Here is a 57066-nt window from a genome sequence, read left to right as displayed (position 1 = left end):
CAGTGATATATTCTGTGGTGATTAAATTATCCTGATCATTTCTCAGTTTATCACTCTTCTACCCTGTTTATGCAAATCATCTCTTCCTGTCAGCATTTGACTTTCACGATTAGAACAAGCTGTTGCCGTTCATGTCTGTGAGGACATATTCTCATCTGTCTAGTCTCTCTACAGACAGCTTCAGCCAGAGAAAGCTATTTACAGCCAGTGAGTCCATAGAAATTACATTTCTTTGATTTCTTGTCCTTACCAATAAACTGTTTAAACAAGTACAATAATTTCCTTGGTTATTAATGTTAAAATTGCTAGGTTAGGCTGATTAGGCTACAACCGACCATTAATTAAATAAACTATATTTTGTAATATTTCCTTGTTGTAAAGTCTGTATGTTTGAACAGTAGAATTTGTCTCGATTTACAGAAAGGCTTAAAACAAAGATAGACAGACAGAAGGACTGTGGTGATTAATCAATAACTTGCAAAAAACACAAAGCCAACCTTAGTAAGTTACACAATAAAACACAATTATAGAGACATTTCTCAGCAAAAACTAAAACACAACGAATTGTCACATCATTCATATGGAACAACATTAGTTGATAGAAGAGACAAGAATTAAACAGCTAAAGATAGATAGAGTAATATAAGTTATCTCATCACTGCAAAACACACAGCTTGTGCTAATGGGTGAATTAGATTTTAATTGTATTTTTATTGCAGCACCAGACTCATCCCTGACCATGGATGACATAACCGCTCCGCTGCTTCCTTCTTCACTGCCTCTGTGGAAGCTTTCTGTTGTTCCTCAATCATAAGAGTAACCTTCTTTCCCCAAGCTCTTAATTTTCTTTTCTTTTTATTGATTGAGCTGCCAAACAGGACCCAAGTGCAGAGGGACAAAACTGGCTCAGTGTAAATCTGTAATAAAACAAGGTCGTCACTTTCGTCTTCAGAATTTATTTTTCAACGAAATAACATCCGTCATGACTAATAGTTTAGACATAATAACAATTTTATTGCCTTCATTTGAAAATGTTTGAATACAGCTTTAAACAATTCTGCTGCTACATTGTTAACTGATTGGTGCCTGCGGTTATTTATTTGATTAATGCTGATTAAAGCATCGCTGGAAACCATGCTGTGTACACAACATTGAAATGTCAAAAACTAAACAGCAGAAAACATTGCTTTCAAAAAATGTTCTCTGATGTTTAAAATGAGAATCAATTGTAAATTAATCTTAAAAAGGACTACAGGAACATTTCAGTAACATTATGCACTTAATGACTTGAATAGAGGAAGGAAAAAGGAAAAGGCTGTAAACCCGCTGAAAGGTCCTTCCTGCCAGATGGTCAGCTGTACACTTCTTTCTGCCCTACCCCAGTTAGGAAGCTTGTTGCTTTTTAGACACAATGAGGCTCCCCATTTGCTGTACCAACAGAGAGCTAAAGTGGATCAATTAGCAAAGAGGGAGACAGACCTCTATAAAGCTGTTTGGTTTCTCTCATTTTCCCTAATCACATGTAGCTTGTCAATTAGGTGCATAAATGGATCCTCTGTTGCTGTCTGCAGTTTCAGTGGTTCATATCCAGAGGGTGCGGTCGTCATGGAAACCAAACATCAGAAAGATGTTTGACACCAATCCAGGAAAAATGTCCTGCTGGGTAAATGTGCACTTGTTAAGTCAGACCCAGATGAAGAGTATTTGTCATTTCTCTTTGCTTTAACAACGCTCGACACACTCAATGGTCTCTGTGTGATCAGACAGGTGGGGCTTTAATTGAGTACACTTCACATGCAATCTGACAACATAAATTAACATTCACTCTGCTGTCATGCAAAGTTATCTTTTTGTGAGCCTTGCATGTGATCTGTTTAGCATGACATGAGTGAAGCGCCCACAGAGCTTACCTAATTTCAAATCAGGTTGTATCCCACATTTACAGCACCACTGTCCCTGCTGTCGCTGCCCACCAAACTCAGAATGTCCTCTGAGAGCAGCTCTGATCTAACTAACTGTAGGCCTACAGTATATCTAGGGCAAACTCCCCTCTCTGTCTAACCTTTTGGAAGGATACCTGATGCCACATGATGCCACCTGTTTTCTGGGAATAGCTTACACCCACTCTGTGTGGAAAGAAGGCTATAGGAGAAGCCCCAGCCAGAAACCTACAATGTACACGCACTAATCCTGCACACAATGACTGTTGAATACACTGATGCGAGAGTGTCTGCATGTCTCAGTACCATCTGGTCTATGAGGCAACAGATAATCAATGTGTTTTCTTTAAGTTACACTCGCCTGTCAGAAACAGACAGGAATCTCTGAGGGGGTCTGATGTTTTATTGTTTAATGTTTGTCAAATTTAGATGTTTAGGCTTTTTGAATTTCAGCTGTGTGTAGCTGAGAAAAAAATTGACCACCACATATGTTTAAAGACCAATGCCAACAGGTTTTAAATTTGACCATTTTGACCAAAGCTCAGAATTTAGAGCTGTTCATTTCAATCGTGTTGGCAGAATCTAAGTAAAAACAAATATGCAGCAACTTTTGGCCAATTATTTTTACGAAAGTCATACCAATGGAGGATTTATTTGTGGCAAAGTGACTTACAAGATCCTCTGACATATATTCTATATGTAAAACTGCCACCCACAGTGCATTATTCATCCTCTTTTCTTCAACTTCATTAGTTATGTTCACCTTCACTCAGTGCTGCACCACCATGTGATATCTGAAGTAAAGTCACATCCCCTGAACAGGAAACAAAGGGAATCTTTTCCATACAGGAAAATTTGGCAAAAGAGCTGCTGACTCTGCTGCTCTTGGATGAAGTGATGATTTTCACTTCCCACAAAGCTTGTTTATTTGATATTGAACATCTATGAACTCTTTCGTACATTTTTTTTTTTTTACGGTCAGATTTGCACAGAAAATGTGAAACTGTAGATCACTTAATTGATTCAAGTTCATTTTACAATGTCTCAAACCAGGATGCATCCCGTCTCTGATGTGTACCTTGAATGTATACTTCACTGGATACACAACTAGTTGAGCTTAGAGCTGATCAAGACTTTTCTTTTATATCTTAAACCCTGTAGACTTATTCAGGTGTGTGCCCTGCAAGGTCCTGCTAATTTTTAAAAAATGTTTGATGTAATGGCAGCTTTTAAAATTGGTTTCATGGGTTTAAAGGAATAGTTTGACATGTTTGGAAAAACACTTTCTACGTTTTCTCGTCAGAAGTTAAATGAGAAGATCGATATCACTCTCCAGACAGAGTTACTCATCTATCTCTCTGCAAGAAAGTATACCTGTATATCCAAAATAAAGACCTATTGCTTTGAATGTTTCAGAAAAGGTCTAAAGATTACAGTGTATACTTACCATCTGCTATTAAATATATAAGATATTGTATATATCCTTAGGCCACAAAAGCACAGTGTGACAAGCGGCTAATGTGTGGTGCTTTCCACAAATGTTTTTCTTCTCAGCTTGTATGTCACTATTGAGTTACACATCATGTTTACATGAGGATATTCTCTGCCATGCTTTTTAGCCAAGGTAAATTCTGTTGAAAACATTTTGTCAGTGATCTATTCTTTTCTGACAATAACAAACATTTTTCAGCTTAAAATGTATATTAGATAAGGCCTTACTTTCTGTTCCCAAAAACATATCACACCGACTGCTGCATTGCAAATGTAATGAATGTGATGAGTGAATTTAAATAGCAAAATGAATGAAATATTTAAACATTGTTGAAATGTTTTTGTAAAGGATAGAGGATATGTAATGATGATGATGGAAATGGTTTACAGTTAAAAAAAAACCATAACTCCGCAGTGTGCCTCATTATATCATACACCCAACTACTATGTTAGAAATTGGGCCTCTTAGTTGCCTGGTATCTCATTAGCAGCCTGTCAGCTCGACTCACAGCCCGTCCGCACCTCCTCCCAGCGCTCTCTTCTTCCTACACTCCAACAGCAGGCACTGACATTTGTATAATGAATGTGGTTTATTTCATCAGACGGCTTCCCAATTAGGTGTTAGACACCATGGACTGTGGAGAAACTTTAATTGTATTTGTGTAAGTGCAATGTTCTCTCGCAAAAGACCTGTCTGGATTACATTTAGTCCCTGCAGGTGTAAAGTATGTTGAAATAATTTATTTGTGAACCAGACTGAATAAACCGTGTATGCGTGCGTGCGTGCGTGCGTGCGGTGCATGCGTGTGTAGACACCTTACGAATATAGGACATAGTCATAAAGTATGTTGGGTCATTTTTTGTATTTTTTATTGGGAAGGCTGTGACCTGATAATATGATCTACAAAGTGCCAAAAATGTCAACATAGCATTTATATATAAATTGTACATGTTAAAATCTTTTATTATGTATTTTTAGTAATAGGTGCAGACCTGCAGGTCTAGCTGATTAAACACACATTATTCTGCTAACAACAAGGATGTGTTTATCTCACAGGCCATTCATTTGACAACATTTTAGAATCATGTAAAACCATATGTAAAATAGCATAAAGATGCCTTTCTCTACACCACAGTCAGCATCCACCGTACTTGTGTCTGACCTATTCAAGAAAAAAATGGGGCAGTTACCAAGGAGAGAAACCAATCGTTCATTCTAAAAATATAATATCAGAGCCCAGCTAGTGAGAGGTGCACACTGCACAGTCCTCTCTTTCTCTCTGTGGTGGGTCACAAGAAGCTGTATATAATAAACAAGGCTTGTGTGATCATCTGAGCAGTGAGTGGCCATTCATGGCCAACCTCACCAGAGGTGTCAAGCTGTGGTGTGCCAAACATCTGGAGATTTGTCTGCTAATTGGTTTGTTTGGCACTGGGAAGAAATTTAAAGAAGAGGGATAACTGGTAAAAGAAATATGAAAATGAACAGGTGGGAAAGATGCAAATACAAAAGAACTATCACTATGCCATGGCATATTTAATATTTTCTTAGCGCATGAGAAATAGGTGACCTGATGGGCTGATGGGTTGAAGTCTCCTTAATCAGATGTTGACGGCCCTTTTTGACCACTAAATTAAATTAGATCAAAGCTGTATTTTATATTAGAGCAGCCATGTGATTTGGGCCACAGGTCCCAAGATGGAAAGGATGCCTAAAAAAGCTCTACATGGTGTTTCTGGAAAAGAATGACCCTCCTAAAAATGATTAAAGTTAATTAATTTAATTAATTTAATTAAAACTATTAAAGACAGATGCTGCTCTCACAGTCTGACCCATTCTTGTTTTGTGTAGCTGGTCAACTTTTTAAATAGTGGTTATTTTTATCACGGTGCTGCCTAAAAGATGACACACTCTACACTCAGCAACATAGAATTGAAGTTTTTTGGAGCGGCAGCCAGGGGTATAATTCATTAGACAGACCTACTGTAATGAGCCAGCATGGACAAAGCACCCAATTTCCAGTGTGCCCTCGTTCCCCTGGGAGTTGTGATCATAATGACAGTGCTGTTTGTTGCCAGATTTCATGCTGAATCATTACACAGCCACAGGCCCCTCTTCTCTTCCTTTTCTCACTTCTCTCCCTTTTTGTCTCTTGAAAAGACAACATCGATTCAGCTTGCTGTCATTTGTCATTTGCATGAGACAAGAGTGATTTGTTTTATTTAATTAATTCACCAGTCTATAATTAAAATAACATGAGGTGACTGAGCTGCTTCCTCAGCTTACTGTTCATGCCTCATGAGATCTTCTGATGGGAAGTCATATAGCTTTTGCAGCAGTGATCTATAATGGTCAACAGCAGAGCAGCTGTTTTACTTTGTGACCACATTCCCCAAATGGATCTTTAAGAAATGATACGCTAAAGCCATGTCATAACTGTAAAGCATCATGTAAACATTAAAACAAACCCCAATGCAATCCTCTGTGTATTGCTCACACATAAACAGATAATGTTTTCTGTCCATTTGCCTTTGGTTTTCTTCGCTGAAATTGTGCTCCGCATGTATTTCAGCCCTTTGGCTCCAGCTGATGGAGCACTCAGCAGTCACTTTACTGTTGAGTGAACCTCTCAAGCATATTGGGTTATAATTTTTTCATGTACACTTTTTTATGATAATAGGAAATTATTGCAACATAATGGATTTTTGTGTTTGAGCGTTACTGGAGCCAGTGAAATTGAAGTGAAAGTCTTTCTCCTCTATTAGGGTTTAGGTGCGTTGATGCTTTTGGTTTGTTACTGTACAGCATGTCATTATACAAAGTGATTATTATAATTTTCATATTATATCATATTACTGTATATATCAAATGTATCATTATAAAATGTATTATTATCATTGCTAGTTTTTGTAAAAAACAAAAAACAAACTACAACAACATTACAGGCAATAGAATATATTATTACATTCAATACACCATTGCACCAGAGGTCTCTTCTATTTATAATAAAATTAAATACAAATACTTACTTAGGCTTTGCAAACAGAATGTAGGCCTATAGGGTTTACAGATAAGAAAAGTTGTATATATACATATATGTATTAAAGTTATGTCATTTTACTTTCATTAGATCTCATAGATTATATTTGAGATTATTATTATTTTTATTATTATTATTTATACGTCAGAGTCATTCTCTTACTCTATTGGCCAGTGTTTTAGCTACAGAATTCTGATTGGCTATCGTTGTGAGTTCAAGGGTTAGCTTGTTATGTAGCTAGAGAGGAGTGTGCTATCTGCTGAATTAACAGTTGTTCTTACTTCAGCTTAATGTAACGCTCGATAGCGTGAACAACGGCCTCGTCGCTTATTTATTTGACCCATAATGTACATTTATGCGTTTGCTTTGAGCTCTGACGACGTGGACATGCTAGCATTAGCTGAGTAGCTTAATGTTACCTAGCTAGCTAACGTTAGCTAAGTTAGTGACAAGTGCTCTTCCAAATGACTTATTGTTTCAAAAGCTGACCTTGTTAGCACAGCCAGGTGAAAGACGAAAATGTCTTCTGTCAGAGCAATGATATCAACCAGGTTTGTGTCTTTGTTCAACGCGAAAGCAGCAGACTCGACCAAAACATTGGCCAGGGCAGGCTGGAGTGTGTGCTTCAGGAGACATTTCAGCACTTCACCTTCAAGACTGCAGAGCTGTATGTCAGCCTGGGTCATTGATCAGTATGGTACTAATGGGGTTTTGAAGTTCGCGGAAGAAATCACCGTCCCCACTGTCAATTCTCCCAGTGAGGTGATGATTAAAGTCCATGCGGCTAGTCTCAACCCTCTTGATATCTCTATGAGGGGTAAGTATTGGACAAAGGTTTGTGAACAACATGTTTAATGATATGTAAGTTTTTTTTCTAACCTGCTCGCTGTCTCCATTTCCAGGTGGTTATGGAGCTAAATTGCTTAAATTAAGAAGGGATCCAATGTCTGTGATGGACAACAACAATGATAGTGAGTTTCCTCTGATTCTGGGTCGTGATGTGTCTGGTGTAGTGGTTGACTGTGGATCGGAGGTTACCCATTTTGTTCCAGGAGATAAGGTAGGAGCTACACTGCACACCCATCTTTTAGAAGATGTAACACTGTATAACTGTACTTGTAATTTGCAATGTTTCATCTAGAAAATCAGTTGGGAAACTATTTATTGATAAGATAACTAGACAGAAATTTATTTTTTGTGGTTAATCAAGCAAATTGAATACCCATGAAATCAAGGTCCTGCATCATATAGATAGAAGTCATATACAAATCCATTGTTGCCATAAAACAGTCCTGCTCATTGATTTGCAACACTGCTCACAATGGTCTTAGCCTAGATGTTTCTCTAATCATTGCTTTTTTTCTTATAATTGTACCTCCTCTTGACTCTAAAAACATTAAGCATAAAACAGGTGTAAAGAAATCTTCTGTCGTCCTGGTCATATCCCCATGGACATAATGGAACCTTTAATGAGAGGTCATAAGTAGACATTGCTTCATTTTAATGGGTCACAATCTGAAAAGGTTGGGAACCACTGGTTGAACACACCAAATAGTGGGGCAGCTAGGTTGAAATATCCAAAACAATTGTGAATTTTTACGATAAAAGCAACACATTTGGCAAATATGGCGCTAAATATGCCTGAATGTTGCAGAAAAATTATTTTATGACTTGATGATTGCCAAGCTGATCAGATCAGATGTCAGAACTAACAAAGCTGGACACTGTCACACCCAGTGTAAGCATGGAACATTGGGAGTGCACGTGCCTTTTCAGATCCAAGGCCCTTTGAAATATCATGTGCTGCAAGGTATCTGAAATGTTTGCATGTTCCGAATGCAAGCCAAAATTCTTTCCCTTCTTTAAGACTTTGCACCACAGAAACTACAAGCACTACAACATCTGAATCAACAGTACCAATCAATATCGTCTGATGGCCATGAAGTGACATCCTACTATCAGCCTCCTTATGGCTGCATCGCGACAGAGAGGACTAATCCTGGAGTGGTGGCTATTAGTCAACCATTTTGAAAAATGGCTGCCATGTCCCTCAGGGGCCCAATACCTATATTTTCATGACATATAAACCTACCTCTGTGTTAAATGTGTTGCTTTCATCGCAAAAAAATGTTATGCTTAACTGCCCAAGTACGTCAGTATTACCAATTATGTTATAAAAATAGCCACAATAATATAACAGTATAATGATTCAGTCCTCATCATCCATCGTCCTCACCATCATGTGCAAGTACCAAACCAAAGACAATTTTCATTTTTTTTTTGCATGCAAAAAAGTAGAGAAGGTATTTTATTTTCTATTCTATCCATAATGTTAAGGCAAAACACACTCATATTGTCTCACAGAATACATCATAATATTGCCCACCTCTATGCAAGCAACTCCATAGTCAAGTCATCCACAGTAATATTCTTGGAAGAAAGATTAAACTTTTTCTGCTTGGTCATCACATGAATACTAATCCGAGACATCTAGTGTGCTGCCTCCCACATATCCACATTACTTCCTCGCTGCAGATATAAATGTAATTATGCAGTCCAACTTAAAGTGAATGGGATTAAATAATAGAGCAACACACCAGTAACATTTTCCACATATATTATTTTAGTAATCTTGTTCCAATAGTTTAAAAACTATTTTTAGAAAACGAATGATAAGAACTGGAACTGCTAACTAAGGGCTTAATAGCCGATTAACCAGATTCAGAGACCGAGAGCAGGTGGTTAAATTGAGTCGTGTTCAGCATGTTAAATGTCATATTTGTGTTCCCAGGTGTGGGCTGCTGTTCCCCCATGGAAACAAGGCAGTCTGGCAGAATTTGTGACTCTAACCGAGTATGAGGTAAGCTACAGAGCCAGTAGTCAACTCAAGTCAAGTAGAACTTTATTCTTCCCCAGAGGGGCAATTGGTTGTACAGCAGTTACAACAGTAATAACACAAGATCAATTAACCGTGGCAGAGATGTAATTGGACTTTTGTTTTCTTGCTGTATTGTACTAGCTAGCTGCCCTCACAGCAGCTCTGATGAGTAGACTGAGCTTTTGAATTGATAATTTGAAAATATTGTTGACGTGTTGTAATATTTCTCACTCTTGACATTGGCTGTTTTTTGCAGGTTTCCCATAAACCAAAATTATTGAGTCACACAGAGGCAGCATCCATCCCCTATGTAGCCAACACTGCTCTGTCTGCGCTTGTTAATGCAGGTGGTCTTTGCAGAGACAGCTCTTCAAATAAAAGGCAAGCACCGGCCTGATAACCTTGTTTTGAACCCCTCTACCCCCTCACCATTTATACACAGAACAGAAGTGTAAATTACAGTATCAGGGAAAAATTAATAAGTCCCTGAATAATATTACAAAAGGCCATCAAACCTTGAATTAATTCTACAAGGTCTTGGAGTTTCTAAATGTGCTCTTTGTCTGTTAAATCAGTCTAGTCATGCTGACCTATACTTTGACAAGACCCATATTTCATATTCATTTCAATGGGAAAAGTAGTCTTCTATTTCATTCTAATTGGCATCAAAAGGGCTTTAATCCATAGACTGTAAAAATTGAACCTGATGTGTAATGTAATGGAACTTTCATTCTCTCTTGGATGTAATAGTTTCCAATACTACAAATCCCTTTTTACTCCCCCGAGGCTTCCACTTCTTGTAGTTGCTTTGCCTAAATGAGTCACACAGTAATTGAATGACCCTCTGATTGCTGTTTTTTTTTTTTCCTCCTAGAGTTTTGATCACTGGAGGATCGGGAGGTGTTGGAACATTCTCTATTCAGGTAGGGCAAAGTATATTCCACTAGCTATACCGAATCTATGTTTGACTCTTTTAAATGCATGATTGTAAGGCCATTTGCTGCGTCTGTGTGTATATTTCTGTTTTCTTCACTTGTGTGCCGGCAGTTATTAAAGGCCTGGGGTGCCCACGTAACTGTTACCTGCTCTCAGAACGCCGAAGGCCTTATTAGAGGGCTGGGGGCCGACGAGGTGGTGGACTACACAGCAGGAGATGCGCATGAACAGCTAGGAATGATGGAAAAGTATGTGTTGTTGCTGTGAAAAGTGTTTTTAAAAGTAACCAGACTATCATATCATATAGTACATTATGTGTAAGGTGGTGGCATTGTATTGTTTTTATTTAAAAAAAAAAAAGATCAGGGCATAATGTTCATCACTAGCCCCGGGCTCGGACTCTAATGAAGTATTATTAGATTCAGTGCCTGTCCAATCAAGGTGCTAATGAAAAGGAATCCTTCAGGACTGCGAAAAATTGTGTGTGCTTCTCCCCTTTAAAGTCCCCCCCCCCTCCCCCCCAGCGTGGTAAACATCTTACTGTCCGCATGGCATAAGTGCTCACTGACTTGCTTTCTAGTTTCCATGGAAACCAGGGCTCAAGGCCAGAGTGGATGCTCTACCCGCCCCCTGAAACAAAATTGGTAAATCCTGGCTTTAGCTCGAAGACAAAACAATTATCTTTTCCGAGCATACGCTTTAAATCAGGGCTCTAGCAATATGTGAGATACTGATCTGAGATGATAAAACATAACCACTAACTTGCTATAAAATGTGTATGTTTTTAGTTATTTTGACAGTGTGGGTTTGCACCCTCAGGTTTGACGTGATTTTGGACGGCGTGGGTGGGGAAACGGAGCAGTGGGCCATAGGCCTGCTGAAGCCCTGGTCTGGGGCAAAGTACGTCACACTGGTAACACCTTTACTCTTCAACGCCGATTCCATGGGCCTGCTGGGCGGGATGTTTCAAACTGGATTCACCCTGCACAGCAAGGCCACACAGGTAAGATGAGCAAAGCAACATTTGGATTTCAAGACTGAATAAAACCGTGCTGATGTGAAAGATTATACTGCCGTTTATGGTCTGACATGCACATCCACTCGCCTAGCAAACAACTTTTATTACTGTCCTGTTGTTTATTTTTGGTTGGTGTTCCTCAAAGCCATTAGCGTGCGTGTGAACCACAGGTGCTCCCAAACTGAAATGAAATACTTAATCATCAGTGGCATGGAAAGACAACATTGTGCAATGGGTGTAGACCTGTTCCAGCTAGAAGACGATTTTGTTTTATTTCCATTCAGTTAGGGATGCACCGATTTATCGACAGGCATTGGCTGATATTCGCCTGGTTGACTGCCATCGGCCTATCCGCAAATAAGATGGCATTCACCGATGGCAGTGGCCGATGTTTGTGTTGTTTTTTTGCAGTCAGACTTGGACAACAGTCCGCTAGCATATGCTGCTACTGCAGCTGCTGACTTCGGAGAAGAAGCCACTGACTGCAACAATAAAACACCGGTATCGACCAAGTTGTTATTATAAACATCGGCATTGACCCAGAATTTCAAAATCGGTGCATCCCTGCATTTAGTTGATCAGATGAATTGATGTTCAGTTGAAATGGGGATGGAAAAATCATGTTATAATTTGACTTAGCTTAATAGCATATTCTCTCTTTGCAAATGTTTATACTTGATCTGTAGAAATATACCCTGCAGTGTTATAAATTGGACTGTGTGCAGGTGAAGAGAGAGAGATTGAGTCCCTGCATGGGTGTAACCCTCGTGTTACTGCAGGTCCCTTCAGCTGCTTTATTGGTAGAGTGTAATGTGTAATGAGGGTAGTGGATGGAGAGGAGAGGACAGGGTGGAGCTGCTCAAGGGACTCAATCAAGTTGTCCTGGCCATTGGAGACAGCACGGCTGGCAGCGTTGGAGTCGGGTGTGCGTGTGTGGATGGGACTGTGTGTGTGTGTGTGGCCGTTAGTCTAGATGCAATGTGTGTGTGCGCGCATGTGTTTGCTGCTGAACCAGCAGTATTTGGTATTTGTGCAGATTGTAGCTGGCTATCTCCCCCCAGCAAATACCAGTGTTTGTGTGTTTCTTGCCAAGCCTCCGGGCCCCTTTGTCCACGGTCGCAGCCAGCTGGTCAGTTTGGCGGGGCTCAGCCACCGCAGTCACACCCTCACTGACAGCATGTCCTTTTCATCTGGGAGATCACAGCACAACTGAGCACTCTAGCGTTCAACTTCTTGTCAGCACTGACTGATCAGGAAGAATCTGTTTTGTTCAAGCAAGCAAGGATAGTTAAGGGGTGTGGCAAAGTCATGTCACATAATATAATATTAGGATCAAATATTAAGGGTCTAATTTCAAGATTAGTACATGGGAGTTTCTTTCTTTCTCTCCTCGTGTTTTAGATGCTTAGTGCACCTTTTTATTGGGATTGTGTCAGCAATTTTGTAATGATCAGTATTTCTTACATGTAATCCATGCTGCTACTTCTCACAGTATGCCTGTGTTACACAAGTCACTGTGGTGACAGAGTGTCTCCAGCAAACATTTATGTGTGCTCTGTCTTTTGTTATGTCTCGGTTGGTTTTTGTAATCCAAAATATTCAAATTTTCCACATTCAGTAGTAAGTTCATGGTATTTTTAATCACTAGGTTTTAAAGTCTTTATCTTTATAAAAAAAAAATTGTAGATCAAAGTAGGACACATGGGGACCTTTTTGTATGTAGAGTTCCTAATATTGTCCTACCCAGATAACCACTCTGTGGTGTTTTATAACCAGTGATGTGCATACCTGCCTGACTTGTAATTGTTGCCTCTGCTCTGTTTGCCTCTTAGAACATCATATCAAGTGGAGTCTTCTATCGGTGGGGATTTTATGCGCCAGATGGGCCTGCCCTGGATGAAGTCAGCAAGCTGGTGGATGCAGGGAAGGTACTGTGACGCCTTCATTACTAATATTATACATGCTGGCTTACTTGTCATTCAGAACCACGTATACTGACTGATGGAAATCCTCTCATTTGCACACCAATCACCTGATAGTGAATCAGCCTGACGGTGAAATTCATGCAGGGATGGAGATCATACAAATTAAATATGAACATATCAGGGATCCCTGTATTCAAGGCTCCCCTGGGCTTTGTTAAGGAGTGAGCATGGCATTCCCGCTGCGCACAGTTGGCTTCTGGGCGATTGAGTCAGGCGCCAGGAGACGGTGAATGGATTTTTAAACAGTGCTGAGCAGCCATTCGCAAAAGCGTGTGGGACCTCTGTCCTTTTGTCTCGGGGCTTACAGTGAGCGGCACACTCAGACCAGTGGCGGGAAGCTACGGACATGCACAGCCCCCCCGCACAAAACACACACATGCACACACTCTCTCTCTCTCTCTGCATGTCCTATTCTCAGTCAGAAGTGTGGATGGTTTCCAGTGTGACGCCACTGCGCTCCCCATTCATTGTTAACTACAAGAGATGCTGACCAGAATAACAAGCCCGCTGGCTGCTCGTGTTGTGGGACTAGCACAGGATTGTCCAGCCTCATCACATTCTGAACCCCTCCCTCACTCACAGCTATGAAAGCAGAGGTGATGTAGCATCAGCTTGTGGATATTTGCTTGTCTAAATTGAGTAAATATAATTACTATATTTTCCCAGTGGTGTGCATTTGGGAAAACCCGTCTGTTCAGCTTAGATCTTGATCCTGTAGTATTGGAGATAGAGAAGGTATTCATTTTGTCTGGTTTAGAGCACTTAATGCGTGGAGTTTATCCAATCAGCACATCAGAAAGCATATGAAAATATATGTAATTGACTTAATCGTCAAACTGTCAACACTAATTCTGCTGTCTAATAAAGCAGTCCACCCATCCATTTCCCCAAGCCATGAAAACGAAAACAAAATACTATTTATCCCATGTCTGATATGCTAAATGTTTAAATCGCTTAATTGTTTCCTGACTTACTTCCTGATTGATTTTAAGCTCATATTCATGATATTTTTCTGCTGGTTCACTGCAGATCTTGCCAGTTGTGGAGGCCCAGTTTCCATTTACCCAGGTGCCCCAGGCTTTTCAGAAGTTGGAGCAGGGCCACGCCAGAGGGAAGACTGTAGTCAGGGTGGCTGAAGAGGACGAGAGACAGGCCGAAGAGTTGGTGCAGAACAGTCGCACAGAGACCGCGGAGTCAGAGCAAGAAGTTCAAGAAATGGCCAAACAAAACTAGACAGTAAGAAAAAATGCCAAGAGAATTTAGCTTTGGGATTCTTCTCACCTTTACAAGGCTACTCCTGAGAGGGGCAGATTGTATTATTGTACTGTAGTGCTCCTGTGGTGCAGCAGACTACAAGCGTGACCTGAGCTTGTAATGGGAGCGGGCCAAAGGCTGTTGCTCTTGCTAAAACGTACACCTTCCTGTACTGTCTTGAAGTCTTCACAAGGTGTTTAAGTTATGCTGCCTTCCTGTATCATTAAAGTTACTATAAATCATCAGCCTTGAACCAATAAAAACCATTCAGGTCAGCATCCAGCTGTTACAACCAGGCTTTTTGGTATATTTTGGTATAGATTACTGCAATGTATTCAATAAGGAGTCGCATAATAAAATAGGTCTGTTACGAACATAGTCAGCTGGAAATAAATGTTTATCCTCCAGCACCAGTTGAGGTAGAAGCAGCAAAATAAGACATTTGCATTTGTCCATGTCAAGGTTATTTGACAACTACCCATGTCATGTTGCATCTCACATTACAGTATGTGAGTGTAGCTTACAGTAAGTAAGTAAGTAAGCTGAACAAAAGTTGACCATTCAAAATTTGGGCAAAAACAAATAAAGAAATCTGTAGCATTTTGCCTTTTAGTACATTGTTGTAAACCAAGTGCAACTCTATGTGCTGTACAGTGTATTAAAGAAATGTATTGACAAAAATACTTTTATTACCATTCTGAAAACAAAAGTTTGCTGTATCATTTTGATTAAACAAAGAAAAAGACATTTCAAGAGAAACTGTATTTTTGTTTCCTCATGTAGCAATGTAGCATGCAGCTGGAAAATAAGGCTCTATATAAAGTGTGTGTATATATATATACGTATATAAAATGACGTTGCATAAAAAGTGTTAACACTGTTTAAGTTAATTAATATCAAGCGAACAGATTCATTCAATGAAAAGACAAAAAATAAGAGCCAATATATTACTGGTTAAGTGTAAAGTATAAAATATTTAAAGTTCAGACTCTGCACTGAGTAGGAATACATTCTTATGGATTGATCCACACCTCTTCATGTTGACCTCATTGGAAATGTTTGTAGTCCTGCAGAAGTTGAGCATCTCTAATGACGTACCTCGCCCTTTTGCACTTGTCCTGCAGCTGCATAACAGAGCCTCTGGTAGAGCTGTTCCTCTGATAATATTCAGGATCCAGTCCAGCAGCTCATATGTTATCATATAATCTCCACATCCCACCTTTGTTGTAGTTTACTTGGATCAAGTGTTTGTAGAATCACTTGGTTTTTGTCATAGTGAAGGCCCCCTGAAACAGAAATGTTTTCTCATTAATGAGACAAATGACACTCATATATAATCCCTTGGATAGTAAGGCATTTGTCTAAGGTCTATTTATATGTATAGATATGTATAAATATATAGAATACTATGCATCTTAGTGCAGTGGATGGTACTTTGTATACTAACATGATTTAGTCCACAAGGTGTCACTAATCGACTGATGCAAACAAAAACCCTGACATTAAAATACCAAGTTTTCAGTTTAAGTAAAACTCCAATAACAGAAAGTTAGATTCAGGGTGACTATTCTTACAGTGTAATCAAGGCAAAAAAATTACAGAACTACAGAAGATAGATCCTAAGTAACATCCGTAGTGTAATGAGGAAAATAAATGCATCTTGCACTTAAAACAAACCCGCGACAAAGACTCTTTGAAAATAATGCTAGAATTTTCTTTAACCAGAACATACGTGTATTTAAGTTTGACTAACACTGAAGTTCCCATAACTTTGAAATACTTCACCGTCATCATTAAAACAACATTTGGATCCTCGGTGGCAAACTCATCCCAGTTTGTGCTAATAGTACTAACTATCCAAGGTCTTCTATGTAAATCATTTATACTACTGTGTTTTGTAATATTAAAGAGAAATTGATTTCTTGAAAAGGTACATGTCATGAGTCATCACACATGGATGACTCACCTTTGATGTCCAGGACCAGATCAGAGGTGGGGGTGTAGGAGATAAAGCCCTCAGGGGTGATGCTCCACAGGTGGATTTGGTTGTCGGGCTCTGGAGTGAGACCCACGCGGCTTCCTGCTATCGTCACACTACCACTGGGACTCAGGCAGCACTCCTCCAGCAGCTGGAAACACAGGGAGAGGAGCTCAGTACTTTTTTTTTTATGGATGGATCGGCCAGTGTTTAACATTTAAACTAACAGTATTATTTAATCATGGGGTATAGACTTTATACCGATCAATAGACCAGTGTTAAGTATGATATGGGAGGTTTGTGCCTAAAAATAGTGTTGAGTATCCTTTTGTTTGAACCTCAGCAATATTTATTTTGTTGTTGTTTCAGTCTGTATTATTAGTCGTTTGTTTGACAAATTCTGATTAGATTTAGGAATTTGTGTGTCTAGAGACTGCAGCACTTTTTGTACCTGTTGATCACCTCTGCTTTAAACAAAGCTTGCTCATTCATAACACTGTTCACAGGCTTTGTAGTAGTATAATGATGGCAGCAGCAGTACCTTGCAGTGGAGATGTCCATTCTGGTAGAACCAGATCTGCTCAAATTCACCAGTCTCTTCTGCTTCTTGGATCCGCAGCAGTTTGACATCATCCAAATCGCCGGTCACTGACATCATGAGCCCCGTTTGTCTGTTCCTTAAACGGAAGTGCACTCGCTTCTACTCAGAAAATACACATGACCAAACGCTCAGTGCTTCAGTTCCGTGAATAACTTTCATAATTCTTAAAGAGATAACGTACAAAATATATTTGTGCCATTTTCTAAACTAAGTTTGAGCTTTACAGAATGAAAACCAAGCTTTAAAATGCATCTAAATTCAGCTCTGCACAAACTGATTCTTCTGTTCTCCACCATATAATTACATTTTGATAATGCCTCAATAATGACTACCAACTGCTGCAAAGGTCCTAACTATAACAATGTTACATTTAGCTACGATAAGTAGGCTGTTGAGGCTTGTACTGTGTAGCTTTCAGTCATATCCATCAAATGGCAGCTGCCTTTTTTAGTGAATACTGAACAGGAAATTAATTAAATTGTTTTTTTGTTCCTTTCAGTCAAGACAACCTGACAGCTGTTCGAACTGAAAGTAGATCATGGTAGGTCCGATGTACATGTACAAAACATTTTAGAAGTGTAAAAATACTTCCACCATTGTGGTGTACAGACTTTCTAATGCATACAAGTGAAAGATCTGTCCATTGTGTAGTGCCCGGATGTACCTGTAAAAGAGGGCGGAGGGATCCAATTTTCTGCCAGCTGCTGAACTTGCGCCAATCAGGCACCTCACCAGGTTTTAGCAAAATCTGAGGACCCCGATAGTTGATTCCCTCATATAATACCCACCTGGTGATAGAGAAAAGACAAAAACAGTCAAGTTTTACATCAGCTAAAACGTAGTCTATATACTTGACGTTCCACTTCTGGGATTGCTCCGATGCCGCAGTAAATTCCCGCCGGATGCATGCATTTTCCGTTTCCTTCCGCTTTCTTTGTGTTGGATGTTTAAACTCTGGTGGATTAATGAGGACTATGGTTAACTGCTCCTCAGATCTCTGCATGGTAAATTGAGACAGCTAGCTAGACCATCTGTCCAATCTGAGTTTTCTCTCGCACGACTATTTTACAGCGGCTCCGTGCGGAGCTTAGAGCCCCCCAATGACGATTGGGACTGGTTTGAATGAAACCAGGACCGCTTCCTATACACCTTTTCTCAGTTCAGTCAAAGATATATACTGTTTAAAAGTGTCCCGTTTCCTATATATAGAATTTGGGCTGTTCAAGAAATATTGTTTTTGGTTTTTAAATTCATGTATTATTTTTCATTTTAACAATCTGCATGGACAAGAACAATGCCTTTCACGTTTCTTTCTTTCATTTCTCTTCTTGTTCCTGACACATATTGCTGAATTTTGGCTAGCAAATTTCTAAAGATTTTTTGGGGGGCATTTTAGGCCTTTATTTTCATAGGACAGATGAAGACATGAAGGGGGAGAGGGGGAACAACGTGCAGCAAAAGGCCGCAGGTCGGAGTCGAACCTGTAGCTGCTGTGTCGAGGAGTAAACCTCTATATATGGGCGCCTGCTCTACCAGGTGAGCTACCCAGGCGCCCAAGCAAATTTCAACTGTAGAAAACATGTTGATCAAATAAAGGTAAAATAAATAAAAAAATTACATCTAAATATTCATTATATAAACCCAGGCTACGGTATCGCAATGCTGTTAGGAAGTTAAAACAAAGTCTTTTGACTTGCAGTTGTGTTTGAGACCTCTCTTCCATGTAGCACTGTGCCAAAGGTAATCTTCTAAAATGTGTCAACTTCCCGACCATACAGTTTCTCTGTGACACTATGAAATGTTGCTTTTAACTCTCAATGGCCCTGTTGTTTGGCTGATTGCCCGTCTCTCCTGCAGTGGGAATGTGCCACTGCAGAGACAGCTCTGGCTCACTGTGAGCCCTTTATTTCCTCAGCATCGGTTCACACCTACAGTCTGAATCTCGCACATCAGCAGCAGGTTTCCATCATTACTCCATCTGTCAGTACTGTCATACAGAAGATTTACTGACGCTGCACTCTGCATCCATTTAATTTGAATCTATAAAACACCATGCCTGAGCATACAGGCCAAAACTGCAGCCTATACAGTCTTAAACAAAAAATAAGTCCAGGAAGCCAGCTTCACTACCTGGATAACAGACCTGGGTTACATTAAAAACGGTTCTTGCAAATGTAAAGGTAAGTTCTGCCAATTCAAAAGAACATCAAGACACTTGCTTAGACAGACAACCTCAGCGTTGCTTCTTTTATTATCTCTGAATCCTTTATCTTTAAGTTTAAGTACCTTGCTTTGTCTGTTGAGATTAATCTCCTTAAACGCCTAACTGTGAGTCATTAGTGGCACACTACATGGGTGTGGTTTGCCACAAACAAAGAAATAAGCTTATGTTTGTTTTGGCACATCGACTTGGCAGTTGATAACGTTAGAATTTGAAAGAAATTAAAAAGAGATTAAAAGACAACAGGGATTTATCACGGAAAATCAATAGGGGTTCAAATTAAGGATATTATTCTTTTTCACATGTTCCTAGCAGAGAACATGGTTTTCACAGCACACTGGGTTCACTCCCCAGTAGAAACACACACACACACACACACACACACACACACACACACACACACACACACACCTGTCAAACTCACACCAAGAGGAGAACTTGGTGACAGCTGAGTAGCTGCTTTACATTCCTACAGAGCAAGTTACCACAGAGCAGATGTAATGTACTCACATGCCTCCTTCCACCAGCACAGACTGGACTCTGGTGCAGCCTCCAGCCAGCTGGAGGTTGACTGATCCATCTGTCAGAACCACCCTCTTCCCCCACAGACCACACCGCTCAAACAGAGTGATGGATGGCAGTGAAAACTCCTGCCGAGCATGAGGGAAAGAGAGAGAGAGAGAGATAGTGTATTAAGGAATGGGGTGGGTGGAGAGTTGCAGGTCATGCAGGTTAGTTATTTTGAGTTACCATGGAAACGGACTGCACTCACACTTTTGTGCTTCATGCCGTTTGTTTCCATCTGTAACAGCTGGGTTGTTTTCTAAATGGACACTCATGTTGTAGATAAGCATCAGTGACTTATTTTAAATTTAACTTTTTATGATTTACCTTGCATTGTCTAAAATTAGAGAGGCTACTTGCCTGGAAAGAGTTGTGGGTTGCAGCACTAAATAAAGTTTTATTAATATGAACATGTATCAATAAATTAGACTTTTATCGACCAAAAATTGTCTCTTTATTCAAAGAACGCCATTCCATAAAAGTACTGTCAGCTGTGTTGCAATGTGGGTAATGTCGGCGCCAGGTTTTAACAAGGAAGAAGAATGTATGGAATAAAAAATATATATGTGGTTCTACTGAATCAATTTTGATCCGTTTTAAACGGTCTATAAGTCTAAAAATGTTATAGGAGTGCAATGCTCAATATGTGGAGTGCTATTTTAATACAATGATATTGATTGTAGCAGCTTTAAATACAGTATATCGTGTTTCCCTACCTTTAAATCAGTCTGGCAGTCCAACATTGTAATACAACTTTAAAAAAGTTAATTTCCAAATTCAAGGGTCTAATGACCAAAAGTTGTGATGGACCAACCTCTAAGAGGGACTGGGCTTTAAAAGTGTTAAAATAGTTCAAACAGAAAATAAACTTACAAAGCCAACAGTCTGTAGTGACAGGATGGAGCAGCTCGCATTAACACATCCCATTGCTCTCAGGTCTGGGTAGCTCCCCACTTCTAACACATACATCCTTCCAGTGAAGTCCTGGCCCTCAAATGCCAGCCAGCTGAAAACACACACACACACACACACACACACACACACACACACACACACACACACACACACACACACACACACACACACACACACACACACACACACACACACACACACACACACACACACACACACACACACACACACACACACAGCAAAGACGCTCGTGTTCTAGATTAATGAAGAAATATGATCAACATTTAAAACTATTTGCATAATGTAGGTGCCACATTTTTAATTACATGCTGGAACAGAAAGTTTCAATGTTCTGTTTGTCAACATCGACAAAAGGCTGAACTGGAAAATCAACAGCACTGCTGTTTACAAGAAGGGGATGAGCAGACTCTATTTTCTGAGGAAGCTGAGATCCTTCAACGTGTGCAGCAGAATGTTGGAGATGTTCTACCAGTCTGCTGTGGCCAGCGCTCTGTTCTCCTCCGCCATCTGCTGGGGCAGCAGCATCGGAGCCAGCGACACAAACAGAGTGAACAAACTGATCAGGAAAGCTGGCTCCGGAATTAGCTGCATTTGAAGCTGTGGTGGAGAGGAGGTCACTGAACAAATGGTTATCTATCACAGATAACCCCGACCACCCTCTCCACCCCCCCACACTGGTCCAACAGAGGAGCACCTTCTCCAAGAGGCTCCGACAGCTTCGTTGTCGCACGGACCGCTACAAGAAATCATTCCTACCACAGGCAATACAACTTTTTAACACCTCATCACTGGGTGCTAGATACGACTCTTAGACATCACATCTGCGTGCAACTTGCACAATAGGTTTATCTTTATCATTACTAGTTAAGAAGTTGTACATTTTGTATTCCCAACTTGTATATATTTTAAATATTTGTTCTTGTATTCTATCCTATTATTATTTCATGTATATTGTATCCTAGTAATTCAGGTATATTCTGTGCTGTGTGGCTGATATTTTGCTGCTGTAACACTTTAATCTCCCATTTTTTGGGATCAATATCTATCTATCCATCCATCCATCCATCCATCTATCTATCCATCCATACTATGTTAGGTCCTATGCTTGAGGTTGAACAGCATACTGTGTTCACATATGCCCAGAACTTAGCAATATATCAAATGAATATGGATACCACATCATAAAAAATAAAAGATGCACAGTGAATAACTAACTGCTGCCTTTTGGGACATTTTCTAAGTAAGTGGAGCAGTGACAGCCTGTAGCAGATCCTGAGTTCCAGAGATTCCTTTGTAATATGAGCAACATGCAGCTTTTATCAAATCACTTTTGGGAAATCCAACCGGGCCTATTCCTAAAATCTGCTCTTGCAGAATGGTGCGGTCTTTCAAGCATCAATAATTCAACATCTATCATCACTCACATCAACCGCAGCCGCAGTGATATTTTGTCCATAGTGTGCAATATTACTCACCTTCCAGCCAGAACCTTGCACGAGGCTACAGAAACACCATCCTGCAGGGATGCCACACTGTCCTCCAGAGGGAGGACAGAGCCTTGAAAACCTGGTTCAGAGAAAAGCTGCACCTGGGGCACACACAGCAAGACAATAGGCCTGAAACATTGAACTCTGAGTCTCTCACACACGTCATCAGATATGACGGACACTATCTCAGCAAGAATAGATGTGTTCTTTCATCCTTGTCAATTGCCTACCTTAAACTTGGCTGTGTTCTCAAAATCATCCTGAAACCACACACAAAAGAAAGTAATCCGAAAATGGCATTATTACATATTACTATAAATCAATGACAAAAATGACCATTATTTCTTTGCTTTATAATTTAAGTTATGAACTGTATTATTGGTCTTTTAAGACAGGATTTTATTTTACGGCATTTAGCCACTTAACTCAAATGTAGACCTTGCATGGAATCTAGAGTCTGTTTGTCATCTGATTTGAAATCCAAGTGGCTTCATGATGACTCACCTTTGTGATTTAAGATGTTTTCACTTTAAGTCTTATGATTCTCCACACGGATACATTTACTCTTCCTTTGCCTGAGACTCATTCTCGCAAAGATTATCTAATGTATAAAGGTCTGTCTGTCCCCCCAGAGATTCCTGCTGTCCATGTTAAATTTTGATTTGGTCACAAGCATGAGCGTTGTGACTGGTCACATGCAATGGAAGCACTTGGTTAACCAAACTGGGACTATCAGGGGAAGTGAGAATACAGCAAACACTTTGATATTGCAAAATTGTGAATCATAGAATGCTAAAATGACAATTATTGTGATTATCTGAAGCTAATTGTGCAGCTCACATGCTGGCAGCTGCACTGATTGAACATAAAATATCACAGGTACAAGACAATCTGTCTGATAGCTGGAGCAAAACAGCAGGTTTTTATAACTTTCGTCTGAGTCATTGTTCTTACCAGCACGACAGGCATTGCTGAGGCAACTCTGGGCTGTAGCGCCCCCCAGTCCTCTGGGCTTCCATACAGGCCTTTCTCCAGGATGTAGCACTCACCACAAAAGCCCGGCTCCTCAAACACAACCCAGCTGAGAGAGAAAACAGGAGGACAAGCATAATTACCATTTCAGACATACATTTCAGAATTGTGTTTTCTCCGTTTCATATTTTATCTTAATATCTTAAGTAGAGAAAAACAGTCGGTGGTGCACACACTAATACATTCACACTGTGACACAATCAAAGTGACATTTGTCACAGTCATTTACCATGCATGTGTGTCAACAATTATTGGTCAGAGTCCAAGTTGATAATGGCCTCTCACGTGATAGTATCTCAGCAGTTATGTACTCTCTTGGCAAATTGGGCATGTCTTGAGTGGCTGTGCTAGTGTGTTTTGTTGTGGATGCCTTGGGTATTTCTAAGACAGACAGGCGCTGTGTGTCTGCATTTGTGGGCTTGTGTGTGCCACACTACAAACAAGTCTCTCAGCAATGCAAAAACACTCTGAGCCAGTCAGAGGCTCAGAAGGACGGCAGCACGACATGGGCGAGGCTGTGCAATCTAATGACAGGCTAGCAGCACAGCATGAATAACCCCTCCATGTTGCGAGAGTCCTGCCTCCTAAAGAAGGACGAAATGTTCTACTCCACATAATTTACCATTTTGTTAGTCTCTCCCATGGGTAGCAATGATCAGCATGCTTTGCATTTCATTAGTCTAATCTGAGTAATTATTCTTTTTGATTTGCTTCTGGTTTTATTTACTTCTGCATTTTTTTCAGCTGATCAAAGCATAAAGAAACGGAAATAGGGAACACAGCCACTACTTGGATCTTCTACTTTCATATGTAATATTACACACGATGAGACAAAACACCATCCAAATATAAATGACATTCTTTCTTAACAGTATTCAGGCTTCTAGAAACTCCTCCACACCCAGCACTAATTTCACATTCGTTCCCACTGTGAAAGGGTGTGAGACAGCATGCTCCAAAACCAACTTACTGACAGGAAATGAGGTGTGGCAGACTGAACATTATAATGAACTAGGTTATCTGTCTCGACCTGTCAGCATGGGCGCGGCACCCTTACCTTTCTGATCTGCTGAACAACGGCAATAAACCGCACAAGACCTCAGTGGGAATGTAGCCTGAAGTAATAATCAGGTTGAAGCATACTGTAGGAATGCATGCACTGTTCTGTCAGTTGTCCTCTGTAGAAACATACCTTACATCTAGCAATAGAAAGACCGCTCAGGAATTCGAGAATGATTCACTTTAGCAGGAGAAACAATGATACTGTGAACTATCCATTATCTCCATTACTGCTCACACTGCAGTGAAGGTTACATATATTTATTTACATATACCCATGTAAGTATAATGTTTGTCACTTACACGCCTCCCATGACATCAACTGACTGCGTCTTCATGCCATAGCCTGTGTCATCCATGTTAATCACGGGCACTGTGAGGTCAATGTTGACGCCCAGCTCACCGAATTGTATGTCGCTGAACATTTTGAGGTGCGAAGACATGAAATCCTGCAGAGAGATTTAAAGCATCAGATGAGCATCACACCAAGATACATCACAAATGAGCATAGTCAAACTCAACATATTTTATATTAGTGGCTCTCAACCTTCTTTTAGTCATGCCCCTTTCAGAAGCGTCATGCCCAGTATTCCACTATAAACCAATTCCATTTTGATCAACCATTACCTAAATTAGTAACAAAACAAGTCAAGTTGAACATTCTATATACTATTATCAAAACAATGAGCTGCATGTTTCCTTTCACCCACAATTCAAGGTAAATGTTGCACAAACTACCAGAGTTTTCCAACATAAAAAGTAAAATCCACCACTCTGAAAGTGAACCCTTTTTACTGTCTGAATAAATCTTAATAACCTGGATACTTTTGCAAGTTTAAAAGAACTTGTTTCTTTGTTTGGCCCACATGAATTTGATTAATTGAACTAAATTTATTATTTAAACTTAATTTTACCTTTTTCAACTTAGACGTGTGTGCCATCCTCTGTAATGGCTCAGTGCACTGTCAGGGGGTCCTGTGCCACAGTTTGAGAACCACAGGTTGGGCTAGTAAATCTATTTACCCCAAATATTAAGATGATATTGATTGGTTTATGAATGACTGGGCTATCCAAAAGTCAGCAGTGCCCACTGCTAATAATGTGAGGTTTATTCCCTTACCACAGCTTCAAAAAACAACTTTAATGCCTTTGCACATTTTTTTTTTAAACTTTTGTTCAACACCGTTTTAATGAATCAATTAGAAAACCTCAGAGTTTTCTCTGGTATTTACAGTAAATAAGGTATGCTGGCTTGCTAACCATGTACACAGTCAATAGTGTGAGTTTATGTAGAAAGTTTTGGCCTGAATGTTGCTGCTTTTACATGGATTTTCCATTCTGACAAGAATAAACTTTTATAGGAGCAACACAGAATACTTTCCATTTTTCATGACTAATTCTAACCTTCACAAACCCATGGGAGTCGAACCATAATTTAAACATTACACCACAGCTATTTCTCGTCACATACTGGTGTATTTTGAGCTTACTTTGGTCACACAAAAGGTGTCGCCCAGCATGGTACTCACAGCCAGTATTGGTCGCAGTGAAAGGAGCTGCTCTGAGCCTCCCCAGTCACTGCAGTCCAGGTACTCTCCTTCCTCCAGGATGTGCTGCTGGCCCTCAAACCCAGGCTCGCTGTAGCCCACCCAACTGGAAGGAAAGAAGTGTTGTTGGTTAGAGCTGTATTTATGAATCGGGACTGCTTGTGACTGATTACTTAACCTCAAATCTGGCAGCAAAGCTAATCCTGAATAAACTTTTCTCCAAGTCAAGATTACAACTTAACTTGATCCCGTGTAAGCACAGATAATTAACTGTAAGACTCACAGTCCTCCGATGATCTTTAAAGAACCCACAGAGTTCAGTTTTGTTGCGTCAAAGTTTGCTCCATCTGCAGCAACGGCTTCACTTTCACAAAAGCTGAAAATGTCACTGTCGATTTCCAAACAACAGCCCTCAAGGCCAGGCTTCTCATACACCACAGCCTGTAATAGAGAAAGGACAAGGCTTACATCAAACACCACTCATCATTTGGTTGAGTAGACAAACCGCTAATCAATTCAGCTCTGTTCATGTTACTATCTACCTTTTTTGAGTCTTTGTTCTCTCTGCATTTTTGTTCCAATACACTTTTTATTCATAGAATGACACTTGATCCAAGATAGCAGGTTAACTAAAGAATAAACAAGGTTTTTCAATAAAAATATAACACTTCTTTCTAAATATACACATTAAGTTTGAGTAATGTTAATGAATTTCTTACTGAGGTGAAAAACTCATCCTTGCATACTTCGTCTGTTGAACTTTTGTGAGCACAATATTAGGAATGTTTCCACTAGAGTGATTTTCACTAACTGTTGATTGAGAGTTCAAAACGTTAAGCCTAAAAAAAAAAAAGGCTTTACATCTTTTATTCTGAGGTCTGAAAATGTCTGTTGCCATAAAACGCTGTGGTTACACTGGGAATTCTTTGACGTTGCATCTATTTTTGTCTTGAAATAAGATGAAAACAACACTTGACAGAAAAATTTGCCAAGGATGCAATGCACAATGCCTTTTATAAAATAGTCAGAGTTAATAATTTGGTTACTTTATAATTTGCAGATTTAAAATAACATTATATTAACATTAAGCATGTGCAAGTTAAGTAAAATGTAGACTGGTATGTCAATCCTACCTTGACTTCATTGGGATTCTCCACTTTGAAACCACCCTGGAACAGAGACATCATTATTACTAAGCATTATCTTCTCTAATTAAATGTACATTATAAAAAAAGCGAGTCAGTCAGCAATTACGCAAATGGTTCTATTTTTATGGAAATTATGTCAATTCTGTTAAGCAGTGATAGGGAGCAAAGAAAATAAATAGAATACACTAAACATGCTGACCTGATCTTTTGTTCCAGTGGGTAACTAATTACTGCTAGTTCTTACATTGACTGCCTTTGTACAATGCAAGAGAGAGGCTAATCACATAAAGGAAACTGTCATTACAAAGTCACAATAGTGAATTACAGAATCAGGAAATCATGAAAGTTAATTGTATCATATTAATTATACTGTGTCTTAGCAGGCATAAAGTCACTGATAGAATATGGAAAAGGAAGAGTTGAATGGAAACAAGAATAAGAGTCTAAAGTCATGGCAACAGCTAACTATAACTGCTAACTTTATACCTGCTACACATAAAAACTGTTTAAGGTTTTTTTTAAGGTTATCGAGAGTTAGCAAGCCAACATGCGTTATTGAGCACAAAACACAAAGTACGGCTGAGGCTGGAATTTCATTAGTTGTGCATGTATTTGGTCATAACCAAATTACTACACACTATTTTTTTCTTCTTCTTCTTTTTTTTTTTTTAAAAGATAATTTTTTGGGCATTTTAGGCCTTCATTTTCATAGGACAGCTGAAGAGATGAAGGGGAGAGAGAGAGGGGGAATGACATGCAGCAAAAGGCCTCAGGTCGGAGTCAAACCCGCGGCCATGCGTTGAGGAGTAAACCTCTACATATGGGCTCTACCAGGTGAGCTACCCAGGCGCCCAAAATTAAAATCTTGACCTGATGATGGCACCACAGGTAATTACATGAATTTGTGACCAAATATGGCAATCCGTATACAGCTGTTGAGAAATTTCATTGAAGCCACAAATGTGAACCTCACGGTGGTAATAGAGGAAATGTCAGGATTTTAAGATGTATCCTCTGGACACTATGAACCAAATTTTCTCTCAATCTGGTAAATGTTAAGATATTTCTAATAATAATAATAATAATAATAATAATAATAATAATAATATTAATTAATATTATATTTCCCAGGATAAGTGACTCTTTTGACCTGCTGGTGGCACTATATGGAAAATCTGAGTACCAATGTAAATAGGATTCATCTTCTGGGAACTTACAAAATTTACAAAATGTACAGAACCACGCAACTAGTGTGGCTAGAAGTAGCAAATTAACATATCTCATTCTTCAACTATCCTCTGCAGTGTACATTCGATGTTGCACAGAAATACAAACCATTTTAAGTGGTCTAAGAGATCCAACAAATGGTGATGGGAAGCCCCAGGTCTCAGGAAAAGGGTACTCTCCTGTCTCCAGCACAGCTATCATGCCTTGGAACCCCGGGTCACTGAACACCAGCCACCTGAAGGAAAGAGGGACACCCACATTGCATGTTAATTAAGTATTAAGCCAAAAAGTCCCTCCATATTATGCCTCTTGGTGGTTTTCAAAGAAATGTGAGTCATGACCTTGCATGGCTTGTTGCTTTTAAAAAAGGAAAAATTGTCATAAAAAAGAACAAACTCACAGATACTTGTTTTTCCACATGGAAATCAGCAGATATGTTTGGTAATTTTGCTCAGTACATTAAGTATTAATAGGTCAGGGCAGTGTTCTAATGAGGTATTTTGTATTTATGTCAGACATGAGTCATACAACTACAGCAGACAACAAAAGCTAGTTATTTTAGAATACAATATCTTTGAATGACATGCTTCAGTTCAAAGCATTTTCTTTTACGATTCACTTTTAGCGTGGACAGCCTTTGTCCGAACTACGCTCCTAATGTACCTCTGGCATTTCGATCCATTATGTAATGCAACACCATGCCTCATATCAATCACCACATGTCAGCCTCTGGCAGAAAAAATTAACCCAGCTTATTCAGTCAGTGCTGAGGAAGTGATACCAAGAACTGATGCCCAACGTATGGTGCAGAAAGATATATAATAACTGGAGCCAAAGAGTCGGTTAAATCAGTGAACACAACTGAGCTAGGTGCATGTTACAGTGAATTTGCTAAACACAAAATTACATCTGCTGAACAGTTGCCCCACTTGTCACAGAGCAAACGCCATAGGGGGAGCTGCTGAAGCATCATTATTCGTAGCTGAGCAAAGATGAGCTGGCATTTGACAGCTCGAGTTGTCGAGAAATACTGAAAAAATCTCCAAAATGTCAGGTTTCTACCAAAGGTGCCAAGGTAAAACTACAAAAATAGCTATAACTTCTACCATCATTAACTTCCTCAGGGGCAGGGCACAAAATGTCCTGAATGCCGAAACCTCTCACTTGAAAAAAAACATTCACCCATTTGCCAAATTCTCTCCACACCTTTGTCTGTTTCTCTCCATAAATCTCCACCTCTCCACTCTGCTGTGCCCACACTTTCTCTATTTTCTAACATGCAACAGCAGGAAGACATTCCTGAAGAGGCAAACAAGTGAGAGTCAAACCAAAGACAGAAAGGAACGTAGCCATGATTATTATCTCGCAGCTATTTGTCAAAGCCAAACACCGGGAACATCCCATTAAAAAGACTTTAGGCTTTACGTTAAGCACAGCAGGCAAGATGTCCAAAGTCTACTCTTCTGCTGGGTCTTCCAGTCATTAGCAATAGAAAACTCATTGCAGAGCATGGGGGTTTCTCATTAGCTACTGAAAGCAATGACACTAGTTCTTCGTTCTTTAGCACCTAAATGTATTGCATTTCAAATAAAATCTAATCTCCAGATAACTACCTATCTACCACTCTGATCAATCACAATAAGTAGACCATGTGCCTTGCTAATGATTTGATTTTGTCGGCCTGTTCAACATTGTCACACCCACGCTTTACCAGTCAATTGCAAAAGATCTGAATGATTGTTTTGCTAAAACAGCCACACTTACACCCCAGAGTGCACTTGGATGGAAGCAGTGCTCAGTGGGATGCCAAACGAGCCCGTCTCTATTGTGTCATCATGGTAAGGCGTTACTCTGCCGCGGCCTTCCGGTTCAGTAAACAGATCAATATGGGGGAGGCTGTAATCCTATAAGGGGAAACAAACACAGGAATTATCAGCGGCCCATACTAGTCCTTAAGTCATTCTTTTGCAATGTGACCAAGTCAAATCTTAAATAAGGGCACCTATTCTGTTCTTACAGAGTCTGGACTGAATATACATGAAGCAATATCACACATTAGCTATGTTTCAGAGGGCCATGTGAGGTGACGATGATGTCGATAGTGCTATGCTAAAGGTCAAATGAGGTGGATGTATTTAACTGATGGACTCACCCAGACAGCAAGTCGAATCGAGCCAATCAGCATTGGTGGGTTGTTCTGTGGTTCTGTCTCCAGCCCAGGCTCTGCCCACACATTTGTCAATTCAATGCCTCCCTCCTCCAAGGCAATGGAGCGTCCCTGGAAGTCAGGCTTCTCGTAGAGCACCCAGCTGTAGTGAGAACAAAAAACATGTAATCATATGCCCAGAAACAGATAATTATACGTTGGAAAAAAAGAAGGAAGGGCCAGGATAAATGTATTTGGTACAAAAAGCTAGATGAGAAGACCGACACCACTCTATCTGTCCCATAAATATGAAGCTACAGCTACCACCACTAGTTTAGCAACCCCAGCACATAATCCCCCTAAACCCAAACATGTTGACTTTACACTTTACTTTACACTGTTTTTAAGTGATTCAAAAAATGAGATATATAACTAGTTTATTAGTGATCTTTGGAGGTGCTGGTAGGTGGATGTTGTTACCTTTGGACAGAGCCAGTCAGTAACTAATGACCACATAATTATAAGGACATTTCTTAGCTGCAGAGGTTATTCAAATATACTGTATAAATATGCAAGAAATTATGTAACCATCCCTTTTGCTATTTTTGGGAGAGCAACATGGAGATCAAGCTTAGATGTGGAGTTTTTGACGGAGCAAATTTGGGGTCCCTGTATCATCCACTTGTCCCTAGTTTGTTCTTGTGCACATGCACAAGAATGCACATACATGCACATGAGCATATTGTACACATTCCTGCCAATGGTTTTACACTAATCCACTCATCTAAAGGTGGCGGTAACACGTAAAAAAACGCAGCAATGCTCCAGCAAAGTCAGGGAAGAAGAAAACTGCAAGCAAGTCAACATGGATGTCAACAATGCAGGATTCAAAAACAAAAGGAGAGAGAAGGACATGCATTTCACACATTTGCCAGGCCTAAAGGATTCACAAACTTTCTGGTGAGTAAATGTGAACAGAAATCTTGTTGGTTTACCATTAACGCATATCAAAGAGAAAGTGTGAAAGTGGATATATAATTACAGTTAACATTAAGTGCGGAACTCTTAATCCCGATATTTCATTACATTCATGGAACATCCAGGAGCCTTATCAGGTCAAACTGGCATCTCAAAACCACTTGACACTAATTAGAAGTACAGTGCAGATTTTCTTTTCATCGTCTGAAAGTTCCAGTTGAATTTCACTACTTACCATCCTCTAACAACCTTTACAGAAATGAGAGGTGATAGCTGCAGAGAAGTAGCATCTGCTACATCCCTGTAAATCTCATGCGCCTGGCCACTGAACTGAGCTTTCTCAAACAGCACCATCTGTTTGGAGACATGAAGAGTAGTGTCAAAAAAAAAAGAAAATCACACTTATTTCCACAACACATTAAGGAAATTAATAATAAATGTCAAATTACTCAATTACATTAAATCATGATTCACAGAGTGCTAAGACCTATCCTGCCCCTCTCTTTTATGCTACAGTAAAAGCATATTTATATTTACTTAAACCACCAGAGCGCACTGTGAATGTAATGCATTACTTTAATATAAAAGTTACACTTCTGTTCATAATGAATAACAAAGACCATCTGCTCTGGAGACTCTGTAGTCAATAACACTGTGTAAGTTTTATTCTAAAAGCCCTCATCAAATCTGCTCTAAAATCATTTCATGTACCTTTTTTTGTTTTGTTAATACCAGAGGATCCCCAGCACAGCTAAAGCTGAAGGTATTAAAGCAATGTGTGGGCAAGAAACGGCAGGGGTATAGCTCTTATTCTAACAACTACTAATGAAGTTCTACAATAATGCAAAACCACAAGTTTTGCACTGCATTGGCAGCACTGAATTCCATTATTGTAATCACATCCAGCTGAACATTTGCAGTAGACAGTTTTTTTAAGTACTTTGTTTACCCCCAAGAACACCATATGAAAAGCAGATGTTTTCACAGAACAGAGAGTTGCCTGTCCAGATTCCTCTCTCCATTTTATTTTTACAGTATGTGGGCAAAATTGTGCCTACCTTTCCAGGGCGCTTGTGAAATCCCTTGGCAGTTCTTATCTGGAATGCAAAAATACTGAATTGTCATTGTGTCGAAGACTGCGGACCATTGCAAACATATATAAAGTGCTAGAAAAGCTAATCTGCATTTGTTTGTCCAGCAGCTCTTTGCCTGCTGAATGCCCCGACCTTTCAGTTTACTTCCAGGGACACAGTGGGTCCATGGAGACTGCACTGCCTTGAATTTGTATTCAAGCGTCACACTGGTAAGCCAAAAGGAAAAAAAGTGATGCTAAATCCAGCATGCTTGCAAAAAGGCAACAGAAAAAACTACTGACACCATAAAGCTTGTAACATCAAGTCGGTAACAAGTCCCAAACATTCCCTTTACACATGAGTATTTGCTTGTTTTCTTCATCTTCTTTGATAGTCAACCGAATAACTTTGGGTTTTGGACTGTTAGCCGGACAAAACAAGCAGTTTAGGGGAAATCATGATAAGACTTTTCACTGACTAAACAATTAATTGATTAATTGGCAGATTCATCAATAATCAAATGCTGATCAGTAATTTCAGAGTTTTTTGGAAAGATCTATGTTATTTGGTATTAATAATTGGAAATACGAGGCATTTTCAATCAGTTAACTTCTAGTTAAACTATTCTAACCAATAGCTTGCAACTGAACAGGCAAACATACAATTCAACATATATGGAGAACAAAAATGTACAATCATGAATTGCTATTGATCAAATATTTACTTGGGTTTAATTTGCGCTATTTTAAGGAAACACATTTTCCCTATAATTAGTACCAAATTACATAGTTCTTTCCAGGAATTTGGAAATGATTAGGAAATTAAGGACATGTAAAATAAAGCATTGCAGAAATAATCACAAGTTGCAGCCCTAAATCAATTTGGGACTAGCAAGACAAAAGATCCACTGTCCCTAAAAATTATCCTAAAACGCAAATAGGTTTGAAAAGAAACAGGTGGATTTTTCCATAAAAACAGTTGGTAGTGCAGCTCTAAAGGAAATGAAGCATATAAATAGTTTCTAGCTCACCTCCCAGTGCAGCAAGCAGTGTAAGCCCATACACTTCAAAGAGATGTGCAGCTTTAATTTGTAATACTAACTATTAGGTATCCTCTAATAGAATGTATGCCGCACACTTACATTTTCACTAAGTCTTCCCTGTGGCTGAGCCGAAGGCTGCTTAAGCTCAGGGAGTGTAGAGTGTGTGATTGAAGGAATGTCAGGAAAACATGGAGGTACAGCATCAGGAAGAACCGGACCTGGTTTCACAGCCAGATCTGCTTCACCTCCGGAGGCTGGAGTTGCCATTTTTTCAATAACCTGATGCATAAACCGAAAACCATCAAGTATCTATGCTACGTTATTCCTTATATCTCTAGGGAACTTATAAAAATAACAGAATGATGTTTGTTGTTATTTAGAGACATGTTAAAATCGAGCACTTGGTTCTATGAGTAATTTCCTTTCATTACACAATGAATACACTTTGAGTGTAGATGTTTTTATAGCTTTGCTTACTTCAACTTGTGCTTGCAAGATGTATGTTGACTGTGAAATCTCTGTGTTATGGAGGACAACTTCTTTAAATTCACATAATTTTTAGGTGAAAATAACATTAACTAACCGTAGTTTGGAATTGCTGCTGTCCTTGTATGCTCTGCACTGGTTTCACTGGTTCTCGGGGGAGGTACTTCTCTAAATAGTCCGGCAGCTTGATGTCGTTAAAGGAGGGAAGTGGAGGGCCTGAGTCACTGACCACAGCCTGGGCTTCCTCTCTGTTGCTCAGGGCCAGTGTTTCTTTGAGTGGAGCTGCAGCAGTTGGGCTTGGTGGGGGTGGCTGGGTTAAAGGTGGAGGGCTTAGCTGGGGGGCTTCACTAGGTGACACATCCCCAGAATTGGTGCCCTCTGCCTGCGTTTGAACTCCATTCCTCTTCCCTCTTAAGATTGAGGAGGTGAGGCTGCTGAGGACACAGCTCCCCTCCAAGCGAGACTTCACCTTGAGCTGGTCATCTTTCTCTTCCTTGACATCTTCCTCATCTTTGACAGAGGTCTTGTCCCTGAGGCGAGAGTGAGTGTCCAGGCTACTGAGCAACATGCTCCTGTCTGCCAAACTAGCCCTGGCAGGCTTCAGGCCAGATTTTGTCTCCTTGTTCTGGAGCTTGGCCAAAAGGCCTGGGGTTGTGTCTACGGTGAATTGATTTTTCTTTCTCAGGCCAAACTTAAACTCCTCGGGGTCAAACGTCTTCTCAAAGCGGTCCTCCCTGATGGCAGGCATGGCGAATGGCGGCTGAGGTTGCCGGAGTTGGTTGTGTTTACGTGGCGGGAGGGAGAACGGGGAGCACAGCTTCTTGATTTTCTCAACAAAATCTTCATCATCTAGTTCACCAGAGGTGTCCAGAAGATTGCTCTCACTTCCAGAAGAGCTCAGTTTGGGCACCGGGACTTTAAGCCTCCGTTTAGGAAAGTCCACATCCAGCCAGCTTGAGGGGGCGTCTTGTCGTGTTGCAGAATCATCTTTGCTTAGTCCCCTTGGCAAATGGAGTTTCTTCATGGTTGAACGCTGGGTTGAGTCTGGGATCGGCTTATTAGCCTGTGGGGAAGTGGGTGCTTTTGGAGTTTGACTTGGCTTGTTATTGACCAGTTCCTTTTTGACAGTGTGTAGTTGTTGATGTGGGAAGATATCACCATTAGCAACAGATGAAAGTTCATCTATTGGTGAATGGAATGTTTTCTCAGCTGTCTTTTTGACCACATTAACTGTGGAGCTAGAAGCAGCACTATCAGAGGGGCTCTGTGCTATTATTTTCAAGCCCTTGAGTGGAGTGATGTCACTTGTGCTCTTTGTTTTTCTTAATTCCTCACACTGTAGAGCTAGTTTCATTACATCTCCGGAGACGTTGACTTCCGAGGGCACTAATTTGACAGTTTCTTTCCCATCATCTTGCCCTGCTCCAGATTTAGAGACAGAAATAGGAGTAGACTCTTCAACAGATAATTCTTTCTCTGACATATTATCTGTCTGTGCAGTTATTAACGCTGGAGTGCCACCAGCGGCTTTTACAGTCACTTTCTCAGCTGCTGTAGTTGCTTTGGTAATAGAAGTTGAGCTAGAGAACTGAGCATCATTTGCTCCATGTGCACATGAGTCATCTGGTGAATTCTCTGTTTTTTCCACAGAATGAGGCTGTGGTTCTTCTGCAATCACTACTGGCCCTGTGTCGGTTCCAGGGCTTTCTACAGCCTTTGTTTGCAACTCAGGAGGCCCATTAGTTGCTTTTTCTTCCTTTGACGGCCCTTTCTCACTCTTAGACACACACACAGCCTCATTAGTCTGGGTGACGGCACAAACAGCAGCCTTTTCGGGATGTGTAGTCCTCGTATTTCCGACATGTTGTTTTTGAGCAGAAAGGTCTGATGTTACACCGGTCTTTTTGGAGGACTGAGAGACTTGTTTGACTTGGTTTGTTTCTGGTTTTGTTATGGCTTTGACCAGCTGTGTCTCATCTTTTCTTTCAGCATTTTTTCTTTCATCATCCCTAGCAGCTCTACCCTCTGTCCCCGAGATACCTTGTCTGCTGTCTGAAACCTTGGCCTTTGTGGTAATTTTTTCTGAATGCAGGAGCTGCTGTGGTTTTTCTTTGCTTTTCCTCTCTGTCTGATTAGTTTTTTCGCCCTCTACCTTTTCTAATTTATCCACATCTTTATTCTCTGCCTGATTTGTTAGTTCTATGTCTTTGTTTCGGGGTTGCGGTGTTTGCCCAGTGTCTTTTTTATTCGCTTCACTCGCTTCACTTTTACTTTTTGATTCAGATTGCATCGACAATTCTTTATCTAATTTAGGATGTTCAACAGGGGGCTCTTGCTCCATCAAAGACGTTTCAGTAGGTCGTTCAACCGCAGGGGAGGGGGAGGAGGCTGATGTTTCTCTGCTGTCCTTGGAGGCCTTGTCTCTCTTCTGTGTGAATAAGAGACTGTGTCCCCCTGCCTTTTCCTCCTTTTGGGGTAAAATACCAGGATCTTTGTCAATAGGCGTCTTTGTTTCGCTGCTATGAGCAGCAGTATCAGGTTCATCTTTGTTGACAGATGGCTCAGGCAATCCCTCCTGTCTGCTGACCGGTTTGTCGATATTCTCCTTTTTAAATGAAGAATCTAACTGTTTCTTCTGTATGTCCAACACCTCCAATTCCTTCTTAAATGCTTTCCGTTTGGTTTCAGTTTCAGTTATCTGTTTGTCTGATGCATTTCCTTGGGCTTTTTGAGATGGTAATGAGACCTGTTTGGAGGCAGAAGCACTCTCCTCTGTATCATCCACCTGTTGTTTTATAGCAGTGAGCTCTGGCTTCCTTGTAAAGCAATCTGGTTTGTTTTCACTATTTGGGCTGATGGGACTGGTTGGTTCCCGACCTTTTCTTCTTTTAGAGCGGGAGGCTGTTCTGCTCGGGCCTCTGGACTGTGGGCTAATGCTACTGGTCAGTTCTGCAGAATCACCCGGCCCTTTAGATGAAACATCAGTTTCAACGCTGTTAGGTTTTGTACCCTGATCTGCAGTTTTTGAGGCCACTGTGTCATTTGTTTTGGAGCTCGTTGGTTGTTCTTTAGATATGGAAATCTTTACCCCTACTGTGCTGGTATCTTGTCCATCTGGTTTCAATGTTATCTCTGACTTTGCTTCCTGTATTTGCTCTTTAGTATCCAGTCTACCCTGATGGTCCAGTTTTGGTGACTTTGATGCAGCAACTGCAACAGACAATGTTGAATTGTCAGACATTCCTTTCATAGCTGGTGTTTGAGGCAGCCCTGCCATGTCCTCTGTTTTAGATGCCTCTGTGAAGTTCCTCGCTCGCTCCTTGATCGTCATCGGCTTCTCCCTGGTGGGCGACGCAGAGCTGGACCTGGCCATGCCGCAACGTTCAGCTGAACTTGATCTCTGGTCTGACAACACAAAATCTGCACTCCTCTGTGTTTGGAAGGTCTGCTTGCTGACCCTCACTGCTGGGCGCTCAAAGAGGCTGATTTTATCCGCAAGGCGGCTGACGACTGGCTTAGGGTCCTCATTAATTTTCTTCAGCTTGTGTAGTCTGTGTATGAAAAGAAGTTAAGTTTTGAATCCAAACATACATTTAAAGTTGATTTTGACTTTGTATTAAACTTGTACAACTAGTTTAGTGTGAAGCTGAGTTTAATCTGACCTATTTTCCATCTGGTCTATACTGTACAGTGACAATCTTAGAGCACAGGGCTGTACTCTGACTCACACCACTGTTTGACTGTGGATACACCTGTGATATTCCACCCATAGCAGCACACAATCTTTGACAGCAATGCCACAAAGCTTGACAGGTGGGTTAAAATGTTTGTAAACTAAACATGTATTCCTAACATATAGTTTATGTTAAGTGGAATACATTATTGGAAGACTTTTCTATATACGATGCAGTATATGAAAATGCGATCGGTCATTGTTTCAGTCATTTACAAATCACAAACTGCTCTCTTTATACTTTACTAATCACATTTAGGTGAGAACTTACCTGGCATCAATCTCTGTATTGGGCTTATCCTTTGCTTCATCTTTGTTATTCTTAAACGCTGCCTTAAGTTCCTGTGTGTCTCCTGTTGGATTTTGCTTTGGATTCAAAGGCACATATTTTGTAAAAAGCTTCACCTCACTTCGAGAAACCTTCATACTCCTGCGTTTGGACTCTGGTGTCTCTGTCCTCCTTTCTACTTTGTAAAGACTGTTGTCGTCCTCCATGTCTGCGCCCCCATCAACACATGCCAGAGTGGCTGCAATGACTGAGTTTGAATCCTGGAAGTTGTCCAACTGCTGGACTGTGTCGGAAGAGGAAGTCTTACTCTCTGCTCCTTCAGGTGAAGCCTGAGAGGTGGGGTTGTGCTTGGAGGAGGAGTTTACAGATGACTCTCCCATGGCAGTCTTTGGACTTTTGCCCTGAGCATCTGACACGGAGTTATCTGATGTTGAGATTCCCTCTGGGACAGGTTGGGCACTGGGAGGCACTTTCTCCTGGGAGTTGTCTGCTCCATCTTCCTGAGAGTTCTTCCTGGATTTCCTTCTGGCTGTGTTTTTACGCCCCATGCTGTCAGCCTCGGTTTGTTCTTCAGGTTCAGGCTCTGACTGCGAGTGCTTGCGTGATTTCAGTGACACTCCCACTAGGGCACTGTTATAACTCTGTGCCTCAACAGCAGGCCTCACATCTGTCCTTTTGACATCTGTCCTTTTGTTCTCTGCACTTATTGAACTTAAGTTCAAATCAAAACCCGGTGATGATTTAGCTTTGCCGAGGACCTTTAGGTTCTTTTTTGTGACTTTGGTTTGGACAACTTCCTGTCCAGAATGGCTGTTTTGGCCACAGTGAATCACGCTGGTCTCCTCCAGGTACACATGGAGCCTCCTGCCTGTCTGGGCCTGTGCTTGTCTTTGGGCCGGAGGTTGGGTGTGGGCCCTCTCAGAGTCCCATACCACTCCCTGCTCAGAAGAGGAAGAGAAATGTGTCAGATGACTGGCATTCTTCTCAAGATTCCCGCTCGCTGAAGTACCGTTACTGCTCTCCTCCCTCTTCTTGCCCTGCCCAACTCTCTTCTTCCTGCACTCCACAAACTCCTCCTTCTTTGGACCTCCTTCTGCTGTCTCAGTTCTGCTCACAACAGCGCCGTCTCTGTGGGCAGACTGCGTGGCGTCCTCCTCTTCACAGGGGAAAATATCTCTGGGGAGACAGAGTGGGTTGGGATTGGAGCTCTGTTCCTTCTCCTCCTCCCACTGTTGTTCCCCTGCCCGGAGTCTCACAGAATCCTCACTCTCCTCCTCTCCTTCTGACTTAACAGCCTGATCGCTGGTTGGGGGGGCATTTTCAGTGGGACTCTTCGGACCTTTTACCCTCCATGGAGAAAGCCAGCTCCCAATACGACCCAAGACCCCAGTGCTCTGCTGCTCCTCAGGGCTCTCAGACTAAATCAAAGCAGAGAATAACTCACATAAATGTCTGTATACACATGCAGTGGCAGTTAATAAACATGCATATTTCCAATGAATATGCGCAAACTCTAGTTGAGCTGAGTAGTTATACGTGGTAGTGCAAATATCATAACTTGCCAATGAACAAAGGAAGGGAGTGCAGGCTTGGGATCTAAAGTAAATATTATTAGAGGTTTGTTCATTGCCATTTTTAGTATTTGGCCATGCATCTCTCAGCATAGCAAATACATGCAGGAGTGCTTATAACCTGTAAGCTTACCGTAGAAAATACCATATCATTCAGATTCTTTATGTAGGTTGTGAACATGATTTTGCTTTAGATCAAAAACTCCTAAAGAGCATAAAACAAAAACAAAATCATTCCGACAGGATACAAAATAGCAGTGTGAAAAAGCAGAAAATTATCACAAAAAGAGATATTTTGCCTTAGCAAAGTGATAGATCCATCCTTAACTCTAACTTTGAGCAATTCCTTTTAGTTTCAAGTTCAACTCACCCTTAATTAGACATAGAAGAAAAGTTTTCGGCTCACTCCAACATATAAACCGCTGTCAGTTTGTGCATAAAAGGATCTGCACTAATATGCATGTCTAACTGATGGCAATGTTGTGTTTAGTCCTCCTTGTATCCAGTAAAGCATCCACAACTGGGCAGACTGCGGAATCGCAGATATGGGCGCTGTGAAAGTTCTGCCCCTGGCGGAGCGAACGCAGCCAGGTGGTTAAACGATGCCTTCACGTGCTCCTCGTAAATTTCTGAGACGAGTGTCACTAAATGAAGCCGGTTATTCAACATTATCCCGCCCATCTGACCGCAGTTTCATTTAGCTGATGAGTGTAAAAAGTGTAAAAGCAGGCTTGACTAGCTGCCATCAGCAATGATTGTGAATATTTAAATAGACAAGTTGAAAAAACATTTTAAAACTTTAAACTACACCTTTAATACTAACAACTCCCAGCCAGTCACATTAAAACCACTGCAATATATACTTTTAGCAGTGGTGGAATGTAACTTAGTAGGCCTACATTTACTCAAGTACTGCACTTAGGTACAAATTCGTGGTCAATACTTTACTTAAGTATTTTAATGAACAAAAGCAGCATGAGAAGTCTCCAAAGTGGTCCAAAATAGACCCATTGTGTCTAACATTAGGTTCATAAACAAGTTTAAACATTACAGTTTGAAATTAGATGCAATGACTCTGGTTTAGTAAAGTCACACTACTGTCCTGTATTTGCTGAAGCACCTCGTCCAGGTCGATGACGTGTTCTCAAAATTCCTACATTATTTTAAGCAATTGAAGGCAGCAAGAGGCCGTGTCCAAACAAACTTTTCCAGGGGAAATGACGCACTGACTGTGTGGGTTTCAGAGCCTGTTGAATTCGGTTTTTGGTTTTCCAAACCTGTGTGCCCTTGTTTCATTTGGCGGGCAGCTCAAGTCAGTCTTTCCATGCTGCTTGGCCGAGGAATTTAACCCTTTAACCACTTTTTGTCTCTGTAAATTACATTACATTATTTCGACTTTTCTTTTTAAATAAATAAAGAAAACGTGACATGACAAACGTTTGAATTACAGACTACTTTCCCCTCCACCCCCCAAATTTCTAGTTTGTCACATACCTATCCAGGCTGTCATAGGTGTGGGAGTGGCGCTGGTACGCTAATTGTCGGTTTAAAAAAAAACCTTACCTTTTATTTTAGACCTTTAAAAAGGTCCTGTTTGGCCTATTATGACGAGTTATTAACGTTTCACACCTATGTTTCCTGATTTTTGCAGATATACCCTGAAGTGTTAAAGTATGAAATAAAACTATTACAGAGATATAATTTTGCTCACTAATCTCTCTTTGAAAAGCGTTTTGACAGCACAATCCTGAAGAAGGTCAAACAGGTTTGTAGGCCGACATAAACTGTAACTCCAGGAAACCAAAACAGTGGCCCTCAAATAGTCCATCGACCGAGCGAGCCCCAGTTCATTTCTTCACAAACACACCAGAGACAGAGAGTGAGATCTTACCATTGTTAGGCTACAGGGTTTCTCCCTTCTCCTGCCTTCTCGGTTGTCTCAGGAGTGAACCGTTCAAATGCAGCCCGCTGCAAAAGCCTTCTTAGAAGAATGAAGCCTTTCAGTGCGTCCGCCGCTGTGAGGTAACCTGTCCCTCTTCACACATGAACAGGGGAATCTGCACTGCCTGCCTAATTAATATTTAGTGCGGTTTAAAATGAGAAAATATCACTCTTGTCCTGGAGTATGCCAGATAGATGTCATTGTGAATGCAGCTTTAGAAGTGTGTTTTTGCAGTTTTTCTAATAAGGGCTGAGGTAACACACCCCGAGGCACTGAGCACCGTGACACAGCAGGCAGCTAGGCCGGTTTATTGTGCAAGGCTGCAAGCAAATAGACAACAGGTAGTCTGTGGTTGTAGGCGCACAGGATGGTAGGATATTCCCATAGACACAGGATATTACTTGTATTGCCCTAATCAAATACTTAGCATATTGGTTGTCTAATTATGCTGTTCACATATCATGGGTCATTCTGTAACAAATGTTTTACTATGTATCCTCATTTTGCAGGGCACCTCTCAGAATAACTTTTATCTGGCCCAAGATCCCACTTTTAAAGGATATTCTTACACGTCCACAAACCTTTTATTCACACACACACACACACACACACACACACACACACACACACACACACACACACACACACACACACACACACACACACACACACACACACACACACCTACACCTCTGACATGCTTCACATTCACAAACACATGCAAATACATTGCAAATACATTCTCTCTGCGTGTCTCCCTTTCTCTGTGTCTTTCCTATGACTTATTCATGTGCCAGAAGCTGAAACCTGTCTCGTTATCCACCCTATGAAAAATTTAGACATCACCTTTTTCTTTTCTCATAGCAAACCGCGGGGGTTGGGACGAAACGTTGGTAATTCATAGGCTTGTATCCCTAGTGATATCTCTATAGAGGTATGATTCTTACTTTAAGATAATGGTAATTGCTCTGGTTTTTTTATTTTATATTTATGCATTTGCACTATAGCAAGTGTTGGTGTGATCAACTGTGCCAATGTTTGGAGGCAATATACACATGATGTCCCTTATCACAACTATCATGAGTGGAAGTCTAGTTTTTTTCTGGTTTGGAGTTAATTAAACAAGGAGATGATGAAAACAATACAGACATGTTAGAAAGAAAAAAAACTGGGAAAAATTCTGTGTGTCTTCACCTGTGCTAACTCCAATAATTGACCTGAATTAGCTCTAGAGCTTGTTATACACTGAGACTGCAAATGTGTGAGGAGAGTCACACAGAGCAACTTTCATTGACTCCTATTATAATATCCAGTGTAATAAGAGGTTAGTTTTTTAGGCATTGGTTCATCCATGAGCTTTGCAGCATTGTGCCAAGAATCGTTTTCAGCACGGCCCTGTGTTACATTCATACAGATACAGACATGCCTAGCTAGCAGCTGTTCACTGCAGGCGGTCTCCTTTTGTTACACAGACCAGTCTGCTGCTTTGTTGTTGTTGAGGGAGAGAAAGTTACTCATTTTCTGTATCCACCCAGATTTTTTCCTGCTTGGCGAGAGATTTGAATCAGCGGTCAGCTGGGGCCAAAGTGCAATCATAGAATGAGAATACCCTTTTTTGTGCCATACGACTCTTGGGTGCAGTTCTTTTAAGATCAGTCCCTCCATGTATGAGAAACATCTGCCAGTCTTTCTTCTACAAACTTTTCTAATATAGGATTGTAACTGATGTAAGGGTTTGTCCTTTATAGCTGCCCAATTTAGAATTAATGATGTTAGGATGGCCACACATAGGCTCTGACACAATAAAGGATGACATTAGGCACATCATAGATACTGCATATGTAAAGAAGAAAAGTGACACGCCAAGTTTAAAAATACATTTTTGATTGGTTGGATACTATGACATTTTAAAGACACATGGATTATTTTAAGGTAGAAACATTAAGACATTTGAGGGTAAGGGATCTGTGAGGTACTGAGCTGGCAGGCATGAGGAGTCACAGGTGGATTTTCCAAAAAAGAGGGTTTTATTTGCCCATAAATGAAGCAAACCATTTACAAAATATGTAACAAAGATCTGTGCTCATTAAAGGGGTTACCTAAACAGAACTAAACTCAGGCTATAATAACATAAACAGAAGATGACTAAACAGACTAAACTGATTACAAAAGCTGACCACATAGGGGAACATATAATGGCTGATGAGACCATTTCTCAAACAAATGGGTAACACAAAGAAACACACTACACAATAAATTACAAATAAAATGAAACCGGGCAATTAGTCCATCAGTATTTCCAATATCCTATATTTAGTAATTAACCAAAACAAACATATACACAAACTAATATACTCTAAAGAAAGAAACAAAATCTCTGAAGTAGAATCTCACCTAACTCCCCGTGATGTGGCAGGCACTTGGTACATTCTGATTGGCCACTTCCTGTATTTAACAGCTCATTTAGGTGTGTTTATATACTGTCTATGTTTAGGTGCAACAACCAACAGCGGCACCATCAGCACTGGTAACTCAAAGAAATAGAAACTAGAATGGCTGAAGGCAAGTATATCTATTTAGTTAACTAAATGTGTGCACTACAAATAGAAACTAAAGAACATCAACGTGTTCTATGAAACAAAAGCTATGTGTCCTCATGTATGTTTGCTGCTGTGCATTATGTTAAAAGGTCAAAATGAAATGAGGAGAAAATGAACTATTAAGTGTCCAATATAGAAAACTAAGATGTGCAGGAAGGTACCAATCAGCTGTGTGGCAGCAGGTGTGGCCAGCAGGATCCCTTTACTGTAGGTTTTTCCTCACAAAACCATAAGAAAGCCAAAACATATGTAAGAACAAGTTAAGTGTGTTCAAGCTTTTAGTTGTAATAAATGGCCTACATCTCCCCCCCCACATGCTACTAAACACCTGGGTGCAGAAAGAGACATGAAGAGATGTTGAATCTTGTGTGTACAGGTAGGTTCAGTGATTCATCAGCGGTTCCATTCGTTGTCTTTTAGCCCACATTAGCCCAATCTGCTGACTGATGAGAAGAAGCTGCACTTATTCTCAGACAACACATCCAGCTGTCATCTTGGTTGTTTAACCCTCTTAAACCCATACGGCTAAAAAAGCAGTGGTTAATGTCGACATGTAGATATTTTACAACATTGCCCTTGCTCAGATCATAACAGCCTGAAATGTGTTGTGTCTTGTTTTCTTGCAACTAAAATATGTAATTCGGTTAGACTGACATTTTCCTTTGAACACCCACCATCCCAGAGAATTTTCTGCTTCAACAAAACACTAATGTTTTCCCTTCTCCCTCCTCCGCCTCTCCCTCTCAGACATTTGTTGAAGCGTCATTGCAGTTCACCACCACGAGCCACAATGCCTACAGAGACCGCCTTGGGGCATTTAGGAAAAAGAGCAAATGGAAGACTTTCTGTGTTGAATTGATATAACTCCATTGCCCCCTCCCCTGGTTGTTGATGTTCACTACATCCTTGTAGGAATCGGGGGAGGGGGGAGGGTGGAACTTGTTTAGAGCTAAACTACTGAGGCATGTGGAGCCTGGTATCGACAGCATGTCATTCCTGCATGTATAGACTGGGTGTGAATAAAGTTATGAGGCCACATTAAAGGAGAGCTAGATTGACAGTCACACTGAGTTAGATGTACACACAGTTTCCTATTAAAAAAAAAACAACAACAACAACCTGTCAGCTTTATTTGTCTTTGGGAACGCACAGGGGACAGTTTGACTGAATACCCCCTCATTCAGAAGATAAATAAGAATGTGATTCACTGCTGCTCCCTCTTTTATTGCCATGCCACTAAGTCCTTCACCACAGCAACTATCTCTAATGATGTGTAAATCATTTTAGTTGCCATTAAAAAAAATAAGGAGTAATGAATGTACCCTTTCTGCAGTGTTACCCCACAGGTCTCCTTGGGTCTTTCAGCTTGTTTGGGGGGGGTAACACACCCACCCGAAGAGGAATCTTACACATTTCACTTGTAGTCAGAAAGTCTAAGTCACATGTGCTAATGTTTACATTACATAATCAGACATTCACCTGCTGTCTGCCCACTCTTATTTTACACTGTGTGAACTCTGCTGCTCCTCATTCAGCGCTAACTGCGCACTAAATGATGCTTGCGATTAATGGCGCTTGGATCCATTTTCCTCAGAGACGAAGGCATAAATGCAGGAATATTTGTGAAGTAATGTATTTTGCACTTAGTAAGAGAAAAAGAGGAGAAAAAGGGCGAGGAAGAAAGGAAAATTTGGCATGACTTGTTTAATACCGTGTGAGTTTTATAACTGATCTCGAGCACTTTTCCACATGTCAGCTGCCATGACATTTCATTGGTAAGAAAAAAGCTAATTGAAAAAATTTGTTATTTCAGAAAAAACAAGAGCATATAATTTCCTTGTTGGTGCGCTTGGTACAGAAAAAAGAACACTGACTAAATTGTGAAAGCCTTCCCTGCCAATATTTCTCAGAAACTAGCTAATCACATTTCAGCCTGGTCCCACCTGCCCACCTTTTTAAGAACATGAGCTATGTCAGAGGACAGAAGACTGAGCTCGAACATTTATTTTCCCTGACACGTCCTGTTAATGGGCTGTGTTTTTCAAATTTGATTTCTACATGAATTAAGACCCAGACCGGAGTGCAGCACTGCTTAGTAAAACAGTTTGTATGTCTTATTCCCTATCTCAAATCTACATAGACATTAAATATATTATCAACAAATAAGGACAATTCCAAACATCACTTTAATTTAATCCTTTTACACAAGTGCTCCTATAAATACAGATATTCTGCTACACTGTCTGAAGACTCAAACCTGCATTCATTCATTTTTTGGCCACTTGAAACACCACATTGACATATTATCAACTTGAAGTTGACATGTGTTAGCAAATACTTACTTTACATATCCAGTAAATACGGAGCAATATAAACATTTATTTTGAGTCATTACCTTTCAGCTCCAACTCCTAAAGGAAATGTGTGGCTCTTTAGTTGCTATATCCCTCCACTATGTTCATAGTAATACAAAAGTATTATATCACATTGTCATCCAAGGTCTTAGGTTACCTACCCTGTAATGATACGTTTGATTTTGTGGTACTAATCCCACGGTTAAAGTACATTTCACCTTTTCTAATAGAGGGTATTTCATTTTAGAACAAACATTATTGAATTCCATGCTTTTAATCTGGCATCCGTGTCCTGCTGGGGAGATAATGTCCATTGTACGGAACTGCACAAGAAAGCAAGACAGCAATAATAGCAGAATTAATTGTACCAAGCATCTCTCCCTGGTGAGCCACTCCTCTCATTTTGTTTGGAAAGACATCTAGTCCAGGCACAATACAGCTGCATCCATTTCAGAGTAACCTAGTACTCACAGTAAAGCGTACCATTTGAGAGGCAATTTTACATTCAGGAATAAATCTCATCTTATAACTGAGTTACACTTAGTATGGAATTTTGCCCTTTTGCTTGTTGATCTACATGTATGCTCCCTGAAAAGGCTAAAACTCTCCAAGAAGAGACACTTTTTAGGAAAAAAGGTAGCTGTGTGTCAGACGTGTGTGTGTTTTCCCCATCAGATCACAAATGGCCATGTAATTTAACAATAACACTATGTCCATGCCTGTGATGTCTTCGTATAAACAGACTCAGTGGATGTCACGGTGAGCATCCTGAGATTGAGACTGGCGCTCCAGTATGACAGAGGGCTCATATAGCAGATCATCCTCTCCAAGTGTTGAACTGTGCTCCAAGTTCACAAAGTTAGGGATGTTGAAGTGGGAAAAGAAGGAACATTCTCTGTCTGCCTGACTCTCCTCTATTAGTCCCCTGAGAGGTTGGTGTCCCTCAGCTTCCTCAACATCCTCTTCCATCTCATCCATCCCAGAGGAGCTGATTCCTCTGGTCCGCTGCTGGGCTCGCGCCCCGCTGTGCTTTCCAACTCTCTTGTCCTCTGGGTTTTGCTTCCCCTGACGCTGATCCTCCTCGTTATTAATGTAGAAATGAAAATAAGAACGAGACCCCGTTAACAACGGACGAGAGAAGGCTTTGTCATTTTCGTCCTGAGGAGTGTGGATGTCTACTAGACAGCTGCTTGGTGGATGGCGCTTTTCAGCAGAGTCTGGGTTTCTGTTGAGAAAGAGAGATCGCAGCAGTGAAGTGAGATTGAAGCAGGAAAATGCTTTGAAAATATCAGGGGCTTTTATTGTCATTTTAGTCCTGTATGAACCTGTAACTTTTCTGTAGATTGCTTGTCTTTTCACAGTTGTGTCTGGTAATTAATATAAAACCATCCCAGCACCCTGTCCTTAAAAAGACAACAAAGGGAAAAGACAGCCAGCCAATAAATGCCCTATTTCTTCTTGGATTAACCTCAGTGGCATACTCAATCTGACCTTTTATCTAAGTGTTTTCTCTCCAACTTCCACTCCTGATCTTCACATGTGAAGGCAATGTGCCTATGGCTATATGAAGCTCGCATCAAAGTCAAATAGCAGCTTTCCACAAAAGCACAATAAAGTCCTACATTACATGGCATTTAGCTGACGCTTTTATCCAAAGCGACTTACAATTGCTATATATGTCAGAAGTCGCACGCCTCTGGGGAAGCTAGGGGTTAAGTGTCTTGCTCAGGGACACATTGGTTGATGTATCGCAGTGGGATTCGAACCCAGATCTCCCACGCCAAAGGCATGTGTCATATCCACTGCGCCATCACCGCCCCACCTCCCCACGTTCTATATATGAGAACAACCACTGACCTACCCAAATTAAAATGCCTTACAACTTAATCTACTGTCAGAATAGCAAATGCGTCCCTGTAGCTCATTGCAGTCCTGTCTCTCTGCCTACGCAACAGGAGCTCACCCTCAGACATGAAAGCTGCCCCAGCTCTGAGATGAGATGAGATGAGATGAGAGCTGAAATGCTGGAGCTCTCCTTGGTGCTGAAACTATCCCCATGGGGCCAGATGGAAAATGGGCCTGATGTAGACCTGCTATTATACTCACTCTTGATGTGGCGCTCCTGTCTTTGAGAGCAGAGTGAGCACAAAGAACATGAAAATGACAAACACAGCAAGTCCAACCCAGAAGCCGATTACGATGGAGTCTGAAATGTCAGAGAAGAAAGAAAATCAGTTATCATTTGATGAGTAAACCATCTCTCTTCACCTCAAAATGCCAGTACACGTGCTGCATGAAAAATACTTCCATCATTTTGTTTATTGAGTAGCAGGTAGCGCGTGTCACCAGCTGCAGCAATAAAGATATCAAGGAGTGAAATGTGCATGGGGTAATGAGTCATTACTAATTAACAGCAGTAAAGGTAAGAAACCCTGTGAAAAACACACACACACACACACACACACAGAGAGAGAAAATAAAAAAACATGCTACTAGTGCTGGTTTGGCTCCGGTTGTTAAAGTTGGACATTTCAAACCGATTTTACGTACCTTAACAGCACAAAACAAATGAAATCAACCCAGCAAAAAAGACACTATAGAAATGCACGATGTTTCTGTAAATCCATAAAGTTTACAAACCACAATCTCCAGGGATGTGAGCCTCTCCGTGCTGTTGAAAACAAGTATGCAGCCTGTGAATTCCGGGAATTCCGCAAACAACTCTCTATATTATGTCCGTCATCCACAACGCGCCAAAAAGGCTATGAAGAGCAGGGAAATCCGTCGCTTTACCATTACGCCAAAGCTCCATTCATCCTCATGTGAGTCCTGTTAGAAAAGCAGCAGCCTTTTGGTACGCATCCCCATCTCCATCACCCAGCATCCTCTATACTATTAGCTCACTCACTCCCTGAGATACTGAGATTACACTGCAAAAAAAAAAAAAAAAATCCTAACCAGTCACGGAGTGCGGTGTTGGGGGCGAAGATGCTGCATGGTTTCCTTCAATAGGCTGAATGAGGAGGTGTGTATTTGTATTGAAACCAAGTATAATACTTAATTTGTACATAGCATCAGTTGATCTCTAGAGAAGACTACATTTCAATGAGAGTGTGCTTGGGTGTGTGAAATATTAATATAATTTTGTGCATGTAAATATTTTACATATTTACGCACAAGAGTCTGAAAAATGTAAAAAATAGATAAATGTAAAAGCCATTTAGTCTGAGGCTACATCTAACCTTTCATTTTTAAATGGACTTTTGAAACAAAAACATTCAATAATGATCTCCTTCCATTTTAACACGTCTGACAACAACATTTGCATACAATGGGCATGCGGAAGCAGATTGCCTGCCTTTTACTCTGCGGTTGAAAATCATGGATGTAGCCTAACTGCCAGATTGCCAGTCCGCCTATAAGTAGATAATACAAAAAATATTTTGGAGAAAGAACAACAACAGCAATAAGTAAGACAAGGGATTTTGCTTGGAGCAATGACGAGGTGGAACTGTTACTGAACGGTATGTAAGCCCATCTAGCCAATAAGACTGACTGACATGCATTGTAGTTTTCAAAGGTCTTCATTTTTACCCGTCCAGACAACAGAGCGAGTTCCCAAACTTAAATAGGGTCACCAGTTTTAGGGGCATAGAAATGCCGTAGTAGTGTGGACGGGAGGCATAAACGTAGCAAAAGATATGCGTTTTTAAACCAGAACGTATTAGTGTGGATGTAGCCTGAGGATGTATTTGGGTTTGGTAATATAGTCATGGCTTTTTCACTTGTTTCATGAGTGTTCGACAAACATATCAATTACTCAATTAACCAACATTTATTTGTCACATTAAATCGTACGTGGTACAATTCCACTGAAATGTATTCCCATATGGTCACCATCTTAAAACATAATAGGCTAAAGGGGATCCAAGTAGGCCTACTATCATTATTTCCTTTTTCATTAAAAATAATGAATGATATGATGAAATGCAGGGAAAGACTCAAGTGCCTGAACCCAACCTGCCAATCAGAGGGAATGCCTACTTCTGTCAACCCTCCCACTTTTATCTTTACTCTCAAATCTGTATGGGTAATAATAATACCATACATTATGCATATTTATATTTTACAATATGACACACCACTTGATATGAGGAGACAAAAGCTAACTATGTACATAATAAAGAGTTAATCTGGAACGATTCATTAGTGGTGAGTGCCAGACTTACAGAGTTCGAGGAACCAGTGAGACACAGCTAAAATTAAGCAGCGTGATGTAAAATGAATTACCATGAATTATATATCCTTGATTTGGAAACACCTTGTTACCTATTCATTCAGTCAGTTGCCTGACTTTGTTCCCATCTCATTCTTTGGTAGCAGCATTAACATTAACAACGTACAACATTGCGAAGTGTTACTGTGTCCACAATGTATGGTATGGACAGTGCATTATTTTTAAAGTTAACACACAAGAATACAATGTTTAAACAGATAACAATACAAGACATACACCAATGGAAATAACCGCAATGCTGCCAATTTCTAATTTTAAAACTCCCCCAAAGCTAGCAGAATACATGAATCTATAATTAAAATATTCCACTTGTTTGATCTATTTCCCAAAATATGCCAGTGCTAGAAATAAAGCCATTTTATTGTAACATTGTCCCAGCTTTGTTGAGAGATTTGGGGAAGTTATTGGGCACTGTAACAAAATCAGTTGGTGAATCTTTCACAGAATATTCAATCAACTATTGAACTGCTGTCGAGGGACAACCCAAGTCTGTTTTTGAGCAATCAATTGCAACATCTCTGTTGGGTTTAGTGTTAGGTTTTGTGAAAGACCCCAAGAGCAGTAGTATAATTTGCCACCCACCAAGTCTCTTGAGGAAGCACTTTTCTAATTGGCCTGCCCTAAATTTTCATTTAAGCAACTGGCTTCATTAGTAGTCCTGCATTACTTATAATAATTAGAATCTTTGAAGTACCTCTTAAGCAGAGCCACTTCAGGCATCCATTCATTCACTGATGTGCCACCAAAATTACATTTCTCTGTCATAAAAATAATTCACCGTGAATGATCACAAATGCATACAATGCATTAAAATCTGGATGCCATGAGTATACTTTACTGTGTTAAAAATTATCTCAGTGTTAATATTGTATTTTTTCTTTGTTATATAGCTAGTTCTGTGTTGGTATCTTTGGCAAAAATCCCACAAACGTATGTCTGAAAACTTCAGCTGCAAGGTGCCTTTTTTTTAGCAGAGGTGATACTGTTGTTGGTTATAACTATTTCATTAGCACCATCCATGGAGTTTTAAACACAGTCCTGTTGCAGATCCTTTAAATTAAAGCCATGCTGTGTAAGATTTAAAAATCCCTCATTTTGGCATCATCTGGTGGTAGTATTAAGAACGGCACTGTAGCAGAGCTATTGCCAGACTATTCTGCAAAACCTGGAAGATCGTTTTTTGACTTTTTCTTATGTCAGCAGTTCCAAAATGATTTCTAAAATATCTGCACGAGGCAACTAGAGTATAGTTAATATTTAGTAAAGATTGTTATGGCAAATAAACTATGGTAAAACATTATGCTATCAGAAAGATGCTAATCCTGTAGCGTGCACATACATAAAAGCGGCTGCTTTACTCGGAGTACTGAGAATCAAAATGATGATGTCATCTAGTGATACTCTTTGATAATATTTGTTGAGTTATCAGATCCAAATTATTTGTCTGAATGAATTACTCACGTCTATGAATCAGTGTGCCTATACCTCTGTAAAATCAGTTTTTTCATAGACTCCTACCTTTTGTCTCCAGATGACATCGTTGCCGCTTTCTAGTCTCTGCTGCTCAGCTGAAGGAGAGATTTGCTCACATTAAGCTGTAAAATACTACAGAAATAGCAAAGGCTATTGTAGTGAACTACAGCTTATATTTCCCCTTGAGGCCCAGAGCTTCACAAAAGAAAAGAAAATCGAAGTTATCAGAAAAAAAAAGCGCCAAATATTGCTAGATTAATTTTATTAAAAGCTGGAATGGGTGGAAAAACTACATCAGAGCTTGCTGTCCGCTGTATTATGTCTCATATGTATCTGCATGTTGTAATACTGTATATTTTAATGAAAGCAGCCAGTTTCTAAAAGCTGTCCCATTGGGTGTGCTTTGGTCTGTTGCTTTGTTCTTATCAAGCCATCTCGGTCATGGGGAGATGAAATGCTGTGCTGTTTTTATAGTAAACGTTGCGAAGGCTTTGATCTAAAGAAATATGTCCAGTGGTAGCTGGCAGCGAAATGTTCAAAGTACTTGTTAGAGAGGAGTCAAAACACAACTAATATGTGCTGAATGCAATTAGAATACCAAATGTAAAGAAGCCCCCTCCGTATGATGATCTTTTCCTGTGCACCTAGTCTTCTGTATATTACATTTATCAGGACTGAAATGAGTATTCCTTAATATCTGTATGCCAGCTCCTCATCTGCAGTTGGTCTCCAGTCAGAGAGATAGCCATAGAGATGGAAGCAAGGAATCTCGATCCCACACCAAACTTTGTTGTTTGAATGTTTGTATGAGAAGTTGTATGGTATCTGGAATAGAATACCACAATAGTAGATAATGGTTAGTCACCAGCAACAGTAAAATAGTCATACTGTATCAGTACAAAACCTTTATAAACCACCATACTAGCTCAGTGTAGCATTAACATGTTACATTAGCGGGTGTGCTAGGTTTAGCTTATCAGCACGTGTGCATGAAAACAGCAGTTTTACTTAAACCTGCATAAATGATTTTTACCCACTTGGTGGCAGTGTAAACTTTGTGAAAATTAACATTCACTCATTCATTTGTTAATTGCATCCTAATTCCCTTATGTATCTGGTACTGGGTTCATTCTCAGTGTCAACCTCTGCAAAACAGTCTCTACAAGTTTAAATTCATTAAGCCTGGGATACTGAGGCTTTCCCGTTGCACATCCCCTTTCAAGTACAGGTAGCCTACAGCATTCAAGCACACACTTAATAAACCCAAAACCGTGCTGCACATTGAGCAGTCGCGGAGGTTAATATTAGTGCAGGGCGAAAGGAAAAGACATCCGCACTGTCATCTTGACCCTCACTGGGGGATTTACGGGTTTGGTCTCTGTGGTTGAGGGTCAGTGGCTGAAATGAAGATGACGGAGTAAGAAAGAACCAAAAAAGAGAGAGTAAAACAACGTTAACAATGCTTTTGTGGCATGCACAACCATACCATTATCTTGTAAGTTGTATTATTGTGGATCCATGTTTCTTCAACTGAAAAGCATAGCTGTATGTGCCATGGCACAGCCTCTTATTTTCAGAGTTATTGATTTATTCTGTCATGTGTTTGCATTTGAATTGACAGTATTTCTTTCAGTTTTTCTTATATTCTGTTTGCTTCTACTTGTCCCTGTCAGATGGTTTCCAAGGGAACCCTCAGGACTTTGATTAAGTCTGGATGGTGAGTCTGGATCAGTCTGACCTTCATATCCTATTTTGGATCACAACTCAAAGCTAATAGAAACTCATGAAACACACATACACTTGCACTGTGATACCTGAGATAAATGATGATAATACTAAATAAGTTTGATTAAACTTAAGGATGGATGATGCACTATTTTTACTGCAGCTCCATTGTTAATAACTTTCTTCAAACCCTATGCCTTAGTAATCATTGATCATTTGGTATTCTGCAGAGATGTGGACTTGAGACTTGGGGACTTGGACTTGGACGAGTCAACTCAAGACTACAGTACAACCTCAACTTTGTTTGTCCTTTGGGGACTCATTCTGATCAGACTAATACCTTTATTTTGCTTTATAAAGACCGGATCCTCAAGTAAAAGTGCTTTATCTTGCGTGTAAAAAAAAAAGTGACTTGATTTGGGACTTCACTTGTCTTAATGACAAATGACTTGACACTTACTTGGGAGTTGGGACTTGAGCAAACATGACTTGGTCACAACACTGCTATTCTGTAAGGATAACTTATACAGGAAATGCTCTCTCCAGAATGCAAATACTGAATGGAAGATATGCAGTATCTCACAATATTGTGTATTTACAATGTCTGTATCTACATCTCAATGGAAGCTGAGGTGTGAAATGAATGATCTCTTGTGTGTAATCTAATCTGCATGATTACCTCTGCTGAGAGTCCATAAGAAGAGATCATGATGTTGTGTGGCAAATGTACTCACAGAATGAATCACATAAAATGGATTTTAAGATAAGAGGCAGGAAGTCCTTCATTTCAACACAAACAGCTCTTCATTGATTGGATAGTGATGTACATTTTAAAAAGAGCTGTTAGCCCCTGCAAAGTTTTTTTCACCTTAAACCCCCACAAACAAAAAAAGATCTTTAATTGCAAGCTGAAAGCAGGGAGGTGGTATTAGAAGCAGCAGCATCACCTTTTTAGTAAATGAATCATGACTCACGTCTCTTCCCTTCCTGTTGTCACAGGCAGGAATGTTTTCCTCGTTAAGCCAGGAGTCACTACAGGAGCATTACTTACAACAGTAGGGAGAGCAAAGTTCGATTCCCAGGAATACATTTAACAAATAGTCTTGCATGACTAGAATATCTACACATTTGCACATTCCATCCTCTTCATTTTAAACGCTGTAAGACTTTTCTAAAAACAAATATATTTTACAAATATGTTAGTGATTCTTTACTTTTTCTTTTTTAAACTACATTCCTTGCATGTGAAAACTTAATCGGCAATAAACCTGTTTCTGATTCTGATTTACCATATTACACATAGGGCATATGTTAGGGCTTACTTTATCCTCACACGTTTATGGAGAATCTAAACATAGACCTAACGTATAGGTCTTAAAAGAGCATGACAACAATTATGTGTCAATGCAAAGTCAAAATTGTATTGCACCAGTTTATAACTAATTTTTAATCCAGATGGCCAAAGCCAAACTACGTTAAACTTTACTGTATTGATGTCCATAGCCTGGGTTCTTGAGAAGTTATTTTGACTCCTCAGATTTGTACTTTTTTGTCTTGGATTGCAACTTTCGTAAGTCCTCCAAGCTCCTCCAAATTAAATAAGGACAAAATAGGACTACCCAACTGCTGCATGTTTGGAAACTGTTGTAGTGTGAATGCAGAGAGGAGCATAAACATCTCAACATGTTCTTTGCTCATTAAAGAATGGAATGGATCGGGGCCAGGTTAGCTCAGTTGGTAGAGCAGGCGCACATATATAGAGGTTTCCTCCTTGACACAGCGGTTTCGACTCCGACCTGCGGCCCTTTGCTGCATGTCATTCTCCCTCTCTCTCCTCTTTCATGTCTTCATCTGTCCTGTGGAAATAAAGGCCTAAAAATGCCCCTAAAAAGAATGGAAGGTTTGTTTTCGAGATTCATCTTGTAGATAGATAACGTATCGTTTCTAAGAATACAACAGGATCTTTCGCAACATTGTGTATTTTTTATCAGTGGCCCAGCATGAACCCTACCTACTAAAGTCCAAGGATAATATCAAGATCCCAAACAATACTGTTGTTACTGGTGCATGACGTAAGAACATTTTTTTCATGCAGTGCAACACTTAATGTGAGTGCTTCCAAATATATCCACTCAGTTAAACCCCGCCCCCCCAAAAAAACAATTTAAAACCTGAGCCCAGCACAAGGATAATGGGTGAAACCACTCACACACACACACACACTGGAAGCAGGACCATCAACCATGAAGGGTATCATTATTACATGTTAATATCTAGACTGTATGGTAAACTTGATTTTTAGCTGATGGCTAAAGAATGAATTCATATTAATTTTGGGAACACATTAAATTCTGTGTTTTAAAAAAGGCTTAGCTGAATGAAATACTAGAAAATTACATTAGTAGTGCCATTGAGAGGAACTCTCAAGTATGAGATTCGTTGTAAGAGATAAGTGTTAAATGACGTGGGCAAAAAAAGAAGCAGCATGACCTATGAATAATAAGCAGAAAAAGAAAAAAAGTCAAAGTGAGACAAAAGTGAAGCAATAGAGATAATGGAGGAGGTTTTATGAGGAAAAGCTATAGAGAAGTGGATGTGACAAGGAGCAAATGGTGAACTTTTCAGTCATAAATAAAACACTGGATGTCTGTTTAAGACATCTATTTCTCTGATGTTGAGCTGCAGCTTCTTCTTTGTACAATCCAAATCTTCATATTTTGATCTCCATCTCATCCTTTGTTATTGGTTTATTTTAAAGTTTTTTTTTTCCTGTAGCGCTTTCCATAATAAGTGTCCTTAATATTTTGTCTGTTCTTGTATGTGTGTGTGTGTGTGTGTGTGTGTGTGTGTGTGTGTGTGTGTGCACTTCATTCAGAGCTCAGACCTCACATTTACTCTTTCTGCTCTTTTGTATTTTTTCTTTTACTTAGTCTATGACATACTTAGCACTATCCTTTCAAAATACATCATGTGTGTTTTAAAGAGCTGTCCCTACATTATTAAAAACATATAAG

At 40.1% G+C, this 57066-nt stretch overlaps 3 protein-coding genes and 1 long non-coding RNA gene across 7 annotated transcripts; 2 read left to right on the top strand and 2 right to left on the bottom strand.

The window, feature by feature from the left end:
- The first annotated feature begins 6659 nt into the window (after positions 1–6659).
- On the top strand, positions 6660–15290 carry LOC120546367 (reticulon-4-interacting protein 1 homolog, mitochondrial-like). Of its 2 annotated transcripts, XR_005636868.1 has the most exons (10): positions 6660–7289; positions 7375–7532; positions 9264–9332; positions 9607–9731; positions 10225–10273; positions 10398–10534; positions 11106–11289; positions 13137–13232; positions 13708–13885; positions 14319–14452. XR_005636868.1 is itself a non-coding variant. In XM_039781293.1 (9 exons), the coding sequence occupies exons 1-9, from the start codon at positions 6992–6994 to the stop codon at positions 14520–14522; spliced, it is 1320 nt and encodes a 439-aa protein (XP_039637227.1). In that variant the 5' UTR covers positions 6663–6991; the 3' UTR covers positions 14523–15290. The 2 variants fall into 2 exon arrangements, 1 of the variants encoding a protein (XP_039637227.1); XM_039781293.1 differs by lacking the exon at positions 13708–13885 and having other exon boundaries at positions 6663–7289; positions 14319–15290.
- LOC120546366 (beta/gamma crystallin domain-containing protein 1-like) lies at positions 15215–41860 on the bottom strand. 3 transcript variants are annotated; one of them, XM_039781290.1, is made up of 23 exons: positions 40032–40232; positions 39795–39866; positions 38073–39508; positions 34166–37619; positions 33682–33861; positions 32526–32564; positions 31703–31821; positions 30496–30652; positions 30108–30247; positions 28452–28578; positions 27102–27137; positions 26252–26409; positions 25951–26074; positions 24725–24870; positions 23285–23411; positions 22561–22590; positions 22319–22431; positions 20781–20913; positions 19854–19993; positions 17787–17910; positions 17063–17221; positions 16510–16672; positions 15215–15829 (listed from the first exon to the last, which is right to left on the bottom strand). In XM_039781290.1, the coding sequence occupies exons 2-23, from the start codon at positions 39840–39842 to the stop codon at positions 15741–15743; spliced, it is 7242 nt and encodes a 2413-aa protein (XP_039637224.1). In that variant the 5' UTR covers positions 39843–39866; positions 40032–40232; the 3' UTR covers positions 15215–15740. The 3 variants fall into 3 exon arrangements, with proteins under 3 accessions (XP_039637224.1, XP_039637225.1, XP_039637226.1); XM_039781291.1 differs by lacking the exons at positions 39795–39866; positions 40032–40232 and adding an exon at positions 41553–41860; XM_039781292.1 differs by lacking the exon at positions 33682–33861.
- On the top strand, positions 41591–45321 carry LOC120546369. Its single transcript, XR_005636869.1, has 2 exons — positions 41591–41683; positions 44951–45321. It is a non-coding gene; the product is annotated as an uncharacterized LOC120546369 (long non-coding RNA).
- A 683-nt stretch (positions 45322–46004) lies between these two features.
- On the bottom strand, positions 46005–48986 carry LOC120546368 (melanocortin-2 receptor accessory protein 2A-like). Its single transcript, XM_039781294.1, has 2 exons — positions 48664–48986; positions 46005–47782 (listed from the first exon to the last, which is right to left on the bottom strand). The coding sequence occupies exons 1-2, from the start codon at positions 48711–48713 to the stop codon at positions 47302–47304; spliced, it is 531 nt and encodes a 176-aa protein (XP_039637228.1). The 5' UTR covers positions 48714–48986; the 3' UTR covers positions 46005–47301.
- Positions 48987–57066: the final 8080 nt, after the last annotated feature.

The sequence above is a fragment of the Perca fluviatilis genome, chromosome 18 (assembly GCF_010015445.1).
Source record: "Perca fluviatilis chromosome 18, GENO_Pfluv_1.0, whole genome shotgun sequence".
In the NCBI taxonomy this organism is placed as follows: domain Eukaryota; kingdom Metazoa; phylum Chordata; class Actinopteri; order Perciformes; family Percidae; genus Perca; species Perca fluviatilis.
This window is presented reverse-complemented; position numbering and strand designations above follow the sequence as displayed.

Bases quoted from the DNA above. Each gene is read 5' to 3' on its own strand.
- LOC120546367 (XM_039781293.1), top strand. From the start codon at position 6,992: ATGTCTTCTGTCAGAGCAATGATATCAACCAGGTTTGTGTCTTTGTTC. The intron at 9,732-10,224 runs GCAAGCACCGGC...TTTTCCTCCTAG, and splicing joins GACAGCTCTTCAAATAAAAG to AGTTTTGATCACTGGAGGAT. The intron at 11,290-13,136 runs GTAAGATGAGCA...TTTGCCTCTTAG, and splicing joins TGCACAGCAAGGCCACACAG to AACATCATATCAAGTGGAGT.
- LOC120546368 (XM_039781294.1), bottom strand. From the start codon at position 48,713: ATGTTCTTTGTGCTCACTCTGCTCTCAAAGACAGGAGCGCCACATCAA. The intron at 47,783-48,663 runs GTGAGTATAATA...CTTTCTCAACAG, and splicing joins ACAGGAGCGCCACATCAAGA to AAACCCAGACTCTGCTGAAA.
- LOC120546366 (XM_039781290.1), bottom strand. From the start codon at position 39,842: ATGTTCACAACCTACATAAAGAATCTGAATGATATGGTATTTTCTACG. The intron at 20,914-22,318 runs GTGAGTAATATT...GTGTGTTTTCAG, and splicing joins TGCAAGGTTCTGGCTGGAAG to CTGGCTGGCATTTGAGGGCC. The intron at 19,994-20,780 runs GTAAGTTTATTT...CATGCTCGGCAG, and splicing joins CACTACAGACTGTTGGCTTT to GAGTTTTCACTGCCATCCAT.